This window comes from Helianthus annuus, chromosome 10, assembly GCF_002127325.2.
Source record: "Helianthus annuus cultivar XRQ/B chromosome 10, HanXRQr2.0-SUNRISE, whole genome shotgun sequence".
Classification (NCBI taxonomy): domain Eukaryota; kingdom Viridiplantae; phylum Streptophyta; class Magnoliopsida; order Asterales; family Asteraceae; genus Helianthus; species Helianthus annuus.
The window spans coordinates 36,578,337-36,650,425 of record NC_035442.2 but is presented as its reverse complement, the minus strand read 5'-3'; the positions used below and the strand labels follow the sequence as shown (position 1 = coordinate 36,650,425).

General features: G+C 36.7%; 1 protein-coding gene across 1 annotated transcript; it reads left to right on the top strand.

Annotated features, from left to right (window-relative positions):
• Positions 1–62,375: 62,375 nt before the first annotated feature.
• On the top strand, positions 62,376–66,293 carry LOC110884397 (prosaposin). Its single transcript, XM_022132107.2, has 6 exons — positions 62,376–62,524; positions 63,382–63,495; positions 63,785–63,972; positions 64,838–65,035; positions 65,264–65,323; positions 65,959–66,293. The coding sequence occupies exons 2-6, from the start codon at positions 63,387–63,389 to the stop codon at positions 66,100–66,102; spliced, it is 699 nt and encodes a 232-aa protein (XP_021987799.1). The 5' UTR covers positions 62,376–62,524; positions 63,382–63,386; the 3' UTR covers positions 66,103–66,293.
• Positions 66,294–72,089: the final 5,796 nt, after the last annotated feature.

Here is a 72,089-nt window from a genome sequence, read left to right as displayed (position 1 = left end):
AAATAGTCGATTCAGATGTGGTATAATCGACTCACTAAGGAGCTCAGCAAAGAGAGAAATACATAAATTGTAGCGAATCCATGTGTTTTCATTCAGCAAAGAGAGAAATACATAAATAGTATGGAAAGGAGTACGGGAATGTATATTTATAAAGTTAAAAGGATAGTATGGACCATCACCATACCCTCTAGCCTTAATTTCTTTAATTTCTTTTTTGGACATAAATTTAATTGAAGACGGAAAGACTCCGTCACTAATGCATCAATTAGCAAATGTTTTGTTCCGTGATTTAGACCATGGGGTATGGTGGGGCGGGGGTTGGGGGCATGAGTTGACACGTGGAGTTCGAGCCCCCCACCACCGAGTGACGTTTCCGTGGGGTATGGCGGGGCGTGGGTGAACCGCGTGGCTTAGCAGTTTATACAAAAAAATACAAAAAATTAAAAAAAAAATACACACTAACATTAAAAAAAAGCCTAAAATTTTATTAAATTCTTAAAACGATTAGAAAACAAAAAAAAAACCTAAAAACGATTACAAAATAAAAAAAAAACTAAAAATTACAAAAAAAACCTAAAAACGACTACAAAATAAAAAAAAAAACCTAGAGCGTTAAGTAAATTTCAAAAAGCGCGAGCTTGTCGAACGGCTTTCGCTCCTTGCCCCGAAATTCAATGTTCGCCACCACCACCCGGTCCTCTGGCTTAACTCACCGCTCGGAACGCCTTCGTAGTAGGCTTTGAAACGATCAAGCTTGGGCCGTAGCTCGCGCCATTTATGTTGGCACGCGTTTAAGTTGTGTCGGTCATGTCCGACGTTATGTCGGTAGCTTGCAAAGGCTTCCGGCCAATATCGGGGTTCACCGGGTTGTCGCCCCTTCATAGCGTCAACGACACTCGTGACGAGAGCTAGATCTTCTTCGTATGTCCAAGAGGCCATCGGTCAAGAGGGTTGGGGTAGCGGGTTCGATCAAGTGGGGTTTGGTTGGGGTAGCGGTGGACAACGATTGTTTGGGTTGGGGTAGCCGGTGGGGTTGAGGTTATATTTAGTGATGTTGACTGTTGGGTTGGGGTGACCGCTTGGCTTGGCCAAACGGTTACATTTTAAAATTTAAATTTTAAACACCCCGCTATGACATGGCCAACAAGCGAATAGAAGCCCGCCACATAGGATCGCTAGCCCGCCCCACGCTCAGCTTTAAACTCCCGCCCCTTGGGGCACGCCCCAACCCAAGCCTACCCGGGGTGGTGGCTTGAGCGTTTTAAGCCAACCCACGCCCCAATCCAAGCCCCCATACCCCACAGTCTTATGTAGTAGTGATATATCTAATACTAGACTCGGTTTGAAACAACGTAATTTAATAAAAGAAATATTAGATAATTGATAATAAAAATTTTGGAATTTTAAATAGTGTAATTTAATAAAAGAAATATTAGATAACTAGATTATGGACCTGTGTATTACACAGATTAAATACATATTTTTTTAAATATTAATTTTAAATAAAATGTCATATAATTCTTAAAATCTATAGTTCAGTAGATTTAGAAGTTAAAACGTGACGTTGAATATTTAATATGAAAAAAAGAAAAAAATGGTATAAATAAACTGTCTGTTTCCTAGGAGTTCTGAAAGTTTTATAGTTATTTAAAGTTATAAAATAAATTTAACACTTTATTATAAGGTTGGGTAGTGTGGTATAAAGCCCCTAAGGGCTTTATCACGCCACGTAAGCGCCATATAGATTTTGGGATAAAAATGACGCCTCATTTAACAATAATAGCGTGTGATAAAGCTCTCACCAAGTTCATAGCGCCCCTAATTAAGTATTAAGAAAAAGATAAGCAAAACATGATTGGTCAAGCGACATGGGTCCCACCAGATGCAACCTTAATTCGCATCCGCTATCTCTTTGGGGAGGCCAAGAATAACGCCCCCATAGCGCTTAGGAATGGGGGAGGGGCGCTAAAGATAGTGAGGTGGTAGGGGGCGCTGAGTCACACCACCCAGCCTAAAAAATTATATGTTATATATTGTTATATAGTACTAGTAGTAAGACCTGTGTGCAAACACAGGTGGTTTTTTGAAAACCACGCATACCACAGTTTATTATACGATGAATGATTATTCATTTTTTTAAGATTTAATTAAAAATAGATTACAAAGAAAGAGAACATCATTTAAATAACAAACATGGTTAATAATTTTAACACAATAAAGCAAAGATTAAATACAATCGAGAAATAATGCTTTATACACACGTGCGCATTGCCCTCAATGGTACCAAGAAGTCCACTACAATTTATATAATGTAAGATGAGATTTTAATGGGTGTCTCTAAGAAATGATGGATCAGAATTCGCATCATCAATAACCATAAATTCACTGTTAATAAAGCTCCAATATTCACAACTTTTTTCGTACTGTTAATCAAATCAATACCATATAAAATTGATGAAGATCCAGCTATGAGTCATAGATATTGTCATCGCCATCCGCTCCGCTAGTGTATATTGCTTAACCACTCGGTTCAGGCCCTAGACCATTGTAAATGACTCAAGTTCAGGCCCCGAACCATTGTGGGAAATCGAACAGAGCAGTGAAACATAGCCTCGTCGCATAGCGGTTCATAGGAAAGCATGTAAACCCTTTTCGTTTTTTATATCTTTCACATTTATACACATTTAATACCTCGGCTAAGTGTTCCTGCAATTACATTTAAGAATATAATATATCAGATTGGCCAATTACATTTAAGAATATAATATATCAAATCATTTAAGAATATAATGATCTCCTCATTTTTGTAATGTGAGCGTTCCTCGCTTTAATCCTGGCCGTAAATAATAAATCCATCTTAACATGCAATTCTTCCCGTTACGTTGCAAACCTGTCTGTTAATGAAAACACCTAATGATTAACCAAATAACAAAAGCACATCTCAACTGCATATAACTTACTGACATGAGCACGAACAAAACTCTAGCAGCCAACACCATGGGTCAGAATGTAGTCTTTGAGCTTTTGATCTTCATTAGGTGACATGTTTTTCCCATGAAGATGTTCCATCCCGAAACCAATATCCATGGCAATCAATAGCTGTTTGCGTTTATCCAGATTCCTGATAACAATCATTTATATATCAATGTTCAACATTATTTAGAAAACTTATAAAAATGAAGCTCAAGTTATGCTACCTTCGTTCTTTTGCAAAGCAGTTCTTAAGAGTTATTAACCATGTACTCTGTAACTGTAGCAACAGCGCCACCGGGACCATTAAGTACATCCCCGTCAAACGATACAACATTCGGGTGATGAAGATTTGCAAGCTTTATTGCTTCATTCCAGAATTCCTCCCTCTGTATTCAAATCCTCTCCACTTGCCATGACAAACAGTTCCAAATGTACTTGAGCCCAGTTCACAAAACTCTCAAGACCGTTGTTCTTGATTATCTGAAAATAAAAAGGTGAACAGTTTATTAGTTGATAACCGTTATAAGGGTGGACATTAATTAAAAGATTAAATCTTTACCTGCAAAGAACCGAGGCCATAGGAAACTGGAAACCTAAGATTTGTCTTTTCTGGAATCTTCAGTTTTAGATCCTGTATAAACAAAACACAATTACGTATCAAGATAGTAAAGAAACCTCCCCATTAACAAAAGCATAACACAATCAAAGAACCTCAACTTCAACTCCGGACTGCACGTCTGCGTTACTATTATGAGTTTCACCACTCGGGTTAGCTTCTGAGCTATGTTTATTTAAGTCGGGTTGAATGGGTATTGTTGAACGAAAAAGCGAAGTAGCCACACCTTCAGCAACCGCCTAAAGTTCTTGTTTGATCAACTCCTTTGCTGAACCTGGAAACATAAGCACAATGAATTAAACTGCTATACCGGAGAACAAATAAATGCTCTTGGTAACCGTTTCACTACTTTAAAGTGAATATATAATCAAATTGGGCTTGGAGAAAATAGTGGTTGAAACCACTGTTGGGTAATATTTTATTGGGTTAAAATAGTGTTTTGTGGAGAAAACAGTGGTTGAAACCACTGTTGGCTTAAAACTGTGCTTTCAAACCACAGTTTTAACCCAACAGTGTTTTCAACCATTATTTTCTCCACAAAACACTGTTTTAGCCGAACAGTGGTTTCAAACCACAGTTTAACCCAACAGTGGTTTCAACCAACTGTTTTCTCCACAAAACACTGTTTTAACCTAATAAACCCAATAAAATATTAGCCAACAGTGGTTTCAACCACTGTTTTCTCCGAGCCCAATTTGATTACAACAGTGGTTTCAACCACTATTTTCAAACCCTATAAAATATTACCCAATGTTAGGGTTTGAAATAACATTTTTTCGAAGCATTACCTTAGTGGTTTGTACTAAGTGCATTTTTGGTTGAACCAAACTTAAAAGACTACGAATCTAACTGTATGCATAATCATGTAGAAAGCATAAAACTTTTGCAAGAGAATCACCTTGTTTGCTGGGTAAACCTTCTCATTGTACGAATTTGGTCTGTTCATTAGATCAATTGGAACCAGATTAATCTTTCCCTGCAATCCCTAGACACAGTTTAAACACATATTATGAATATTAAAGAAAAATATATCAAAAATTAACTAAAAAATTACCATTAATTTTCTAGAGCTTGATAAAACATTGATGATTCTTGGAGAGTCGGAGAATGACAAAAGAGGCATGAAATCTTCGGCCATCCTCTTTGCTCCATAATAATTTGTTTGAATGTAGGTTTCTCCTAAGTTGTATGGTTGTGTAGAAATTTCTCCCCGTTTGATATATTCTGAAGCCCGCAATAATCATATTACTTTTAGATTATCGGCATGAAAGCGAAGGCCAAAGCAGTCTACATCTAAAAACTTACATTGCCCTTTGTATAGGCTTCTAATGCATTGGTGTCCACACTCGATCCTAAAATCCCGGCATTATTCACCTATGAGAACTTTTGAATCAGTTTACGTAATAGTATTTGTTAACTATAGTATACAAACAGAATATGAGGAAAGAAAAACATATCATACCAAGATATCAAGCTTTAGATCAGTTGGAACCAGTTTAATCTTTTCCTGCGATCCCTGTACATAGTTTAAACACAAATTATGAATATTCCATAATCATCCAAGGGAGCTGATCCATAAGATATGTACAGCCTAAAACTCAACACGATTATGCCTTTTGTTGGCCCAAATGCTTATTCCTTTTGTTAACCTGATTTTTATCATCTTGTGATCTCAATCTAGTGGTTTCAGACCTCAGTTAGCTGATGACAGCTAATTTTGTTGGTGGTCATTGTCTTTCTTTTTACAGGCAGGAGTATTATTGTTACCGTAGCAAGGATTGGTCGATGGACTTCTTTCCATATGTATTTTCCCTTTTTCTTTTTCTCCAATAACATGTAATAGGAATCATTAGTTTCATCATCATCAGAGATGCTTTCTTTCTTTCTTGTATGATCAACAATGTAATATCCATCTATCTATGTGTCACGATGCCTGGTTCCATGTGATATTTGCTTATACAATCCCTGTTGCTCTTTCTGTTTCTATTGTTATTACATGTCAGTCAATCTTTGATCTACTACGTGAGTCGATTTATATGATACATGACCTCTTCTTATCATATATTTTGTAGACCTAAATTGGATAAGTTCCTTCTTCAATCAAGAATGGAGAGCTTAGCTGTAACAACTCTCACTAAAATTAATACTTAGTATGTTAATTATCTATTAAGAAAACCCTAATTAAGACACCCAAGTGATTCTGCACAAACACTAAAATTTTCAGAACAATCGGAATCAGGATCAGGGCCCTTAAAACCCAGGGGGGTGAACCCTAGTGAACGATTATCTAAATAACTTGTTGTCAAATTCGAATTCGGAGAAATCATCAACTCAGCAGGCCTAGTCCCACACGTGGCAACCCTATGACCATTAGGTGTCCTTTACGGACCGTAAGGAAAAAAAGTCTTACGGTCCGTAAGCCTGTCAAATTTTGTGTATAAATAGCAGACATTGGCACTTGATATTCTGCGTACGTTCGACGAAGAAATTCGTTTTAGGCACTGAGTTACGTTCTGTTTACCACAATTAACACACACGGATCACTAATCGACGCCGCAAAACAGGGTAATAACTCGATCGCTATTATGATTCAACGTCCGATCGATTGAAACTATCCAACGTATGATTAAGTGCTGCTCAAATTGAGTTTATACTTTGACATTCGTCGTGATTTCGACTTGAATGTTTGAGTGCTGTCCGAACTCGGGCTATACTCTGTCATTCGTTGTGAATCCGCTGAATTGTTAAGTATTGCACTTTGTTAATCGTTGTGAGGGTTTAATCTCGTGAATTGACGGAACTGCTGTATTAGTTACTAACCCCGTTTGTGTGCATTGTTATTTAAATTAGGTTAATCAAGGCTAATCAGTAGGCTTATACACTGCTCGTTAAATCTGCAATGTGAGTCATTCTCTTTTTATCAACTATTTTACAATACTCCAAATTATTTTTCAAAAGTTATAATTACAGGGATTAAGTCGTGGTTATCTTGAATCACTGGCTAGTGGGGTATTGTGCACATTACTAATTTTCTCCCAGTTAGGTTCATTGACCTACTAGGGATAATCATTACTATTTAGGTTCATTGACCTAATAGTGGTATGACCATCGTCACCATTGTGACACGGCGCCAGATAAAAATAAGATATAAACCATTGTAATCGCTCTTATGCTGTAATTTTATAACTAAGGGTCATTTTATAAAACCTGAATGAACTCACTCAGTATTTCCCGCTGACAAAACCTTTTTCAAACATGTTTCAGGTGATCTGTTATGATCCAGGAAAAAGTGTCGTGAAGCACTACAAGCTTAAGAAAGTGGCTCAGGATAAAATAAAGAAACATGTTTTGTAAAATAAAAGATTTCCCAGTGAAATCAAATGATTGTAAATTACCGGGGTTTTATCCCTAAATTATGTAAACGGGCAGTTTTAAATATTGAAAGATCCTGTTTTAAAAGACTTCCGTTGTCGCCTAAATTAAATACCACGGGATTTCTGTCCCGCGGCTCCTGAAACGGGTCAAACCGAGTCGGGGGCCGTGACAGAAAAAGGTGGTATCAGAGCCACTGATCAAGCCACTAATTTAAGCCAATTAAGTATTTAAAAAATACTTAATTTTTATTAATTGCTATTTTGTGATTATGTGTTTTATTATCTGACTAATTGTGTACAGTATGGGCAGATCTTTATATGCTAACCAATATAGCAATTAATGCAAAACCTTAAATAATTTGACCCAAGTTTTAGCACCTTTATTATCTACAGTCTAGAAGCCTTATTCAGTAAATAAATAAATTTACAAATAAAACCTAGTGTGTTTTAAATTTCCGTTGTTTTGGTAGTTACCCAGTATGAAATAAAATTTAAAAGTTCTTCTGCAAAATTTTGTTATGAATTTTAACTTAGTAATTGTGTGTATTTTGCTAAACAGCATGAGTAACTTGTCTGACGCCCTTCAGAATTTAAATCTCTATCCAGTAAGAATAGAGGTTTCCTGAGATTTCAATAGGTATATACCAGACATAGAAGAACATATATAATTCAACGGTTTACCTCTCAAGAAACCCAAGCCTAAGAAAATGGAAATTGGGCAAATTGAAGGGTTACCATCTCAGGAAGAGCTAGATTTTATATTGACAAGCTATAATACTATTAAGCCTGTTAATGAAAATGTTTTTATTCACTTTCTTGAAACACAACTACCAATGAACTTAGAACCAGCTATTCCAAATCCTTCAATCCACTCACAAATAGACGAATGGTTAACTAATGAAATACAGTTCCAAAACAATCCCTATAAGCTTTTTCCTCAGTTCAATCCAGAACCTTTACCAAATCCACCAATGAGTAACGAGAATATGGCTGAACTCCGCCACTTTGGCAATGAACTAATGGATACTGGGAATAAGATCCAAGAGATTGGGGGACAGATCTCCTGGAAATACGATGAGATGGAACACCATTACTAGAATATCATCTGACAAAGGATAGGGGATTTATGGAACTATGGTTGTGTAATAGTAATAGTAAAAAAATCAGTCTGTAAAATAACCTAAAATAAAACTTTGTAAGATAATGGTGTGTATTGATGGATACTATTAAATATAAATGCAAATCAAGAAATCAATAAGTTTGGCTATATGTGTATTGTGAAATTTATATAATTATTTTATGTATAATTGTTATTATTAATACTAATAAATATATTATCAGATGGAAAACGCTAGTAATGAACCAGTTAATGAGGTTAATCAATCTGAGCAACAACCGGGGGATCAATATATGACTAGGCAGGATATATAAAATATCGTTGCTCAAGGGATAGCCAACGCTATTCCAGCAATAGTTACTCAAGGGATAGCCAACGCTATTCCAGCAATCGTTGCTGCTGTTAAAAATCCAATAGAACCACAACAAATCGTTCCTAGCAAACGTATTTCTGAAGATAACTTCAGTAATAGCGTAAACGGAGGCAATAATCATACTAATCATGAGAATGAACCACGGCAAGCTCCTCCCCCTAAGAAAATGAAAGCTGCAACGCCTGGTTGCACTTACAAAGAATTTCTTGCTTGTAAACCCACTGAGTTTGCAGGCAATGAAGGAGCGAATGCAGTACTGCGATGGTTAGAGAAAACCGATGCAGTAATTGCCATAAGTAAATGTGCTCAGGATGATCAGGTCTTGTACGCGTCAAACCTTTTCAAAGAAGGGGCGCTAGAATGGTGGAATACGGTGTTACAAGCAAAAGGAAGAAGGATGGCGTATGCTATGAACTGGGAAGAATTTAAGAGCTTTGTAGAAAGAAAATTCTGTCCCGAATATAAAAAGGAACAAATGAAAAATAAGTTTTTAACCCACCGGATGGTGGATGTAGATTGTCGAAAGTATACTTCGACATTCTTCGAGTATGCTCGAGTAGTACCAACCCTGGCTTCGCCAGAGCCGATACTTATTTCTCGTTATATTTGGGGATTGATTGCTGAAATCCGTAATATCGTCAAGGCTGCGAAACCTCGCACGATTGATGATGCGGTGGATTTAGCCAATACTCTGACTGACGAACTAGTACGGACAAGAGAAGAAAATAGAAGGAAGGAAGTAGCCCAAAAGATTACCCGAGGATTCCGTCCAGGTAACCATAACAATTTCAAGAAAGGAGGGAATGGGCAATCTTCCACTAACCCATTTTGCAATTCTTGCAAAAGAAAGCATTTTGGAAGATGCAAAGGATATTGCAATTTTTGCAAAATTCCGGGGCATCAAGAAGAAGACTGCAGGAGGAAGAGATTTTCAGTCTGCTACAACTGTGGAGAAGCTGGACATCTTAGGCCAGATTGTCCAAAACTGAACAAACTATCTAACAATAAAGCCAAACCTGCAGAAGAAGCAAAAAAGAATGTAAGAGCCTTCCAACTGACTGCTCAGGAAGCAGAGCTCATTCCAGATGTGATAGCTGGTACGTTCTTAGTTCACAACGTTTACATAAAAGTATTATTTGACTCTGGTGCAAACCAAAGTTTTATAAATATTTCATTCTGCCAAACTCTTAACTTACCTTTAACCAGCATTAGGCAAATTTCTACAGTAGAAACAGCAGATGGGGATTCAGTTAAAATAAATAACGTTCTGCAAAACGTAGAAATAAAACTTTTAAGTCATAAATTTCTGCAACCCTATTATCTATGAAATTAGTTGAATTTGATGATGTGTTAGGAATGGATTGGTTAGTAAACAACCATGCTTAAATTATCTGTGATAAGAATTCTATAAAAATTTGTGCACCCACTGGAGAAGTAAAAATGATTACAAGAGATAAGTCATGTAAACCCATAAAGTTTATATCAGTAATGAAAGTTGCTAATTATGAACAAAAGCAAGGAATAGTATAAATGATTTCAGTAATCATTAATACTAAAGATAAAGAACTTAAGGAAATTTCTGTAGTTTCAGAATACCCGGATGTATTCCCAGAAGAATTACCAGGGTTACCACCAGATAGGGAGGTAGAATTTAGGATTCATCTAATTCAAGAAACTGTACCGATAGCCAAGGCACCTTATCGGTTAGCACCCACAGAAATATTAAAACTGAAAAATCAATTAGATGAATTATTAAGTAAAGGTTTCATACAACCAAGTTTATCCCCGTGGGAGGGGGCACCAGTGTTGTTTAATAAGAAAAATGATGGTCCGATAAGAATGTGTATTGATTATAGAGAATTGAATAAGGATACAATTAAGAATCGATACCCATTACCTAGGATTGATGATCTTTTCGATCAACTTCAAGGAGCTAGATATTTTTTTAAGATATACCTACGTTCCAGATATCATCAATTGAAAGTACAAGAGGAAGACATACCTAAAACTGCTTTCAGAACTAGGTATGGTCATTACAAGTTTACAGTCATGCCCTTCGGATTAACGAATGCACCTGCAGCATTCATGGACATGATGAATAGGATCTCTAAACCATATTTGATAAATTTGTAATTGTCTTCATCAACGATATACTTATTTATTCCAAAAGTCAGGAAAAACATTATCAGCACTTGCATGCACTCTTAACTTTGTTAAGAAAAGAAAAGCTTTACGCCAAAGTCTCGAAGTGTGAATTTTGACTGCCAGAAGTACAATTTCTAGGTCATATGGTGAATCATGAAGGTATTCACGTAGATCCTGATAAGATAGCAGCAATTACCAAATGGAAGGTTCCGCAATCCGCAATGGAAATTAGGAGTTTTGTAGGTTTAGCCGGATACTATAGACGGTTTACTAAGGATTTTTCCAAGATAGCTATATCATTAACTAAGCTAACTTGTAAAACAGTTAAGTTTGAATGAGGACCTAAACAAGAAGAAGCCTTTAGGATCTTAAAGCGTAAATTAACAAATACCCCAATCCTAGTCTTACCAGAAGGAACAGAAGATTTTAAAGTATATGGTGATGCTTCAAAGCTAGGATTTGGACGTGTGTTAATGCAACGCAAAAAGGTAATTGCGTATGCATCAAGGCAATTGAAAAAGCACGAAGAAAACTATACCACTCATGACTTAGAATTAGGAGCCATAATTTTGCCCTTAAGATTTGGAGACATTATCTGTATGGAAGTAAGTTTACTGTCTATACGGGTCATAAGAATTTAAGATATATATTTGAGCAAAAAGAATTACACATGAGGCAAAGGAGATGGATGAAAATCCTAAGTGACTACGACTGTGATATTCAGTATCACGAAGGAAAGGCTGAAGACGGCTAGAGATCGCCAGAAGAGTTATACAGATAATAGACGAAAGCCGTTGGAGTTTCAAGTTGGAGACAAAATGCTATTGAAAGTATCTCTTTGGAAAGGAGTTGTTAGATTCGGTAAGAAAGGAAAGCTAAGTCCAAGGTACGTAGGACCATTTCCAGTGATCCAACGTATAGGACCAGTTGCTTATCGTTTACAACTACCAGAAGAGTTAGCTGGAGTACATGATGTATTTCATGTATCCAATCTCAAGAAATGTTTATCAGACGAATCCCTGGTAGTACCTCTTCAAGATATAGAGGTAAATGAAAAATTGAAATTTGTAGAGAAACCACTACAAATAGAAGATAGAAAAATCAAGTTTCTCAAACACAGACGACTAGTATTGGTCAAAGTCAAGTGGAATTCAAAGAGAGGACCAGAACACACTTGGGAGCTGGAATCAGAAATGAAGTGGAAATATCCTTATTTTTTCCAGTAAATCTCGAGGACGAGATTTTTCTTAAGGTGGGGAGGATGTAACAACTCTCACTAAAATTAATACTTAGTATGTTAATTATCTATTAAGAAAACCCTAATTAAGACACCCAAGTGATTCTGCACAAACCCTAAAATTTTCAGAACAATTGGAATCAGCATCAGGGCCCCTAAAACCCGGGGGGGGGGGGGTAAACCCTAGTGGACGATTATCTAAATAACTTGTTTTCAAATTCGAATTTGGAGAAATCATCAACTCAGCAGGCCTAGTCCCACACGTGGCAACCCTATGACCATTAGGTGTCCTTTACGGACCGTAAGGAAAAAAAGTCTTACGGTCCGTAAGCCTGTCAAATTTTGTGTATAAATAGCAGACATTGGCACTTGATATTCTGCGTACGTTCTACGAAGAAATTCGTTTTAGGCACTGAGTTACGTTCTGTTTACCACAATTAACACACACGGATCACTAATCGACGTCGCAAAACAGGGTAATAACTCGATCGCTATTACGATTCAACGTCCGATCGATTGAAACTATCCAACGTATGATTAAGTGCTGCTCAAATTGAGTTTATACTTTGACATTCGTCGTGATTTCGACTTGAATGTTTGAGTGTTGTCCGAACTCGGGCTATACTCTGTCATTCGTTGTGAATCCGCTGAATTGTTAAGTATTGCACTTTGTTAATCGTTGTGAGGGTTTAATCTCGTGAATTGACGGAACTGCTGTATTAGTTACTAACCCCGTTTGTGTGCATTGTTATTTAAATTAGGTTAATCAAGGCTAATCAGTAGGCTTATACATTGCTCTTTAAATCTGCAATGTGAGTCATTCTCTTTTTATCAACTATTTTACAATACTCCAAATTATTTTTCAAAAGTTATAATTACAGGGATTAAGTCGTGGTTATCTTGAATCACTGGCTAGTGAGGTATTGTGCACATTACTAATTTTCTCCCAGTTAGGTTCATTGACCTACTAGGGATAATCATCACTATTTAGGTTCATTGACCTAATAGTGGTATGACCATCGTCACCATTGTGACATGTCACTATTGTGACACGGCGCCAGATAAAAATAAGATATAAACCATTGTAATCGCTCTTATGCTGTAATTTTATAACTAAGGGTCATTTTATAAAACCTGAATGAACTCACTCAGTATTTCCCGCTGACAAAACCTTTTTCAAACATGTTTCAGGTGATCTGTTATGATCCAGGAAAAAGTGCCGTGAAGCACTACAAGCTTAAGAAAGTGGCTCAGGATAAAATAAAGAAACATGTTTTGTAAAATAAAAGATTTCCCAGTGAAATCAAATGATTCTAAATTACCGGGGTTTTATCCCTAAATTATGTAAACGGACAGTTTTAAATATTGAAAGATCCTGTTTTAAAAGACTTCCGTTGTCGCCTAAATTAAATACCACGGGATTTCTGTCCCGCGGCTCCTGAAATGGGTCAAATTGGGTCGGGGGCCGTGACATTAGCCCAGCTAGAAGCTTTGTGTGAAAGACTCTACAACTCTCAGGACTCCGTTGAACGGGCTCATGCTGAAAATACTTTAAAATGTTTTTCTTCAAATACCGATTACTTCATTTTCTGATATGACATCAACTTCATGCAATTAACTCACTAATCAACCGGTAAACAAATGCACCTAAGAAAGCTATTATATTGTAATACTTGAAGAACAATTGATCAACAATAACAAATGATATAAACAATCAATCAACAACAACAAACCGTATGAAAAATCAACAAAATCTGAAATAACATTAGCTTAATGCGATTTACTCATCAATCAACCAATAAACACATGCATTTCACAAAGCTAAACAACAACAATTGATCGACAAATTAGAAGAAAAACCTTGGTAACGAAGATGATCGAGGACTCAGATTTGCAGATGCAGCAACGGCGATCGTTACAAATGAATCAAAGGCGAGCAACACATGTGGAACAAACATCCTTGTGTCCACATCTTCCGTAAGCAATCCATTCTAGGGTTTCGGCACAAACATCACAAGTATCGTCCATCCTGGTTTGTGTGTTTGTGAGTTAAGATTCGTGATTTATGAAACGAATCGAATAGATGATCAACACAGTTGATGATTTGCGGAAGCTAGGGTTAGGGTTGGTATGAAGAGGGGATTCGAGGGAGCTCTGGATTTGAGGGAGAGGTGTGGTTTGAATTTTGAATGTGGAGCCTGAATGATGTATCTTATATATGTGGAGCCAGAATTTTGAATGTGATAGAGGTTTTGAGTTTTGAATGTGTGCAGAGCTTTGAAATTTTTATGTGGGCAAAGTTTTGAAATTTTAATGTGGGCCAGAGCTTTGAATTTGAATGTGGAGCAGAGGTTTGAAAATTAAAGTGATTTTATATATTAAGCTTTATGACGCAATAATTATATAAGAAAAGCATTGTTGGACAGCCTCTATGGTCGTCACCTCAGCTTTTCTTATATCACTGCATTTTCTTCTTTTATAGAAAGTATAGATAGATATAGATATAGATTGATAATGAAAATTTAGGAATTATGAAATGATGTTTTGAAATAAAAATAAAAATTAACAAATAGAACACCAAAGGAGTAAAATAAGATAAGCGAAAAACGTTTGTTTGTAATCAGGTGCAGATTTCAATGTAGGTTTCTTTATGTATTACGGTTTTACTTTTCTCACCATCACGTTAAAAAAGTGAGTATCACATTAATGTCATGTAAAAACATAAGCTCTAACTCATTGTTTTTCACTTTGTGTATGTGTAATGATTTCACATACAAACTTCAGAAAAAGACAGAAAAAGAAACTGTGAAACATGATTGGTCCAAAAATGGCCCGACACGCCCCACTTCTTTGCGTCGTAACTCCCTTCACGCTCTCTTGAGACGGGGTATCACGCCACGTTACGCCACACACGTGACACATGACATGTGCGCAGTTAAATCGTAGTATATTGACTTTATGGATATGTTTACCAAGTTTATGTATGACAAATTCTTTTGGGTTATCAACGATGATTCTTTCTATTATGAATAAATACATCTTTTAATTTATATCTTATGGGTAGTTAAACAACATGCTTTTATTACTAGCCAAGTCAAAATCTACTTGTATTTTTATAACTAATGTATTACTTAGGGGATTATGTTATCCTACCAATTCTTACATATGTTTCTATAACGTCATTGGCTTTAATATTAAATGTATTTGATACGATACCGACCCGAGACCCGGCTGCCCTTACGGGTATACCGAATATCCAGATTCAAGAAACATGACCCATGACTTATTCAAGGAGTTGTGGCTGCACTTTTGGAGTTAATGGGATTAGTTATTTGTTATTTTATGCATGCATTTAATAGTTAGTGGTAGGGCTGTAAACGAATCGAACGAAAACGAACGAGGCCTTGTTCGTGTTCGTTCGTTAAGGAAATAAATGTGTTCAGGAACGGTTCATGAACACTTATCGAACGAGATTTTATGTTCGTGTTCGTTCATTAAGAAAATGAGCGTTTTCACGAACGGTTCACGAACACAAGCGAACACAAATAAATTTGGCGAACGCGATAAAAGATAAAGGTGGATGGCCCAGAGAGTAACACTAGAACTTGAATCACTTATTGTGGAACGGAGGTAGATTATATTCGTCGATGTAACTAATGAGAAAAGAAAGGGAAATGGTGCATAAACAAGGTGAAAAAGGGGTTTCCTATTTTAATTGTTAGGGTAATGATATAAATAAAAGTTTAATAGTATAAAAAGTATAGATAAAATATATGAAAGTATAAAAATCTTTAATTAAAACACGAACATACGAACATAAACGAATGTTCACGAACACCTTACCAAACGTTCACGAACACAATTAAACGAACGAGACCTTTGTTCATGTTCGTTCATTTAACTAATCGAACGAAATTTCTTGTTCATGTTCGTTCGTTTAATAAACGAACGAACATAAACGAACTTCCCGCCGAACGGTTCACGAACTGTTCGCTGAACGTTCGGTTCATTTATAGCTCTAGTTAGTGGCACATGTTTTCCTTCATGCACGTTTCCATCTCATGCCCTTTGTTTTAGTATTTAAAGGTTGTATGTTAATTGTAAAAGATAGAAAGTCCCAAGGCTTTTCTTATTCTAATTTTAACCCAATCTACGGGTTTATTGGAAAATTAGCCATCTCGAATCGGTTACGGGTTTCTTGTATGATTTTAAAAAAATAGTGAGAATTATTGAGAATCTATCAAAATGAACCTCTTGAAAAAAAAAAAATTGGATTCGCAACTATGAATAGAAAGAATATAGAAGAAGATGGGTAACAGAAGATAAAAGATGGAGGCTAGTTCGAAGCAATATTCAACATACTTCAACTCTCGCCCCTGACGCGGTGCGGTTCCTTAAGCGGGTTCAACAGGTGGTAAGCAGTAACACCGCACATGTTAAGGGGCAGAATTTTGTGTTTAGCAGGGAAGGGTTTGCTATTCAGAAAAGGGTAGCGGCGCAGCTTGTTGCTCGTCTACCTACCATTAGTTTGTAATCGTATTGAGAAATGAATAGTATTATAATAAAGTTAAAACTTCAACTCAAGTCTCAAAACATCACATGCCTCTATAGGCATACAAAGAATAATACCATTCAATAATGACACGATAGTGAATTTTGTAGACCCAAATCAACACAATGAGCAAGTAATATAATATTAAGAGCTTCATGAAAAAGATGTTGGAACTTTAATGGGACACCCAAAAAGGACTATGTTGCAATCTCCTAAGATGGAGAAAGATGACGGTCGATAAAAATCAAATTTGTGATCAAGATTTAAAGGTTTCAGACCCTATCCACTTGATGGGAGGTATCAACATTGGCATAGTTTGGTTTTTATTTTCTTTTTACTTAAGTAAAATAACATCTAAAATGGCATAATTATACATACAGCAGTATGCATTCTTAATAAACTTCAAAATGCATTGATAACAAAAGATAGTAATCATGGGATAGACTTAAAGATCCAGCTTAGAGGCTTAAGAAAACTGAACTTACAACACAACATGAACGACGATAAGAAATTCCTATCGCTAGTTAGCTGCTTGCCACTACTAATTTGTTCCCATCAATTCAACACCTGTTGTTGGTGCCTAGCCCATAAGCAAAAGGACTTCCTTTTTTTCCAATGAAACAAGCAATATATAAGGCTACAACCATTGGTGACCAAAACCTTAGTTGATTGGCCAAAAAGTGAAAAAAAAAAATAAAAAGGAATCAATTTCAGCTCACGACCAAATTGTGATCTAAACCTTGATTGATGATTTTTTTATTATTTTTAAAAAATGCCACATGTTGGCTATTGATTGGTTCTTTTATAATTATGTTTTTCATTTTGGTTTTATAACAATTAATTCTAACTAAAACATGATTTTCTTTAATAACTTTTTAATATTTAATTATTAAAAAAATCTGAAAACACAGTGTTGTTTAATTTTTTTGTGAACATATCGATATAAATTTTATCAAAAACCGAGTTCATTAAAAAAATATATTTTTAGCTATTATGGTCCATCTGAATTTTTAAGTGACAGGCCCACAAACCGGAGGCATGCAACATCTACTGAAGATGATGAACTACCATTTCAAATCTCTACCAAACGAATTGCGTCTCTATCAAGTTATATGACCAATAGGTCACAACTTCGTAATAGAGAAGCTCATAATGCTCTAAAAAACGATCTGATTGAGCATATATATGGAACAATTTTGCAGTTGACGAATAATTATGTAGTTTGTATTTTATGTACCTGTAATTTTATATTTTATGTGATCGTTCTAACTTGTTTGTCATTTTTATTAACTATGTTTGATGAATGTATGTGTTTTTTTATTAAAAGATTTCTTATATTGTTGTTATTTATTTTGCTTTTAAAACGAATCGATTTCAAATGAAAATATTAATTGTAATTATATTTAACACATTTGTGAATAAATAAGAAGCATAAAAATATATATTTATTAAAAAATGTTTTAAAGGTTGGGTTGTGAATGTGAGTAGAAGGTTGAGGTAGGTTGGGTTGTGTAGGTGGAAGAGAGAGAAATTAGTTTTTTATTAAAAGGTTGGGTTGGAGAAGGTTGTGAATGAAGATAGCCTAATATGATGATGTGGAAAAGAAGGTCAATAGTCAGCACTTTAGCTAAATTCAAGAGAAATTGAACAAAGATTTAGTTTAAGATTTTCTTGATGCATCTTCATTTATCAAAACTTTTGGGATGGCGAGGAAACACGGAGTTCGGTATCGGTTCGACACGTAACTATACCGGAAATCGGTCGTTATCAGTTCTCAGTTTGATTCGTTGCGGCGGGGAACGGTGTTAATCTAACCCGTTTTAAAGAAAGTTCAACCTGCAATTTCATTCGTTAGCAATAAAATCAGAGCTGTAATGTAACAACTCTTAAAAAGATCCTATAACAACCTGTAATCGAAACCTCGAACGCGCACGACGAGAACCAGCACGAAAAATAAGAAAATCAGACTTCTGCTCTCGTCGCGTGGTGCAACGGTGCCAGATTCTCCCAGGTGCCACGTGGCAGGCCTACGTGGCTGACTCATGACACCTATGCCCTAGCACTCCCCTTCGCGTGGCACGACCAGGCAGCTTTGGTCCGTAGCGTGGCTCGACGAGTGCCAGATTGCATCTGGATAAACATGGCTCTCTCGCGTGACGCGACATGGAAACCATCCCTCGTCGTGTGGCGCAATGGCGTCAAATTTCAGGTATAAATAAGAGGGGTCATGAGCTTTCATTCTGCACATTCGAATTCGAAAATTCACCCTCTATAACCTTCGTATCCCTGTTTCCATGTATTCTCGTGTACGAAACCCTAATCGTTGAAACGATACCCTGTCTAATTGATCAAAAACCTTAGCAACGAAAAGCCGAAGTTCCGCCTGAATAAGGTAATATTTTATATGTTGGGGTTTTGTTCTCGTGATTATCGTTAAAGTTTAATTTGGTTTCTTATACTAATACATGTTACATTTTGGTGTGTCTAGGAATTAGGGCTTATAATCAGGAGATCGCTAAACCTGAAAACATAGCATGTGAGTCACTCTCTTTTATCAAATGCTTTCAAAACCCTCAATGTTTTTCAATTGTTACATATATTTACAGTGATTAAGTCTTTGTTTTCTTACCGGAAAACTACTATCAGTATGTGGGGTTTTGTATACGATACTTGATAAGCTTCACTAGTTGGAGAAAGGCCAACAGTGATATGACCACAGTCACAGGAATTGCCTATGTAAGATTAAATATTTATTTAATCATATAGCCATCATTATCATTTATATAATATATATCAAAATATATTAAAACCTATAATATAATTAGTTGGTAATTGTTGATGGGCCTATTTACCCTAATTAACTAATTGGGTTTGCTCTTGGGTGTATATAAGGAGATTACTAGAGAGGGATTAGGGTTAGACATTCATAACATCACACATAATTTACCCCCTCTTCTCTCTCCATTACTACGAGTTCTTCAACCCTAAAGAACTCGGTACCACCATCAAGAAGATAAATCCTAAAGGGGAACCAGATCAAGCTGACAACTATGTCCAACTCCATGACTGCATTTGTATCTGGATTCTCTGCTGGCATGTCTGCTGTATCAGGTACTATTTACATGTTTTCCATTATGATTAAACAGAACTGATCAACATGTGGTATCAGAGTGTATATTGATAAATCAGTTTTGATTTTATCCATTATTCTGGGATTAAAATCTGGAAAACAAATTTTTATGAAAAACCTGATATAAGTTGAAACATAAAATTCGAATAAAGCTAAGAATTCATGGATTTTATGAGTTAAAAGGATGTTTAATCACATCCGAAATTGTTACTGTTCTGAAATCGACATTAATACGCTAAAATATAAAGATTTCGGATCCCAGAATTTTGTTCTTATGTTTAGGGTTCATCATGTGTTCTTAGGAAAATTCGAAATTCCTTTATGTTTTGGAATATAATTTGGATTATTGAGTGTTTTTCTTGTTTTGATCTGTTTTGCATTCTAAAGATTTTCGAAATCTGTTAATAGATAATCGGATAAAATTTCGAAATATTTTGATAAAATTAGATCATCACTAAAACAGGAAACCATATCTCGAAATCCCTAAAAATTCGAATTTTCAGTTTTATCTTCACTAACAGCTGTTGATGAGTAGGTTTCGAGTCTTGGAGAATAAGTTTCAAGATTAAGTGGTTTCGACTAAGATTTTGACTCGAAATCTCACTAAAATACGAGGATATCTGAGATTGCGACTGAGGTTTCGACTCACAATCAGGTGGTTGCGACTCGAAGCCTCATAATGAAGTCGAAATCTCATTAAGGCATTAATCTTCATCACTCGAAACCTTAGTTACTCGAAACCTTACTCGAGATCTCACTCGAAATCTCATAACTGAGTCGAGATCTCATAACTGAGTCAAGATCTCATAACTGAGTCGAGATCTCACTCGAAATCTAAGGTTAACTCGAAATCTCACTCGAAACCTCATTACTTTATTAAGCTGTTAATGAGAGTTAAATAATTGGTTTTGTTAACACTTAATTAATCAAAATCAGATAATTTTACAAAACTGAATAGCTTAACTTGAATGAGCTTCTGATGTATCACTTCTGGCCAAAGCTGATTTGATACATCTATGTATTATTCAAGTATTACAAAAGCTATGTTAATTATGCATTACAAACGTGAATGTCTTATTTCTGGCCAAAGCTGATCTAATTCATTCATGTCTAGCATTATTAACAAATGCATAACTAAAGTGATTGTCTCATTTCTGGCCAAAGCTGGTTTGTCATGATTGCTTTGCACATATACTTAGATGATTACACTTCTGGCCAAAGCTGATTTGTCTTCATTTAAGTAGAATTTTTTAACTAAGTCTATTATTTTGATGCTAGTAATAGACATATCACAACTTCTTCAAATAATGATCCTCACATTAATGATCCTTCATTAATCCTATGATCATATTCTGTCATATTCTGTCTGCCTTACCTTAAAACCCCATAATATTACTCACTATAATTTTCTTCTATAAATTAGTATCTCATCCACTCTAAAATTATAAACCTAATATGTTTTGCTTTACTTAAAGTTTCTAAAGTATTAGCTCTTAAATTAAATCTTTGATTATCCCTTAAGACACGATAATCCTATTGCTCTCTTCTGATAAAAGTGCTACAGAAGAAAAGTAGAGCATGATGAATAGGATAAATCGAACATGATGTCTCTTATGATAATCAAGAACTCATTTAACATAAATGCTATCACTAAGGTTATTCTAGATTAAGTTTTCCTAAGACTAATCTAATTTTATGGAATAATCAAAAGAACTCCTAAGTTGCATGTTTTCATTTCAAATTCTAAACTATAAGGTTAAACGACATGCGTGAATGAATCATAATGTACCAAAACCGTGACCCATAAAATTAAGGGCTTACACATGGAAATAAGTACATTTTCCAGTGCATTACATACTAATTTTCCATAAGTATAATTTGTTGCCTTAAAATCAACTAATAACACTCAGAAGTACCAAAGGAAAATGAGTGAGTTGATCAGCAATATACGTACAGGAAAAGAAGTGCCTAAAACTGGAAAATAAGATGTTATTCACCTTACAACCACTAAAACTTTAAAAGAGGATACTTCTAAGGTCCATAGACAAAATACAAGTACTAATTCCAACTCTAATGTTCTTAAATGGAGAATCTCATTACATAATTTATGTCGTTAGGTTAGGCGTAAGTAACGAGACTATCCATAATTCGAAAGAACAGTTGGCTGAAACAGGTAGTCGCCTATTAATGATCCTTAAGTTTGATAATCTTAATATTCCAATTTACACATGATATATTGAATCTAGTTCTAAACGTCTTCCTTACCGGAATTCAACAAATAACTAACATGAGAGTTAGTGACAAAATTAAATGTTAAGGCTATAAGAACCATGAAAAATTGTCTTCTAATTATGCGTTGTGATACATTACATATTCTGGAAATTAATCAAAATTTAGTATCAATACTAAAGCTATATTATGACAGTTGTGAGGTTTGCATAGCCAACATAAAGTCACACTTATCTTAAACTCTCATATTATTTGTTCTCAATATCTGGTTAAAAACATTAATAAGATGAAACTATATGATACTTTACACTTTCACACCTTTTGTTATCATGCAAATGAGAATTTAACAAAAGGACAAATGAGACTTATAAATTTCACCCATTGTAACCGAAAATCATGAGAAATCATGACATTGTTAATGCGGATGATTTTTTCATCTAATCTCATTCTAAGTGATTTTGAATCATGATGTTAGAAAAAAGCCCTAAATTATTTTGGCTTAAGGAATAAATATGGGTCCACCATAAGTTACTTATTGACATTCGTGGAACTTATTTAAAATGGAATATTCAGACATAATTCATTTATTAACTAAAGACTATCTACTTGTATCTAAATTATTCCCCTATGGTCCACGGTCTTAAAAGAAATCCACTCATATATATATATATATATATATATATATATATATATATATATATATATATATATATATATATATATATATATACACTTAACATGATTTCTATTAAATATGTTCCTAAGCTTCTTATGACATCTGGACATTAAGGAAATCAAATAAAGTCTAACATATATATGATAGGTTCCCACTTCATGTACCTCATTGAAACTTCTCTTGTAGCATTTCTAGAGATATCAAAGATTGGGAGAATTAAGTGTCTTAATTATAACTTGCAAAATTTGAAAAAGGTGGGGGAGTGAAAAATTTCACATTACTTCAATTTACACCTCTTGTACATGACACTGCTCGATTTCGACATTGTTCCATCAAAACATGTCTCCTTAAAATCTAATGCTACTCTTACAAAAGTTTCATTGTTGCTTAATTGTGGGCACACTTAGATTTCTTACCTAAACTAATATAATCCTCAACAAGAGAAACTACAACGACTAACGTCATTAACTTGTTTCTCTCTTAGAATCTGTTGGTAGTTAAATATTGACCCTAAGCATGATAAGTTCCTAAAGATTTCTAAGGTCAGTGGGAGCAGTCAAAGTCTTTATCATGACTTGCAAGGAATACAAGAGGTGGGAGAGGAGGGGAAGAGTGTCATTAAATTTTACTCTGAATTTAACTCCGATTACACCTCTTGTACACCATACTGCACCAACTCTTACAAACTTAGAATCTTGAAAAATGATAGCAACCTAACCAAGAGCTAATCCATAAACTGAAACTTCTAATAAACCTACTAATCAATTCAGCAGGTCATCTAGGTTTTAAAACCTACTAACTTTTATGATTACATAACCTCCCTAACCTAAGTTGAAATGGATTTTGGAAAAGTTTACTGATCCTACTCTTCTAATTAAACCACTAGCGTCAATCAATCTTCTAAATGGAATAAAACTGTTTTCTAGTAAAATTGATTTTATGTGTTCGAATAACGTTTGGGATTTGATTGAATTACCTAAGAGTGTTCATAACTAAACCAAATCCTAATATAAACGTTAAGACACAAAGAAGCATGATTGATTGTCAAAGGTTGTAATCAGGAAGAGATAAATTATCAAAGAATCTTTCTTACATATCTTACAAAAGATTTCTTCGAGGATCATCATTGTTCTAGTAGCTTATAACAATTTAGAGCTGCATTAGATGAACATTTAAACAACTTTCCCTAACAACTGACTTACATGTATACATGTTTATAAAACAACCTGAAAGTTCTAAACTTAAGGTTAAAGAACAGTTTGTTTGTAAGCCAATAAAATCCATCTATGTGTTAATGCAAACATCATAATGTGATGAAATCTTAACGTAATTTTATCATCAAGAACCAAGTGGATTAATGTACCTACCTCAAGATGAGTGGGAACAACTAAAATAAACTTGTCTTTATATAGATGACATTCTTTTGACAAGTACATGTTACATAAGTCAAAGCATTATTAATACAAACTTTGATATAATAGATCTCAGAGATATCACTTACATGAAAGATATCATAACATTCTTACTGAGATAGACCCAATGGGACATTACTTCCGTTCCATAATGTAACACCTCGAAAATTTATGTCCAATAATGTATCGACACGTGTCATAAGCTTTAAACGTGTGAATGAATACTTTAGAGGGACTAAAGTTGACAAACAGAGAAACTATGTGAATATAGGGGTTTAAAATGTCAACATTGAATAAATATATCTTTCAATAACCCTACATGATGTTTATACCCTTAAACGAATGAGTCATGGATCATACAAAGCTAATTGTGAAAGAAAGTGAAGAATTACAAACTACAGGGGTTAAATGTGTCAACATGTTTAAAGTATACCTCTGAATGACCTTTTAGCGAACCCGAAGCTTTGTAATGATTAAATATACTCACAAGAATGTGTGATAAAAATTTCACAAGGTTTCAATAAAGTATGAGAAAGTTATGACAATATTCGTATACGAGGGGTTAAAAGCGTCAATATTGAAATTTAAGACTTTTCGGTGAACGTATGAATAACCAGGGACTTAACAAAGTTGGTTTATGACTTGGGGTCCTTAAAAGTCAAGTTTGGGGGTTAAAAGTGCAAGAAAACAAGTTAAAAATGAGTTTAGAAGGACCAGGGACCTAAATTGCAAATATGGGAAACTTGTTGACCGGATCAGACCTTTACACGGGGCGCGTAAGGTCCCTATGGACTCATACACGGGTCGCCTAAGGTGCCCAGATGCTGAAAAATATAACAGCTGCCTGTTCCAGCCGGTTTAACCGACTTAACTTACCATTTTTTGATACCTGGAGCTTGTTTGATGGTTTTAAAGGGTCTAGGGACACTTGGAATGATCCCATAACATTTATAGACTTATTTGTAATGATCTAAAGGCATCAAGAAACCTATATAAAGGCCATAAGTTGGGTTCTTCAAATGCTCATTCACTTGTAAACTTCACAAACTCACTTCTAGAGGTTCCTGGAGCTCAAGACTCATTCATAGTGATCATTAGTCGTGCTTAGGACTATTGTAAGTATACTTAACCTCCTTTAATTCAGTTTTGCTTAGTTTATTAGCGTAAAGTCAAACCGTCGTAATTAAGATTTGACTTCATCATTAATCTTAATTTTTCCAGTCAAATTTCAAATTGAAAGTACCTATGAGTTGGTAATTATGTGGGCAATAAACCCTTAAAAGGGCACCCTCTGATTCCCACTCTAACTAGGTCAATTGTCGAGTCAAACTTGATCTTAAAAAGTCAACAGAAAGCTAATTTTCAAATAAATGCATAATTAGCAATGTAGAAGCTATGCAACCTGTTTTGACATTAATATAACTTGGTAATTAACGTAAGAACATGTCTAAACATGTTCAACTCGACAATTTTCAGTTTAGGCTCGGTTCAGGACCGAAAGTCGCATAGTTTGACTTCTGCTTTGACTTTCAGTTCTGACCCGTTTAAGCATGGTTTAAGAATGCCTTAGAGCCTTATTAGGACCAGGTTACATGTTAGTATAACCCTCTGTGATTATACAACTTGGTTCATTAGTTATCCGATTTATATGCATGTTTCCGTTAATCGCCTAAATGTTGACTATTATGCCCTTATCACCTTAAAAGGTGATTTTTGAAAAAAGTGAAAGAATAGAAACCTTCACTACTGATTTATAAACTTGTCCCTAAAAATTTGACATGAGTTTGAGGTCTAGATTAAGAGTTATGCTCATTAGCGTAATTAGAAAGCTTTTTAGTTATTAAACCGAATAATTAGCGTATAGCCTATCTAAACCCGATTTTTGATACCAAACTTTTTACCTACTAATATAAAATAATATTTTGGGATTTTTGGAGATTTTTATTTATTTTTAGGTTGAGCATAACATAGAGTTCTAAGCTTGATTCGGTTATTGCCGGTTTTGCCCTTTTAGGCTATAAAATGAGTTTTACAAATCCTTTTGACCCCAAACCTTTTTCTACTGATCTAATATGATAAATAAAGTATTTTGAGCCTTCGGGAATAATAAAAATATCAGCTTTCCTTATAAAACCCGGAATTAGCCCAAAATCGCCTTTTAAGCGTTTTTAACGCATAGTATGTATTAAAACCATTTTAGATATATAAGACTTGATACCTACTGAGGTTTTAAGTAAATTTTTATACTTTAGCAGTAAGCAGAAGTCATAAACTCGGAATTCCAGTTTTGACCTTTTAAGCCCTTGTGAAATTACCAAAATGCCCTTAAGATGCATAGTTTGGTTATATAGGATAGATTTCACATATATATATGATACCCTACTGATATAACTTAGTAAATTAAGTATTTTTACTGATTACATCAGACCTGAAACTCAGAATTTTATGTAAACTCTTTTATAACCTTTTAAATGACCAACATGCCCTTACGGGGCATAATTTGAGTTTAAATACATTTGGGGCATGATAGAAGATATCTTTCTGATGTCACAACATATTTAAGGCATATTAACTTAGGAAACTTGCATATGACTCATTTGGTTACCGTTACGCACTTTTCGCGTTCGGATCGGCGTATGTAATTAATTTGCATATATTAGCCGAAACGGGTTAAATCATATCGTTTGTGTCTCAAAATCCAGAAAGTGTTTAAGTTACCCATATTAAACAAGCATACAAGCTTGTCAGGTCAAAACGACATTCTGAAACGGTCTTCGCTTTATCATGCGTTTGAACCGTATCTCCTTTTGAAAACTAAATGGTCTAAGTCTAAACATAATTAAAGACCCGTTAGGATTCTAATAGGTTATTTAAAAACCTTCGTTCCAGATTAGGAGCCCAGTAAAAGATACGTGCACTTGCTGTATTTGATTTATACTTTGCTCAGGTAAATACTCTTAACTTATTTTCCCTATACGGCCTTGGGATACGGTACTATTAAAGTACCGCTGGTCGGGTGTGTAGTCATTTAAATCGTATTGTGATTAATGTATTTACATGACCCGTTTAATATGTATTATTTGGTGTATGGCTTTTGGGGGTTAAATGACCATGTCCCGGATATCCTTGGCATCATTCAAAGAAATGGCCACGACCTGAGCACGGGGTGTAGGCGTACACTCCCACTTAAAGGAATCAACCTTGTGGGCATTATACCTGTGGCGTGTCAGTTAACTTAAGTCCGGCCCTACAAACCGGCCCTATTGGATGACAAATGAGTAAAACTGTATACAAGATTATTTTTAAATAATTGTCCCAAGTTATAAAAATATTTTTGCCGAAGTGCATTCAAATCAATTTTCAAACCATTTTCAAAATGAGTCAGTTAAGTTGTATTTACCAGTGTAAACTGACGTATTTTCCAAAAAGGCTAAGTGCAGGTACTAGACGAAATAGGCTGGCTACTCCAGGCATCATTACTCAAGTCTCGCAAGCTTTAGATGCCTTTAAAGTCTGTTGAACAGTTTCCTCTTTATTTTGATCCTCCTGTGGATATTACTCAACCATGATGTGATACTTAATATTACACTTTTATTCGGTTGAAATAAAATATATCTTTTGCTTCTGCTGCGCATTTAAATATTGTGTTGTTTGACTATGATGATATCAACTACGTCACGATACTCCCCACCGGTGACACGTGGAAAATATTGGGGTGTGACAGGTTGGTATCAGAGCCAACACTGAGTGAATTAAACACTAGCCTTTTGTGTTTAATCTCAGTTACACAGTTGCACATTCTTGAGTCTAGACAAGAACATAGGACTAATCCTAATTCGTTTTATTTTGTTTCCTTTGATTTTTTCAGATTAGCCCCTGCATGGGCAAGTCATTTTCAGTTAGAAGTCCCATTTAGGGCAACCATGTACTTGTTTAAATTCTAGTGGAATGGTTAGATTCCTATTATAAGATCTACCATTATAATAAAATAGCAAAATCTAAAAAGGACAAGACCTAGCCATATGTCACCTTAAGACAGGGCCAAGATGGTATTTCCATAATTAGATTCAGATCCTTGTTAACATCTCAATTTAGGATTGCTCTGCGTTAAATATTAAAAAGAATCTTAAAGGTAAAACCTAGCCTAAATGTCGTTGCAGACATGGCCAAGATGGTAAAACCTATTCAAAAGATTCAAATCCTCGTTAAACATCTGAAAGCATATTAACATGCTTGACAAATGTGATTCGATAAAATCACATATGTCATTATTAAATTGGGTTATTCTAAATTCCCTTATGTATATAATCATCCCTTAAGGATGAAATGCCCACGTGCTATAATTAACGTCCTCTGGGACTAAAGACAGTGGTAGCCTACAACTCCTTGTCAAGAAAAGGTAATGAACTTTGATTCAAACCTTAATGCCTCAATTCCATAAAATCAGGGCTTATAAATTAAACTCGTCTACGTGACTAAGCCATTTGTGCTATTATTAACTTATAATTTAGGATTTATGATAAAGATCCTGAACAATTATATATTTAACAAATTAACTAAAATGAGTATTAAAAACCATGGTTAATAAATCGTTTAAAACGATAAAACTGTATAAGCTTCCGTATAAACCTTGTCCTTGTTTGATTTTATGTAGCAATTAAAGCTACATGGCTAGGTCAGAGGAAGTGAATAGTCATCCTCTGGAAAACCACGATGATGATAGGGTTAATATAACCAGAGGAGAGCTCCGTACACTAATTGATACAGCTGTATCTAAAGCTGTAGAGGAGCAATTCAAGGAGTTTAGTGGGACGCATAGTAGAACTTCTTTAGTACCCCACTCTAATTCTGTTCCTAAGACTCATTCAGAAGCTCACAGCAAACCACCCTCTAAGAAAGATGAACCCAAGAAAGAGGATGTTGAACATTCCTCAAACCAACACAGTGTTCCATCCAAAAGAATAGTGTTCGATGATGGAGCGCGTACCAAGTCCTGTACTTATAAGTACTTTGTTTCCTGCAAACCCCAGGATTTCACTAGGGAGAAAGGGGTAATAGATTGTATGACTTGGTTAGATGAAATGGACACTGTTGTTGATATCAGCGGTTGTGCTGAAAGGGATATAGTGAAGTATGTATCCCAATCGTTCAAGGGAGAGGCATTAGCTTGGTGGAAGTCTCTCATTCAAGCTGCTGGGAAGATCCCACTCTACAATATGTCATGGGAGCAGTTTGTAGTCCTCATTAAGGAGAATTATTGTCCGCAGCATTAGGTGGAAAGGATTGAGTCAGATTTCTTATCACTGGTAATGAGGAATTTAGATTGTCAAGCTTACCTCACCAGTTTCAATACCATGTCTAGGTAGGTTCCTTACCTTGTAACACCAGAACCCAAGAGAATTGCTAGCTTCATTAGGGGTTTAGCCCCAGAAATCAAAGCCAGTGTTAAAGATTCAAGACCTGCTACGTTTAGGTCAGCAGCTGATCTCTCTCTGTCCCTTACTTTAGATGCGGTCAGGTTGAAATCACTAAAGAATTCTGAAGAAAGTAAGAGGAAGCGTGAGGATGATAACTCACGAGGGTCAGAGAAGAAGCACAAGGGAAACACTAATTCTAAGAAGTTTGGGTCTGGAAAGAATAGTCAGCAAACAGAGGAGAAGCCAAAGTGCACGACTTGCCAAAAACGCCACTTTGGAAAATGCAGGCTTGAGACCAAGTCTCAATCAGGATCACCTGCATGTGGACTATGCAAGTCTAAAGAGCACAAGACTATTGACTGCAAGAGGATTAAAGATGCTACCTGCTACGGCTGCAACGAGAAAGGGCACATTAAGACTAACTGCCCTAAATACGCCAAGAAACTTGAGGAAGCCAAGAAGACCAATGCTAAGGTCTTCCAGATGAACGCACAGGAGGCTATCCAGGACGACAACGTGATCACAGGTACCTTCCTCATTAATGATGTTATCAAGAGTGCTATTTGATTCTGGAGCAGATAAGTCTTTTGTTGATGATAAGTTCTGTAAGTTGTTAAACCTATCTGTTAGAACCTTAAGTGTGAAATATGAGGTTGAATTAGCTGACGGTACCATAGAAACCGCCTCGACTGTGTTAGATGGATGTGTTATATCCATTAGGGACCACTCTTTTCCATTGTCCTTACTTCCTTTGAAGTTAGCCGGATTTGATATAGTATTGGGCATGGATTGGTTATCACATAACCAAGCCCATATCATCTGCAACAAGAAGCAAGTGGTAATTAAGACTCTGTCTGGTGAGTCACTTACCATTCAAGGAGATACCCAGTATGGATTGCCTGAGCAAGTGTCTATGCTCAAGGCATCTAAGTGCTTGAAGAAGGGTTGTGTCATTTATATGGCACAAGTGACCATTGATGAGCAGAAACCCAAGATTGAAGATATTCCAGTTATTTCTGAATACCCTGAAGAACTACCTGGTTTACCACCAGATAGGCAAGTAGAATTCAGAATTGACATCATCCCTGGAGCAGCACCTGTTGCGAGAGCACCTTATAGGTTGGCACCAACAGAGATGAAGGAATTAAGGACGCAGCTAGATGATTTGCTAGCCAAAGGTTTTGTTAGACCTAGTTCGTCTCCATGGGGAGCGCCAATCTTGTTTGTCAAGAAGAAAGATGGGTCGATGCGTTTATGCATCGATTATCGTGAGCTTAATAAGGTTACTATCAAGAATAGATACCCATTGCCCAGGATCGACGATCTGTTCGATCAATTACAAGGGGCAAGCTACTTTTCTAAGATTGATTTGAGGTCAGGCTACCATCAATTGAAGGTTAAACATGAAGATGTACACAAGACTGTGTTTAGGACTCGTTATGGTCATTACAAGTTCCTAGTGATGCCTTTTGGGCTCACTAATGCACCTGCCGCATTCATGGATCTCATGAATCGCGTCTGCAAGCCTTATCTGGATAAATTTGTCATCGTCTTCATCGATGACATCCTCATCTATTCGAAGAACCAAGCTGACCATGAGAAGCACCTCCGTTGCATTCTGAAACTGCTTCATCAAGAAAAGCTCTATGCCAAATTTTCTAAGTGTGAGTTCTGGCTTCGTGAAGTCCAATTCCTTGGACATGTTGTTAGTGAGCGTGGTATCCAAGTAGATCCCGCCAAGATTCAAGCTATTATGAACTGGCAAGAGCCAAAGACGCCTACGGAGATTCGCAGTTTCCTGGGATTGGCAGGATACTACAGACGCTTTATTGAAAACTTCTCAAGAATTGCAGCACCCCTGACTCTTCTCACCCGCAAGAATAGCAAATTTGATTGGGGGCCTAAGCAGCAAGAATCCTTTGATATTTTGAAGCAGAAGTTGAGCAACGCTCCAGTACTAACTTTGCCTGAAGGGATTGAAGAGTTTGTAGTGTATTGTGATGCATCACACACCGGGATGGGGTGTGTGCTTATGCAAAAAGGCAAGGTCATTGCCTATGCTTCACGCCAGTTAAAGGTGCATGAGAAGAGCTACACCACCCATGACTTGGAGTTGGGTGCCGTTGTATTTGCACTAAAGCTTTGGAGGCGTTACCTATATGGAACTAAGTGTGTGATTTATTCTGATCACAAAAGCCTTCAGCATCTGTTCAATCAGAAGGATTTAAATATGAGGCAGCGACGTTGGATGGAAACTTTGAATGATTATGATTGTGGGATAAGATACCATCCAGGCAACGCAAATGTAGTCGCTGATGCCTTAAGTAGAAAGGAAAGAGTGAAGCCGATAAGAATCAATGCCAAGAGCATTGAGATAAAGAACTGTTTAAGCAAAAGGTTGTTAGCTGCACAGAAGGAAGCTGTTTTGGAAGCTAACTATCCTGATGAAAAGCTAGGAGTAACTGAAGAACAGTTATCCTATAGCAAGGACGGAATCCTGAGGTTAAATGGACGAATATGGGTTCCAGTTTATGGAGGACTTCGGGATGTAATCCTCCAGGAAGCTCATAGTTCTAAATATTCCGTTCATCCTGGTGGATAGGTGATAAAATGTACCAGGATCTGAAGGCAAAATGTACCAGTAGCTGAGGATCTGAAGGAAAATTACTGGTGGATAGGCTTGAAGAAGTCTATAGCTGCCTATGTAGCTAAATGCTTGACGTGTGCGCAAGTCAAAGCTGAACATCAAAAGTCGTCAGGTTTGCTGCAACAGCCTGAAATTCCCACTTGGAAATGGGAAGTGGTGACAATGGATTTCATTACCAAGTTGCCAAAGACAAAGAAAGGAAATGATACTATATGGGTGATAGTAGATAGACTGACTAAGTCAGCACATTTCCTACCCATTAAGGAGACCTACAGCTCCGACATGTTAGCCCAATTGTACGTGGACAAGATTGTATCTCTGCATGGCGTACCAGTGGCTATTATTTCTGACAGAGATACTAGATACACGTCACATTTTTGGAAAAGTTTCCAACAGTCTTTGGGCACGCGCTTAAATTTTAGTACGGCTTACCATCAGCAAACGGACGGACAGAGTGAGCGTACAATCCAAAGTTGGAAGACATGCTACGTGCATGTGTAATTGATCTAGGTGGTAGTTGGGATAAGCACCTGCCATTGATCGAGTTCTCCTATAACAATAGCTACCATACAAGCATTTTGGCTGCGCCTTTTGAGGCATTATATGGTAGAAAGTGTAGAACGCCTATTTGTTGGGTAGAAGTAGGAGAAGCTCAGCTATCAGGACCAGATATAGTCCTTGAAACAACGGACAAGATTGTCCAGATTTGTGACCGCCTGAAAGCTGCCAGGGATAGGCAGAAAAGCTATGCTGATAAAAGGCGAAAACCTCTCAAGTTTGAGGTTGGTGATAAGGTTCTGCTTAAAGTATCACCCTGGAAGGGGGTGATGCGATTTGGTAAGAAAGGTAAGTTAAGCCCAAGGTATATAGGACCATTCGAGATCATCGAATGTGTCGGGTCAGTGGCTTATAAGTTAAACTTGCCTGAAGAGCTCAGTGGTATTCACAATGTATTCCACATCTGCAATCTAAAGAAATGCCTAGCTGATGAATCGCTAGTCATACCACATACGGATGTGCATATATATGAGAGCTCGAAATTTGTGGAAAAACCTTTGTCGATTAAGGATCGACAGGTAAAGAAGCTTCGAAGGAAGCACGTGCCTATTGTAAAGGTTAAATGGGATGCCCGTAGAGGTCCCGAGTACACGTGGGAGGTAGAGTCCACAATGAAAGAAAAGTACCCTCATTTGTTTCAGTAAATCTCGAGGTCGAGATTTCTTTTAAGGGGGTGAGGATGTAACACCTCAAAAATTTATGTCCAATAATGTATCGACACGTGTCATAAGCTTTAAACGTGTGAAAGAATACTTTAGAGGGACTAAAGTTGACAAACAGAGAAACTAGGTGAATATAAGGGTTCAAAATGTCAAAAATGAATAAATATATCATTCAATAACCCTACATGATGTTTATACCCTTAAACGAATGAGTCATGGATCATACAAAGCTAATTGTGAAAGAAAGTGAAGAAATACAAACTACAGGGGTTAAATGTGTCAACATGTTTAAAGTATACCTCTGAGTGACCTTTTAGCGAACCCGAAGCTTTGTAATGATTAAATATACTCACAAGAATGTGTGATAAAAATTTCACAAGGTTTCGATAAAGTATGAGAAAGTTATGACAATATTCGTATACGAGGGGTTAAAAGCGTCAATATTGAAATTTAAGACTTTTCGGTGAATGTATGAATAACCGGGGACTTAACAAAGTTGGTTTATGACTTGGGGTCCTTAAAAGTCAAGTTTGGGGGTTAAAAGTGCAAGAAAACAAGTTAAAAATGAGTTTAGAAGGACCACAGACCTAAATTGCAAATATGGGAAACTTGTTGACCGGATCAGACCTTTACACGGGGCGCGTAAGGTCCCTATGGACTCTTACGCGGGCCGCCTAAGGTGCCCAGATGCTGAAAAATATAACAGCTGCCTGTTCCAGCCGGTTTAACCGACTTAACTTACCATTTTTTGATACCTGGAGCTTGTTTGATGGTTTTAAAGGGTCTAGGGACACTTGGAATGATCCCATAACATTTATAGACTTATTTGTAATGATCTAAAGGCATCAAGAAACCTATATAAAGGCCATAAGTTGGGTTCTTCAATTGCTCATTCACTTGTAAACTTCACAAACTCACTTCTGGAGGTTCCTGGAGCTCAAGACTCATTCATAGTGATCATTAGTCGTGCTTAGGACTATTGTAAGTATACTTAACCTCCTTTAATTCAGTTTTGCTTAGTTTATTAGCGTAAAGTCAAACCGTCGTAATTAAGATTTGACTTCATCATTAATCTTAATTTGTCCAGTCAAATTTCAAATTGGAAGTACCTATGAGTTGGTAATTATGTGGGCAATAAACCCTTAAAAGGGCACCCTCTGATTCCCACTCTAACTAGGTCAATTGTCGAGTCAAACTTGATCTTAAAAAGTCAACAGAAAGCTAATTTTCAAATAAATACATAATTAGCAATGTAGAAGCTATGCAACCTGTTTTGACATTAATATAACTTGGTAATTAACGTAAGAACATGTCTAAACATGTTCAACTCGACAATTTTCAGTTTAGGCTCGGTTCAGGACCGAAAGTCGCATAGTTTGACTTCTGCTTTGACTTTCAGTTCTGACCCGTTTAAGCATGGTTTAAGAATGCCTTAGAGCCTTATTAGGACCAGGTTACATGTTAGTATAACCCTCTGTGATTATACAACTTGGTTCATTAGTTATCCGATTTATATGCATGTTTCCGTTAATCGCCTAAATGTTGACTATTATGCCCTTATCACCTTAAAAGGTGATTTTTGAAAAAAAGTGAAAGAATAGAAACCTTAACTACTGATTTATAAACTTGTCCCCAAAAATTTGACATGAGTTTGAGGTCTAGATTAAGAGTTATGCTCATTAGCGTAATTAGAAAGCTTTTTAGTAATTAAACCGAATAATTAGCGTATAGCCTATCTAAACCCGATTTTTGATACCAAACTTTTTACCTACTAATATAAAATAATATTTTGGGATTTTTGGAGATTTTTATTTATTTTTAGGCTGAGCATAACATAGAGTTCTAAGCTTGATTCGGTTATTGCCGGTTTTATGCTATAAAATGAGTTTGACAAATCCTTTTGACCCCAAACCTTTTTCTACTGATCTAATATGATAACTAAAGTATTTTGAGCCTTTGGGAATAATAAAAATATCAGCTTTCCTTATAAAACCCAGAATTAGCCCAAAATCGCCTTTTAAGCGTTTTTAACGCATAGTATGTATTAAAACCATTTTAGATATATAAGACTTGATACCTACTGAGGTTTTAAGTAAATTTTTATACTTTAGCTGTAAGCAGAAGTCTTAAACTCAGAATTCTAGTTTTGACCTTTTAAGCCCTTGTGAAATTACCAAAATGCCCTTAAGATGCATAGTTTGGTTATAAAGGATAGATTTCACATATATATGATACCCTACTGATATAACTTAGTAAATTAAGTATTTTTACTGATTACATCAGACCCGAAACACAGAATTTTATTTAAACTCTTTTATAACCTTTTAAATGACCAAAATGCCCTTACGGGGCATAATTTGAGTTTAAATACATTTGGGGCATGATAGAAGATATCTTTCTGATGTCACAACATATATAAGGCATATGAACTTAGGAAACTTGCATATGACTCATTTGGTTACCGTTACGCACTTTTCGCGTTCGGATCGGCGTATGTAATTAATTTGTATATATTAGCCGAAACGAGTGAAACCATATCGTTTGTGTCTCAAAATCCAGAAAGTGTTTAAGTTACCCATATTAAACAAGCATACAAGCTTGTCGGGTCAAAACCACATTCTGAAACGGTCTTCGCTTTATCATGCGTTTGAACCGTATCTTCCTTTTGAAAACTAACTGGTCTAAGTCTAAACTTAATTAAAGACCCATTAGGATTCTAATAGGTTATTTAAAAACCTTCGTTCTAGATTAGGAGCCCAGTAAAAGATACGTGCACTTGCTGTATTTGATTTATACTTTGCTCAGGTAAATACTCTTAACTTATTTTCCCTATACCGGCTTGGGATACGGTACTATAAAAGTACCGCTTTGTCGGGTGTGTAGTCATTTAAATCGTATTGTGATTAATGTATTTACATGACCCGTTTAATATGTATTATTTGGTGTATGGCTTTTGGGGGTTAAATGACCATGTCCCGGATATCCTTGGCATCATTCAAAGAAATGGCCACGACCTAAGCACGGGGTGTAGGCTGTCACGGCCCCCGACCCGGTTTGACCCGTTTCAGGAGCAGCGGGACAGAAATCCCGTGATATTTATTTATGTGATTTTAGCAGCGGAAATTTTCCATCAGGGTCATTTTAAAGCTAAAAACTTTTCCCGATTATTTTATTTCACAATTCTGGATAAAACCCCGATAATTTACAATAATAAGGTTTTACTGAGAAATCTTTATTTTTACAAAACATATTTCTTTATTTTATAATGAGCCACTACTTTAAGCCTGCACTGCTTCCCAGCACTTTTCCTGAATTACAATAGATCACTTGAAACATGTTTGAAAAAGGTTTTGTCAGCGGGAAAATACTGAGTGAATCATTCAGTTTACTGAAACGACTCGTTTGTTATAATTTACAGTATTAAGAGTTTTTACATATGTTTCAGATATCAACCAACTACCCACAGTATTTGTCACTCGACCGGATCTGTGACTGTGGTCATATCACCATTGGCTGCCCCAATGAATGACGTATATCACTAAATTTTAGGTTCGCCCACCTAATGTGATTAAAACAGTAGTAATGTGCACAATACCCCACATACTGGCTGTAATTTGGTGATTACATAAACTTAATCACTGTAATTTATAATTCTGAAAATAATTTGGAGTATTGTAAAACATTTGATAAAAAGAGAATGACTCACATTGCAGATTTAACACGGGCAGAATATGATTTAGCCTTGTTAACCTAATTTAATAATAATGCACACAAAACCGGGTTAGTAATCAATACAGCAGTTACGATAACTCACGAGATCAAATTCTCACAACGAACGACAAAGTGCGATACTTAAACATCCATCGATTTAACGACGAACGACAAAGTATCACACTGATGTGGGCGGCACTTAAACATTCATTGGATATATTGATCAGTCGGAAAATGAATCGTAATAGCGATCGAGTGATTACCCTGTTTTGCGGCAGCAATTCGATACTAAGTGTGTTTTTGAACTGTTTCTGCTTATAACTTGACGTCTACACAGAATTTATGCGTCGTATTAACAACAGAAAGCAAGTGCCAATGTCTGCTATTTATAGTGATTTTTGGACAGGCTTACGGACCGTATGGCTTTTCCCTTTACGGTCCGTAAAGGGTGCAGTCTATTTACATAGGCTAGCTGGGTACGGGACTAGCTTGGCTGACTCAGTTTAAAATCGAATTTCAATTGTGACAACACAAATTATGGATAATTATCCACCAGGGTTTGCCCCCCTTGAGTTTTAGGGGCCCTGATCCTGATTCCGATTGTTCTGGAAATTTTAGGGTTAGTGCAGAATTACTTGGGTGTCTCAATTAGGGTTTCCTTATTGACTAATTATCATCCTAATTATGGATTTTAATGAGAATTGTTACATCCTCCCCACCTTAAGAAAAATCTTGTCCTCAAGATTTACTGAAATAGATGAGGGTATTTCTGCTTCATTTCTGACTCCAGTTCCCAAGTATACTCTGGTCCCCTCTTTGAATTCCACTTGACTTTCACCAGTACTAGTCGCTTGTGCTTGAGAAACTTGACTTTTCGATCTTCTATTTGTAAAGGTTTTTCTATGAATTTCAGCTTTTTATTTACCTCTACGTCTTGAAGAGGTACTACCAGGGATTCGTCCGATAGACATTTCTTGAGATTGGATACATAAAATACATCATGTACTCCAGCTAGTTCTTCTGGTAGTTGTAAGCGATAAGCTACTGGTCCTATTCGTTGGATCACTGGGAATGGTCCAACATATCTTGGACTCAGTTTTCCTTTCTTACCGAATCGTACTACTCCTTTCCAAGGAGATACTTTCAATAGTACTTTGTCTCCTATCTGGAATTCTAGTGGCTTACGGCGATTGTCTGCGTAGCTTTTTTGGTGGCTGTTTTCAACCTTTCCTTAATTTGAGTTATCTTGTCTGTGGTTTCTTGTACAATCTCTGGACCTGATAATTGACTTTCTCCTATTTCTGCCCAACATACGGGAGTTCTGCACTTGCGTCCATACAGTGCTTCGAATGGAGCGGCTTCGATGCTTGAGTGATAACTATTATTATAGGAGAACTCAATTAATGGTAAATGGTTATCCCAATTTCCACCAAAGTCAATTACACATGCTCGGAGCATGTCTTCTAGAGTTTGGATCGTCCTTTCACTTTGTCCGTCTGTTTGTGGATGATATGCAGTGCTTAGATTGAGTCGGGTTCCCATTGCTTCTTGGAAGCTTGTCCAGAAACGGGAAGTGAAACGACTATCTCTATCCGATACAATGGAGAGTGGGACTCCATGTAAGGATACTATTTCATCCACATACAGCTTGGCTAACCTTTCCATGCTAAAGGTTTCTTTCATAGGTAGAAAATGAGCAGATTTGGTTAATCGATCCACAATTACCTAAATCGCATCGTTACCTTTTCTGGTTTTGGGTAACTTAGTAACAAAGTCCATTGTTATGAGTTCCCATTTCCATACAGGCATTTCTAACTGTTGTAGTAGTCCTGAAGGTTTCTGGTGTTCGGCTTTAACTTGTGAACAAGTTAGACATTTAGATACGTATTCGGCTATATCCTTTTTCATTCCTATCCATCAGAAATTCTTTCTTAAATCTTGGTACATCTTATTGTTTCCTGGATGTACGGTATACCTAGATTTATGAGCTTCCTCTAAAATCTTTGATCTTAAATTTCTCTGTTTAGGTACCCAAATTCTGCTTTTGTGGAATTTCCAAATTCCATCATTTCCTTGTTCCAATTCTTTTAGGTAACCTTTCATTCCTTCAGCATCGTCCTTGATTGCCGTTTCTTGAATTTCCTTCAATTGTTCCATTAAATCTACTTGTAGATTTATTCTAAGAGCACGGACTCGCCTTTGCTTCTCATGATCCTTACGACTTAAGGCATCTGCGACTACGTTTGCCTTTCCTTCGTGATATTGAATATCACAGTCGTAATCACTCAGGATTTCCATCCATCTTCTTTGCCTCATATTTAACTCTTTTTGCCCAAATATATACCTTAAACTTTTATGATCTGTATAAACAGTAAACTTACTTCCATACAGATAATGTCTCCATATCTTAAGGGCAAAAACTATAGCTCCTAATTCTAAATCATGAGTCGTATAGTTTTCCTCGTGTTTCTTCAATTGTCTGGAAGCATACGCAATTACCTTCTTGCGTTGCATTAACACACATCTGAATCCTAATTTTGAAGCATCACAATATACTTCAAAGTCTTCTGTTCCTTCTGGTAAGGCTAAGATTGGTGCATTGGTTAATTTCTGCTTCAAGATTCTAAAGGCTTCTTTTTGTTTAGGTCCCCATTCAAACTTAATGGCTTTACAAGTTAGCTTAGTTAATGGTACAGTTATCTTGGAAAAATCCTTAATAAACCGTCTATAATATCCGGCTAAACCTATAAAACTTCTAATTTCCATTGCGGTTTGTGGAACCTTCCAATTGGTAATTGCTTCTATCTTAGCAGGATCTACGTGAATACCTTCATGATTCACCATGTGTCCTAAGAATTGCACTTCTTGTAGCCAAAATACACACTTCGAAAATTTGGCATACAATTTTTCTTTTCTTAACAAAGTTAAGAGTGCATGCAAGTGCTGACAATGTTCGTCCTGACTTTTTGAATAAATAAGTATATCGTCTATGAAAACAATTACAAATTTATCCAAATATGGTTTACAGATCCTGTTCATCATGTCCATGAATGCTGCAGGTGCATTACTTAACCCAAAGGGCATGACTGTAAACTCATAATGTCCATACCTAGTTCTAAAAGCAGTTTTAGGTATGTCTTCTTCTTGAACCTTTAATTGATGATATCCGGAGCGCAAGTCTATCTTAGAAAAGTACCTAGCGCCTTGTAATTGATCGAAAAGATCATCAATCCTAGGTAATGGGTATCGATTCTTAATTGTAACTTTATTTAGCTCTCTATAATCGATACACATTCTCATCGATCCATCTTTCTTTTTCACAAACAACACTGGTGCACCCCAAGGGGATGAACTAGGTTGTATAAATCCTTTGCTTAGTAATTCATCTAATTGCTTCTTCAATTCTAGCATTTCGGTAGGAGCTAATCGATAGGGTGCCTTGGCTATCGGTGTAGTTCCTGGAATTAGATGAATTCTAAATTCTACCTCCCTATCTGGTGGTAACCCAGGTAAATCTTCCGGGAATATATCTGGGTATTCTGAGACTACAGGAATTTCCTTAAGTTCCTTACCTTTAGTACTAATGATTACTGAAATCATATATACTATTCCTTGTTTTCGTTCATAATTAGCAACTTTCATTACTGATATGAACTTCAGTGGCTTTCGAGGTTTATCTCCTGTAATCATGATTACTTCCCCAGTAGGTGATTGAATTTCTATAGAGTTCTTATCACAAATGATTTGAGCATGGTTGGCTATTAACCAATCCATTCCTAACACAACATCAAATTCAGCTAATTTCATAGGTAATAGGTTTGCAACAAATTTATGACCTGCAAGTTCTATTCCTACTTTTTGCAAAACCTGATTGATTTTTACTGAATTCCCATCTGCGGTTTCGACTGTAAAAATCTGCCTAATGGTAGTTAAGGGTAACTTAAGAGCTTGGCAGAATGAAGTATTTATAAAACTTTGGTTTGCACCAGAGTCAAACAATACTTTTGCATAAATGTCGTGAACTAAAAACGTACCGGCTATCACATCTGGGATGAGCTCTGCTTCTTGAGTGGTTAACTAGAATGCTCTGGCATTCTTCTTAGTAGCTCCTTCGGTCGCCTTGGTTTTGTTGTCTACCGGTTTGACTAACTTAGGACATTCTGTTTTGAAATGTCCGGCTTCTCCACAATTGTAACAAATTATGGATTTCTTTCTGCAGTTTTCTTCACGATGTCCTATCGTTTTGCAAGAATTGAAAAGTTTGTTACATTTTCCAAACTGTTTCTTTTTGCAAATTTTGCAGAATGGCAAAGTTGAAGATTGCCCTGCACCTCTTTTCTTGAAACTACTATTATTACCCACCCTAAATCCTTGGGTAATTTTTTGAGCTAGTTCCTTTTTCCTGTCTTCATCTCTTGTGCGTATCAATTCATCAGTCAGAGTGTTAGCTAATTTTACAGCATCGTCAATAGTGCGAGGTCTCGCAGCCTTAACGATATTGTGAATTTCGCTAATTAATCCCCAAATATAACGAGAAATGAGTACCGGTTCTGGCGAAGCCAGGGTAGGTACCACTCTCGCATATTCGAAGAATGTCGAAGTATATCCTCGACAATCGACGCTTATCATACGATGACTCAGGAATTTGTTTGCCATTTGTTCCTTTTCGTATTCGGGACAGAATTTTCTTTCGACAAGACTCTTAAATTCTTCCCAATTCATCATATAGGCCACCCTTCTTCCTTTTGCTTGTAGCACTGTGTTCCACCTTTCGAGTGCTCCTTCTTTAAACAGATTTGATGCGTACATGACCTGATCATCTTTGGCACACTTACTGATTGCAATTACTGCTTCGGTTTTCTCTAACCAACGCAGTGATGCAGTTGCCTCTTCATTGCCTGCAAATTCAGTGGGTTTACAAGCAAGGAATTCTTTGAAAGTGCAACCAGGTGTTGCAGCTTTCTGTTTCTTAGGGAGCGGCGTGTGCTGAGATTCATTATCATGATTATTGCCCCCGTTTATACTATTACTGAAGTTATCTTCAGAAGTACGTTTACTAGGAACGATATGTTGCGGTTCGATTGGACTTTTTACAGCAGCAACGAATGCTGGAATAGCATTGGCTATCCCTTGAGCAACAATATTTTCAATATCTTGTCTAGTCATATATTGATCCCCTGGATGTTGCTCTGATTGATTAACCTCATTTACCGGTTCATTACCAATATTTACCATCTGATAATATATATAATTTTTATTAGTATTTGATAAATAGCAATTATATATAAACAATCAGACAATTTACAATACACGTATAGTCAAAACTATCGATTTCTCGATTTCATTTTATATCAGTTATAGTATGCATCATTACACACAAATATTTTACAGGGTTTTATTCGTAGTTATGTTACAGACTGATTTTACTATTTACTTTTACTATTACCCAACTATAGTTTTACCACCTTCCTATATCTCGCCACTTGTCGTTCTAAAAACGCATTTCCCTTTCATCATATTTCCAGGCAATTTGTCCCCCCTATCTCCCTGATTCTATTTCCTGCATCCATCAATTCTTCACCATAATGACGAAGTTCCGCCATATTTTCGTTACTCATTGGTGGATTAGGTAGGGGTTCTGGATCGAATTGTGGAAAAAAGGAATAAGGGTCGTTGACAATATTTTGAAATTGCCAATCGTTCGTCCACCATTCGTCCAATTCTACAGGTTGGGAATGGACTATTGGTTCCGGGATTGCTGGTTCAAAATTCATAGGGAGTGGATTTTCACTAGGATAGGTAAAAACATTCGTATTGACAGGCTGAATAGTCTCACAGTTTGCCAATAGAAAATCTATTTCATCCTGAAAAGTTATTCCCTGGTTTTGGTTTGAACTCTCTCCAATTTCTATCTGAGTTGGTCTAGAACCTTGTCCTACTTCCATTTCTATATCTTTAGAATATTCCTCAAACTGTTTTTCCATTTGCCTAGAATCTTTCTTGACTTCAGGTTCCATTTCTTGCTGTTTAGAATTTTCTTTGATTATAATTCCTTTTCCTTTTCCTAAAGGGTTGTTTATTTTAGGAAGTTTCGGAACTGGCTTTTTCCTACGGATACGACTACCCCATACATAATTCTTTCTTTTCTTTCGTTTTGGCTTTGTCAAGGGTGGAGCCTTGAATTCTACAGGTTGTTCCACATCAGCAAAGTATCCAGTAAAATCTTGGGAAACTTCTATATTCACCGGGTAAAGATCGAGGTTCTGAAAGGCTTCAGATATCTCATTCATGCTGTGTAGCATATATGCAAAATGCACAAAATACTAAGTTAAAACTTTGGAACAAAGTTTAACAAATAAACATCAAAGTTTTATTGCACACTATTTGTACAAAATAACAGGAAAGAACACACTCGGATTTATTTATTTATTTACTGGGAAGTGCTATTACTAGACTTAGGGTTTTTAAAGATTTGCATGTTCTGCTACTGTAGCTAGCATATACAAAGTTGCCCATTTCTCATCTAGCTTGTCTTCCCAGGGTGATTTATTGATTAATTCCTGGGTTTCCTTTTTAATCCTCTTTTCTCGGATTTGCTCTTTACTTTTCTTAATAATCATACTCCTTTTTCTAGGAGAAAGCGGTTTCTCATATTGTGCTTTTCGCACAAATATTCCTTCTTCAGGAATTGTAGGGAGTTTTGAAGATGAACTTCCCTCTTCATAGACTGACCTATCTAATTTAAGATAGATATCTTGCAGCTTTTTCTTCCCATACTGTAACTAACAAATAATCAGTTTAATAAAACACATAATCACATAATAGTAATCAGGAAAAAAATTAAGTATCTCTAAATACTTAATTAGCTTAACTCAGTGGCTCTGATACCACCTCATTTCTGTCACGACCCCCGACCCGGTTTGACGCGTTTCAGGAGCCGCGGGACAGAAATCCCGTGATATTTATTTATGTGATTTTAGCAGCGGAAATTTTCCATCAGGATCGTTTTAAAGCTAGAAACTTTTCCCGATTATTTTATTTCACAATTCTGGATAAAACCCCGATAATTTACAATAATAAGGTTTTACTGAGAAATCTTAATTTTTACAAAACATATTTCTTTATTTTATAATGAGCCACTACTTTAAGCCTGCACTGCTTCCCAGCACTTTTCCTGAATTACAATAGATCACCTGAAACATGTTTGAAAAAGGTTTTGTCAGCGGGGAAATACTGAGTGAATGATTCAGTTTACTGAAACGACTCGTTTGTTATAATTTACAGTATTAAGAGTTTTTACATATGTTTCAGATATCAACCAACTACCCACAGTATTTGTCACTCGACCGGATCTGTGACTGTGGTCATATCACCATTGGCTGCCCCAATGAATGATGTATATCACTTAATTTTAGGTTCGCCCACCTAATGTGATTAAAACAGTGGTAATGTGCACAATACCCCACATACTGGCTGTAATTTGGTGATTACATAAACTTAATCACTGTAATTTATAATTCTGAAAATAATTTGGAGTATTGTAAAACATTTGATAAAAAGAGAATGACTCACATTGCAGATTTAACACGGGCAGAATATCATTTAGCCTTGTTAACCTAATTTAATAATAATGCACACAAAACCGGGTTAGTAATCAATACAGCAGTTACGATAACTCACGAGATCAAATTCTCACAACGAACGACAAAGTGCGATACTTAAACATCCATCGATTTAACGACGAACGACAAAGTATCACCCTGATGTGGGCGGCACTTAAACATTCATTGGATATATTGATCAGTCGGAAAATGAATCGTAATAGCGATCGAGTGATTACCCTGTTTTGCGGCAGCAATTCGATACTAAGTGTGTTTTTGAACTGTTTCTGCTTATAACTTGACGTCTACACAGAATTTATGCGTCGTATTAACAACAGAAAGCAAGTGCCAATGTCTGCTATTTATAGTGATTTTTGGACAGGCTTACGGACCGTATGGCTTTTCCCTTTACGGTCTGTAAAGGGTGCAGTCTATTTACATAGGCTAGCTGGGTACGGGACTAGCTTGGCTGACTCAGTTTAAAATCGAATTTCAATTGTGACAATACAAATTATGGATAATTATCCACCAGGGTTTGCCCCCCTTGAGTTTTAGGGGCCCTGATCCTGATTCGGATTGTTCTGGAAATTTTAGGGTTAGTGCAGAATTACTTGGGTGTCTCAATCAGGGTTTCCTTATTGACTAATTATCATCCTAATTATGGATTTTAATGAGAATTGTTACATAGGCGTACACCTGACAGATGCATTATGTAAAAACTGGTATCCCACTTAAAGGAATCAACCTTGTGGGCATTATACCTGTGGCGTGTCAGTTAACTTAAGTCCGACCCTACAAACCGGCCCTATTGGATGACAAATGAGTAAAACTGTATACAAGATTATTTTTAAATAATTGTCCCAAGTTATAAAAATATTTTTGCCGAAGTGCATTCAAATCAATTTTCAAACCATTTTCAAAATGAGTCAGTTAAGTTGTATCTACCAGTGTAAACTGACGTATTTTCCAAAAATGCTAAGTGCAGGTACTAGACGAAATAGGCTGGCTACTCCAGGCATCATTACTCAAGTCTCGCAAGCTTTAGATGCCTTTAAAGTCTGTTGAACAGTTTCCTCTTTATTTTGATCCTCCTGTGGATATTACTCAACCATGATGTGATACTTAATATTACACTTTTATTCGGTTGAAATAAAAGTTATCTTTTGCTTCCGCTGTGCATTTAAATATTGTGTTGTTTGACTATGATGATATCAACTACGTTACGATACTCCCCACCGGGCCCACCGGTGACACGTGGAAAATATCGGGGTGTGACACATAAGCTTAACCTTAAATGGGTCCTTACATATGTAACAAACAATATTGCTCTCCTTTAGAGGATAATAGGATAAATGAGATTATTTACTTATGCTTTATTAATTAGAAGCATTATGTAAGTTTAAGTCTATTCTCGTTTAGATATTACTCACATTGCAACACACTAGGTATGTCTAGATTAATGTGATGCATCTTATGGAGTATTAAAATATCTATAAAAGAAACGAGAGACTGTAATTTTAAAGAAGAAGTGAGAATTCAAACCGGTTGATTACTCTAACTTTGTAATATTCAAAGATGACAAAATGTAATTTTGGGGTATATCCTTATATTAGCAGACAAAACCTATCTCATGGAGGAGTCATAATGGTCTGATATCAACAACCTAAGTTATAATGACATAATACATTGCTGATCACAAAGCAATAGTCACTAAATGTTGTTGAAAAATTTATCAGTAGACTCATAAGTTTATTAACTACATATAAATTATATATTGAAGACTTATTGTGATAAAGTCAGCTACCATGTCTCCTTGAATAGCAACAGTTCGAGAGGTGCTGCATTAACTTTCGATACGAAATTAATTGTTTATTTATGAACGAATTTAGGAAACTAAATCTTTGTATCGAATACATTCATGATATGCTTAAGGATCCTATAACTAAATGTCTATTACCCATAAGTCTTATTAAGAGAGCTCATAAAAGAGACAGGTTTTAATTGATGACCATGTACAACTACATATCGTACTATGAATGACTAACTATTAATTAATTTTCCTCAACAGTTTGATTTTGTATGTCTCTTACATATGTTCTGCCGGCATAATGACATATAGACAAATATAAATACAAATCAAACGCTAAAGGGCTTATTTGAATATTTTGATCATAACTGTTAGGTTTTAAATTGAGGTTGTAGTATGATTAATGGGGGTCCTGACTCCTGAGTCAAATGATGATTCAACGGTTGTATTTCTCTGCTATGGTTATTGGTTTAGAGCTAAAATGAGTATTAACTTCTGATCAGACTAATCTAATACTCATAATAAATGATTATTCGGCTAAGTGGGAGAATGTAAGATTAAATATTTATTTAATCATATAGCCATCATTATCATTTATATAATATAGATCAAAATATTAAAACCTATAGTATAATTAGTTGGTAATTGTTGATGGGCCGATTTACCCTAATTAACTAATTGGGTTTCCCCTTGGGTGTATATAAGGAGATTACTAGAGAGGCATTAGGGTTAGAAATTCATAACATCACACATAATTTAGCCCCTCGTCTCTCTCCATTACTACGAGTTCTTCAACCCTAAAGAACTCGGTACTACCATCAAGAAGATACATCCTAAAGGGGAACCAGATCAAGCTGACAACTATGTCCAACTCCATGACTGCATTTGTATCTGGATTCTCTGCTGGCATGTTTGCTGTATCAGGTACTATTTAAATGTTTTCCATTATGATTAAATAGAAAACTGATCAACAGCCTAGTGATAAATACCTTTGGGTAGTTGTAAGATATAAACAAATGTAAAAACTCTTAATGTTGTAATTATAAGAAAGTGTCTTTTTATACAAATGAATGTACTCACCAGTATTTTCTGTTGATCAAATGTTTTTAAACGCGTTAACTTCACGTGGATTAGACACCATATTTACCCCAACCAATTAAGGTAGCCAAGAACACACATTTAATCTCTATTTTTGATCAGTGCTTCAATGTCGCTAGATGCTACTTTACCTTTGGAATTCTTATAGAGTAATTTTCGACCTTCCTACATATAGTTTTGATAAAGCTCATGTTACATCTGTTACAAATTTATGTTATCGCTTTACTGAATATTAGCAAATAATCGGATTCGTGTAATAGTTTATGATGCAATTTTATGATTCTATAATAGTTCGGCTTTTTAAAAGACGCCATCAGAAGCCAAAACACAAACAATTATTGTGCATTCAGGTTTGTATTGTCGAATACATATGGCATGTTTGGAATACTTTACATGTACATGTTACTATTTATAGATCTTTGGAGGCTTAACTGAGCCAACTACATAAACAATCAAACAAATAGTATGTGAGAGAATGCCCTTGCATAGCCATGTATTGCAGCTTGGAATCTTGAATTCAGCAGCTAGATACCCTCTGAAATCTTAATTGTGTTTAAATCAAATTTTTTTTGAAAGGTGTGAATTATTCGCGAATGTCGGGAGGTCTAGCATACGTTGTCTTAACCGGGTCCGCGCTAGAGAGCCCCCTTGTGACAACCCGAACGTTCATGTTAGTATTATGCAAATCGCTCGCGAAGCCGTCTATGCATTTCTGACCGTTTATGCACTTCATAATTAGCTACCACTACATTCATGGGAACGTGGAATACTAATTAGTGACTATAACTAATAAATAAAACATGATATAATGAATGTGGGTTGCATGGATTTCATTGGTACGTATCAACTGATTAACTACATAACCGTATCATAGTGATAGTAACATGAAGGGAATATTTGGTAACACGACGCGCAACAACTGTATGTCTAATGGTGTAGATGATTGGTGCATGTATCGTTGAATAGAATAGACGAGGCTACCTTATCCATACTACATATTTATTGTTATAACCGACCCATCAGTCCAATTCATATAACCGGCCCAACCCTTTCATTCATTGTCTGTCCAAACTCTTATAATCGGCCCAACATCCTCTCTAAGCCATCATTCGGTCAGCCCATATAGTTATAACTAACCATTTATTTATTAAAGGAGCCCATTTAATCACTGGCCCAACATCCTAATCCGTTTGGGATATGGCATACGTATTATAATCAGAGTCAAATCTGATAACAAACTCTCCTCCATATATCTCTCTCTCAAATCCTCACACGCATAGAAGATTCCCCTCTCCTTTGATCGTGCGAACTCAGCAGGAAACCCCCCCTCTCTTCTTATTGATTCGTATCAGACCATAGGAGACCCTCTCTTTTGTTCGAGCTACATTCTGATCTATCAAGTACCGGTGAGTAAATTACGTTATTCAAGTTGTGTTGATAAGTTGTTACATGATGTGCATGGTATTAAGATTATAATATTAGGGTTATAATAGACATCGTATGAAACATACTGTTGGATTTAGTCCAGTTATATGATGAGTGTGTATGTTCGCGGTTGTGTTGGAACCCTATTGGACCGAAGTGAACTTTGGGCGGCTAGTGTATGGGTAATATAATAAGGCCAAGTATATATATCAAAGTATGATCCGGTTGTCAGCATGTAATGGATATAAGGTAAGGGGCGGCCCATGCAACCAATAGGAGATTGATGTGTGCCGCCAAAGTTGCTTTAGTATATTGTGTGTGCACATAAAGGTAGTGCCGCCCACCTTGGTTATGTTTTGGTCCAATCAAAATAGCATGTTTGTTTACATCAAAAGTGATAAATATGATTGTTTATGAGTGTCGGTAATTGTGTTCAAAGAAACATATAAAAGGCATGTGACTTTGGTGATGGTTGATCATCTATTGGACCGCTTGAAGGTCCAATGGGGGGGAGGTTTGGTTGTCACTAGTAATTAAGTGTTGAAAAGGTGGGTCATGAGTTGTAGCCGTAGGGATGGGTGCTTGGGTTGGTAATCGGTTGTGAGGGCCTATGGGAATGAAGTTTCATGACTACATGATCTAAACAAGAGCATATGGCCATTAAATGAAAAGTGTCAGTAAGATATTGTATGTGCATGGGTGATAAATTTTATTGATTGGCTAGTAGGGATTTCGGTCCAAAGGGTGGTCGCCACTTAGGCGATGTTGTCACTTTGTGTACTGATAGTTACTAACTCTATTAAGTATGTGATTCAGTTAAGTTATTTACTTGATTAACTCTGTTAGTTGATAAATCGGTTAGTTCGTTAATTCAGTAACCCTGTTAGTTTAGTAACCATGTCAGTTTATTAACTATGTTAAGTCATAAGTTCTGTTAAGTTTGTTAACGCTGATGAACACGTCAACTACCTTAAGTATGTTACCCAAGTTATGTTACTATGTTATGCATGCAAATTCTGTTATGTATGTTGTGTGGGTTAACTCGGTCAAGCATATTAACTCTGTTAACTCAGTTAGGCTAGCATGAATGTAAATTTATAATTCAGGTTAGATTGGATCGAGAACCAAATTTCGTGAAGCATAAGTTGGTGAACTTGAATAACTGTTTACGTGTTAATTGATATTAATTATCCCGTACACTTTGTGATTCCGATTGTATGTGAAACTTTATCAACCTGAACTGACTATGTATACATGCATACTTTAGGCTTTGATTGATTATTTGCGAGCTTATAGTTTATCATACCGAGCAAACCAAGGTGAGTTCACTGCACTTTTCTCAAGCATGCGTCCCGGTGGTTTGGGACAACTGGTAAACATTTGGAAGGGAAACATTGGGTAAATAACTTAATCGGTTTTGGTTATTGCCTGGAGGGCAATGGGGGTGATTAGTTGATAGCGCTATAGGTACTAATTATCTGGGTTTCACTATGGTTGTTTAGAGGCACACTCCTCGGTTACGTAAGGGCGGTTCCCCTAGGGTAACTAACTGGACAACATAGTGGGTTGCTAAGAGGCACACTCCTCGGTTACGTAAGGGTGTAGTCCCTAGGGTAACTAACTTGAGCAACATCGTAACACAACATTGAATCGCATTAACATATATCTGGTAACACAACACGTAAGCAACACTTTGAACTCACCAGCGTAGTCTGACACACTTGTTTGCATGCTTGTAGGTCGTTAACGCTTGGAACATGGACTTGCTATCTGGGAGTGCTGGAGTGGTCATGGATCGAGACTCTTGGGTGACTTATAAACGTTACATTGATTTTGAATGTTATCATGAACTATTACTAAACGAATTAATACATGCTTCCGCTACACAACTTTTGAGAATTGATAACATGTTGATAATTTATATTAGTAGTTAAGGTCATGATGTATTTAATATCTATCATTGGTTCAATGTGATTGGTGGCTCGAACTCTGATGCGTAACACGCCTCGCGGGGTTTTCGCAGGTGGAATTTTGGGGGTGTTACAGTTGGTATCAGAGCCACTGGTTATAGTGAACTAGGTTTTAAAACGATTTGTAAAACCAGACTATAACCGAACAATTTCGAAAATCGATCATGACACTCAGCTCCAGATTGCAAGGTTCGTCTCTCTCTCACTTTATACGTTACTTGCTTAGCAGTCACACACTCACAGCGTACATGAACTGAAACATTTAACACCATAGTGACTCGATAGTGTGACACTACTCTTTGACTCATGTAAACCATAGAACTGTGATATCATCTGTTGTGTTGTTTGAACGGGGGAAACTTCGAGCGCAAGCTAAGAGGCACTGAGATAAGCATGCAAATTGCCTTATTATTATGGGTGCACACTTAATAATAACGCGGGGTGCATGCAAGTCCCAGTGAGGCTTATCGAGCGTGAGAAGGGTTCTGCCTTACTCTGTGTGAACTTAGTAGTACGTAAATATCAGTATGATACTTGACTCCTATCTCGTTTCGATTCCTAAATCGGTTTATTCCCAACTATAGAAACATGAGTGGACGAGGACACGGACGTGGTAACATCACCATGACTCAGGCTGAGTTGACTGACCTAATCAATACTCGCATAGCTGAGGCTTTAGCAGCCTATCAAGCTGGTACGGAATGTACCAAGTCCTCTTAACTCTTAAACCATGTACACGTCTTTTCATTCCTATAATGTGTTTCCTCCCGTTATTTAGGTCAGCAAGCGCAACCCCAACCTAACCAGCCTGTGTGTACCTTCAAGATGTTTATGGACTGCAAGCCACAGACCTTCACTGGGACTGAAGGGGCTGTGGGACTCCTAAGATGGTTCGAAAAAGCAGAGTCCGTGTTTGCTATCTGTAACTGTCCCGCTGGGGACAGGGTGAAATATGCTGCGGGTACCTTAGCTGATGGTGCCCTAACATGGTGGAACGCTCAAGTGCAGTTGTTGGGCATTGAGGCAGCGAATGCCACAACTTGGGAAGATTTTAAAGAACTGATCAGGGAGGAGTACTGTCCTCGGGATGAAATCGAGAAACTGGAAAACGAGTATTACAACTTGAAGATGGTTGGGTCTGAAGTTGAAGCGTATGTGAAGCGACAATACGAACTGGCCGACATGTGCCCAAACTTGTCCCGGCCTATGCCTAGGAGAATTGAGTTATTCATCAGAGGGTTACCTCCGCGTGTGAAGAGCTTGGTCACTGCAGCCCATCTCAATGATTTGACACAGATCGTTCGTCTGACTCACAAGATAGTGGATCAAGAGGTGGAGAGCGGATCGTTACCTCCGCGCATTTCAGCCACTGCTGCTGCGACACCCACTGCTACTGCATCTGCTAATGATAACAAACGAAAGTGGAGCGACTACGACAAAGCATCCAGTGCTGGTCAGACTCAGAAAAGGCCAAACAACAGCAACCGCAACGTCAGCCAGTCGTCTTCTGTCAATCAAGGCCAGGGAAGTGGCCACAGTCAGGGTTCGTATGCAGGGAGAAAGCCACGATGCAACGGGTGTGGCTATCATCATTGGGGGCCGTGTGGTCGGACGTGTAACAAATGTGGTAAGTCAGGCCATGAGGCCAGGGATTGTAGGGCCTCACAACCCAAACACCAGCAGCAACAGAACCAGCAAGACCAAGGACAACAGGGGCAACCACCCCAGCAGAACCAGGGCTTCAGGAAGGGGTGCTATCAGTGTGGTGATGAGGGTCACTTTAAACGGGATTGCCCTCAGTTAAACCAGAACGCCAACAACAACAACCGCCAGAATAACGACAATGCTGGAAACAACAGCAATGGCAACGAGGCAAGAGGTCGAGCTTTCGTGTTAGGACAAGGGGACGCGATGAACGATATTTGAACTTATAACTTATTTTGGGTTTTCATTATTATGTTTTCGCTACTCAGACAAAGTTTGGTTTGAACATCAATCGTATTGGGTTTTATGAATTATTTTAACTACTATACTTTATGTTTGACATGATGGATGGTTTGATATTATTGAACGCACCTACCGTATTTATGAACCTTATGAACAGGGTGTGCAAACCCTATCTTGACAAGTTCTTCATTGTCTTCATCGACGACATTCTGATCTACTCCAAGAGTCAGGAGGAGCATGAGCAGCATCTATGCCTTATTTTGGGGCTTCTTCGAAAGGAACAGCCGTACGCCAAGTTTTCGAAATGTGACTTCTGGCTTCGTGAAGTCCACTTCTTAGGCCACGTAGCGAACAAGGATGGGATTCATGTCGATCCATCCAAGGTAGACTCGATCAGGAACTGGCCTGCACCACGTACGCCAACGGAGATACGCCAATTCTTGGGTTTGGCAGGTTACTACGGACGGTATATCAAGGATTTCTCGAAGATTGCGCAGCCACTTACACTACTGGCACAGAAGGGTGTCACCTATCGTTAAGGAGAGCCCCAGGAGACTGCTTTTCAGCACCTGAAGGATAGGCTTTGCAGCGCACTTATTTTCCCTTGCCAGAGGGCACAGATGATTTCATAGTATATCGTGACGCATCCATCCAAGGTCTCGGGTGTGTATTAATGCAGTGTGACAAGGTCATTGTTTACGCTCCGCGCCAACTTAAGAATCACGAACGGAACTACACGACACACGATTTAGAGCTGGGAGCTGCAGTTTTCGCGCTTAGGATATAGCGGCACTACCTGTACGGTACCCGGTGCACGATTTACACCGATCACAAAATTAGCCCCCAGGCGTTGTAAGGTATCTATAGATCGAGTTCGTCGAAACTCACTTCAAGCCATTGTTTTAGATCAATTTTCGGGACGAAAATTCTTTCAAGTTGGGGATGATGTGACACCCCGCGAAAACGCCTAACAAAACTAGCTTCCTCAGTGACTGTTTGCTAAATTTCGGGACGAAATTTTCTTCAAGTTGGGGATGATGTGACAACCCGAACGTTCATGTTAGTATTATGCAAATCGCTCGCGAAGCCGTCTATGCATTTCTGACCGTTTATGCACTTCATAATTAGCTACCACTACATTCATGGGAACGTGGAATACTAATTAGTGACTATAACTAATAAATAAAACATGATATAATGAATGTGGGTTGCATGGATTTCATTGGTACGTATCAACTGATTAACTACATAACCGTATCATAGTGATAGTAACATGAAGGGAATATTTGGTAACACGACGCGCAACAACTGTATGTCTAATGGTGTAGATGATTGGTGCATGTATCGTTGAATAGAATAGACGAGGCTACCTTATCCATACTACATATTTATTGTTATAACCGACCCATCAGTCCAATTCATATAACCGGCCCAACCCTTTCATTCATTGTCTGTCCAAACTCTTATAATCGGCCCAACATCCTCTCTAAGCCATCATTCGGTCAGCCCATATAGTTATAACTAACCATTTATTTATTAAAGGAGCCCATTTAATCACTGGCCCAACATCCTAATCCGTTTGGGATATGGCATACGTATTATAATCAGAGTCAAATCTGATAACAAACTCTCCTCCATATATCTCTCTCTCAAATCCTCACACGCATAGAAGATTCCCCTCTCCTTTGATCGTGCGAACTCAGCAGGAAACCCCCCCTCTCTTCTTATTGATTCGTATCAGACCATAGGAGACCCTCTCTTTTGTTCGAGCTACATTCTGATCTATCAAGTACCGGTGAGTAAATTACGTTATTCAAGTTGTGTTGATAAGTTGTTACATGATGTGCATGGTATTAAGATTATAATATTAGGGTTATAATAGACATCGTATGAAACATACTGTTGGATTTAGTCCAGTTATATGATGAGTGTGTATGTTCGCGGTTGTGTTGGAACCCTATTGGACCGAAGTGAACTTTGGGCGGCTAGTGTATGGGTAATATAATAAGGCCAAGTATATATATCAAAGTATGATCCGGTTGTCAGCATGTAATGGATATAAGGTAAGGGGCGGCCCATGCAACCAATAGGAGATTGATGTGTGCCGCCAAAGTTGCTTTAGTATATTGTGTGTGCACATAAAGGTAGTGCCGCCCACCTTGGTTATGTTTTGGTCCAATCAAAATAGCATGTTTGTTTACATCAAAAGTGATAAATATGATTGTTTATGAGTGTCGGTAATTGTGTTCAAAGAAACATATAAAAGGCATGTGACTTTGGTGATGGTTGATCATCTATTGGACCGCTTGAAGGTCCAATGGGGGGGAGGTTTGGTTGTCACTAGTAATTAAGTGTTGAAAAGGTGGGTCATGAGTTGTAGCCGTAGGGATGGGTGCTTGGGTTGGTAATCGGTTGTGAGGGCCTATGGGAATGAAGTTTCATGACTACATGATCTAAACAAGAGCATATGGCCATTAAATGAAAAGTGTCAGTAAGATATTGTATGTGCATGGGTGATAAATTTTATTGATTGGCTAGTAGGGATTTCGGTCCAAAGGGTGGTCGCCACTTAGGCGATGTTGTCACTTTGTGTACTGATAGTTACTAACTCTATTAAGTATGTGATTCAGTTAAGTTATTTACTTGATTAACTCTGTTAGTTGATAAATCGGTTAGTTCGTTAATTCAGTAACCCTGTTAGTTTAGTAACCATGTCAGTTTATTAACTATGTTAAGTCATAAGTTCTGTTAAGTTTGTTAACGCTGATGAACACGTCAACTACCTTAAGTATGTTACCCAAGTTATGTTACTATGTTATGCATGCAAATTCTGTTATGTATGTTGTGTGGGTTAACTCGGTCAAGCATATTAACTCTGTTAACTCAGTTAGGCTAGCATGAATGTAAATTTATAATTCAGGTTAGATTGGATCGAGAACCAAATTTCGTGAAGCATAAGTTGGTGAACTTGAATAACTGTTTACGTGTTAATTGATATTAATTATCCCGTACACTTTGTGATTCCGATTGTATGTGAAACTTTATCAACCTGAACTGACTATGTATACATGCATACTTTAGGCTTTGATTGATTATTTGCGAGCTTATAGTTTATCATACCGAGCAAACCAAGGTGAGTTCACTGCACTTTTCTCAAGCATGCGTCCCGGTGGTTTGGGACAACTGGTAAACATTTGGAAGGGAAACATTGGGTAAATAACTTAATCGGTTTTGGTTATTGCCTGGAGGGCAATGGGGGTGATTAGTTGATAGCGCTATAGGTACTAATTATCTGGGTTTCACTATGGTTGTTTAGAGGCACACTCCTCGGTTACGTAAGGGCGGTTCCCCTAGGGTAACTAACTGGACAACATAGTGGGTTGCTAAGAGGCACACTCCTCGGTTACGTAAGGGTGTAGTCCCTAGGGTAACTAACTTGAGCAACATCGTAACACAACATTGAATCGCATTAACATATATCTGGTAACACAACACGTAAGCAACACTTTGAACTCACCAGCGTAGTCTGACACACTTGTTTGCATGCTTGTAGGTCGTTAACGCTTGGAACATGGACTTGCTATCTGGGAGTGCTGGAGTGGTCATGGATCGAGACTCTTGGGTGACTTATAAACGTTACATTGATTTTGAATGTTATCATGAACTATTACTAAACGAATTAATACATGCTTCCGCTACACAACTTTTGAGAATTGATAACATGTTGATAATTTATATTAGTAGTTAAGGTCATGATGTATTTAATATCTATCATTGGTTCAATGTGATTGGTGGCTCGAACTCTGATGCGTAACACGCCTCGCGGGGTTTTCGCAGGTGGAATTTTGGGGGTGTTACACCCCTCGCACAATAGATCCCCAATTTAAACCCCTCAATGAGAAACCCCTATCACCAAGACTCGAACTTGAGACCTTGAGGGGAAAACTCACCCAGACCCACCATAAATGGAACTTAAATACCCGTGGCCACCACTATAGAAAGCAGGGGCGGACCTACCTCTTTGGTAGGGGTAACCCCCGCTACCACTTGGTCGGAAAAAATTTAGAAAAATTAGTGTAAATTTTGGAAAAATTTGACGTTTTTTCGATTTCGTTACGGCTTATTTATAACACGTTACCTCTTGGTCGGAATCCTAGATCCGCCACTGATAGAAAGGCTTGGCTACAAGTCTTGACCATCATCCCACTCTGAAATAGGATGAAGTGTCGCTATCATAGAATAAAAAAAAAATTAAAAACATGCCATTTTACCTTTGATTTTGTAAAAATATCATATCATGTCACCTATTCAAGTAATCAGAATTAATGACTAGACATTATAGTGGTTGCTTGAGCTGTGGTTGAAGGGTGGGCGTGGATTTTTGTTATTTATAATAATGGTAATGGTTTAGAAGATAACTAAACAAGGTGTCTCACAAAATTTATGTGATGGCAATCCACTCGTCAAATATCATTTCATTAATTTGCTTTAAAAAGAATAACAGGTTACCTTATCTTCGCGATAAAATTTGCTTTTAAAAGAAATAACAGGTTACTTTGTATTCGCGATAAAATTTGCAAGTTAGGTATGCTAATTTAAAGTGCTTGTATTTCACTACTGACTATTACAATACATATCATATCATATATATTTTATAAATAAAGTTAACCCCTTTGTGATCTTAAGGTTTCTTGAAAAATAAAGAAAGAGCAACTGAAACCAACACTTAAGTGCGAATAACATTTAACCCTAAACATAAACATGTGTTGATTATATATTATCATTGATCATACCTCCACTTAGTTTCACACAATGCATATCTTCCTTCTAACATTATTTAATTCGCTAGAACATATATATTTGGTACCACTTAGATTATGTGGTGTTTGGTAAAAACAAGTGTAGCATCCACCATCCTCTTATATGACAAGATCTAATAGAAACAAGAAGTAAATGTGACAAAGATGCAATCCATTGGATGTATTGACAAGGGAACAATCTACCTGTCTTTGAGAGCTCTAGTTAGTTCTTGACCACTTTTTTGTTTAGATAAATATTTGTTTTTATGATTTATTTATTTATGATAAAATAATATGTAAGATTTATGTGTTAAACAAAAGATGCTGATAAGATAATCTAATGAAACCACGTTTCAATTATCTCATGCGTACTTTACTCGCTAAGTATTTCTAGAAACGTAATTATGTGGATTGTAATAGAAATTAGGGTAGAAGACAAACTCTTGTAAAAAAAATATATCTATGACTTGATAAACCAAGCTAATGAATAGTGCTTGGACCATTAAGAAGTTGTCATTGAAAAGTTGCCACGTGGCAACTTCTTAATGGTCCAAACACATTTCATTGCATTTCACGTGTCAACTTTTTTTTCGGTGCGGTTTTGTTCAGTATCGGTACATAAAGGTAAAAACTGAAACAAGCCTTGTACAGAAAACGCCAAAAGTTGATATCGAATTGATATTGAAATTCTTTTAGTTCCGGAAATTCGGTACTACTACCCGATACCATTTGCTCATTCTTGATCACGGGTACCGTACAAACAACAATGTTATCTACAACTTTTTTTCCTTCAACTTTTAATGATTTCTTTTTTTTTTAGTTTTAGGGGTAGGATGGGCTCGGTGTTAACCGAAACCGAATCGATACTGATACCAAAAATACCGGTTACAATACTGGTATATAAAGGTAAAACCCCGTAGCGAATCAGTACCAGGAACGCCAAAAGTCAGGTTTTCATGTTAAAAAAGATGATACAACATGTTAAAAAAATGATACAAGACCAAATAAATTTAAATTTAAACTATATAAGATAAATAGTTATCTTTTTGTATAACGTAAATAAAATATACTACATCTTCATCTTTATCTTTATAATATAACTAGTTTTTGCCCTGCCCACGTTGCGGGGCAATAATCCAAGTATTTCTCTCTCATAATATGTATGTCTGTGTTTCAGTTACTTGTACATACTACACATAACACGATCTCAAAAAAAAAAAAAAAAATCGAGTCAATAAATTAAAACAAAAACACTACCAGACTTTTACTAAAAAAAACTAAAACAATTGGAAAACTATAATTTTAAGCAAAATGGAAAATTTTCAGGAAAAATTAGCATGTAACAGGCATGCCTGAACGAATAAAAATTAAACGTATGCCCGTCCGCGTTGCAGGGCGTTAAATCAAATATTTCTTAGTTTCATAAGTATTTAGGTTACTTGTACATACTACTTATAACACGATCTAAGAAAATACATCGAGACAACCAATTAAACGAAAACACAACCATAATTTTGCTAAAAAAATTAAAACAATAACATGTCTGTAATTTTGAGCTGGGGGTAAAATACTGATTTATCAGGACCAATGAGTGAGTGTTAGACAACTGTTTGACACAATAAAAGTTACATTGAGTTAACCAAGCAAAATAAAACAATACTATAGTTTTGCAAAAAAAAAAAAAAAAAAAGTAAATCGATGGTAAGATCATAATTTTTACTGTGGGAGAAATCGTACATTTTGAAATGGGAGCAAAATCATAATTTTGAACAGAGGGCAAAATCATAAAAATATTTTGAACTGGGGACGAAATCATAATTTTAAACTGAAGGCAAAATCATATTTTTGAGCTATGGTAGAAAACATGATTTTATTTTGAAATGTGGGCAAAAACGTAATTCAGAGTTGGGGGCAAAATCGTAATTCTGAGCTAGGGGCAAAAACATATTTTTATTTTGAAGGGAGGCAAAAGCGTAATTTCAGACGGAGGGCGAAACCGTAAATTTAAACTGGGAGTAGAATTAGAAATGGGCTTTTGAACTGAGGAGAAAAGCATAAATTTTGAGCCAGAGCAAAAATATAATTTTATTTTGAATTAGGGGCAAAAACGTATTTTTAAACAAAGGACGAAACCGTAATTTTAAGCTGGGAATAAAATTAAATTAAAAATGGGTGGTTCAATAGAGAAGTTGGCACTATTCCCTCAATTGGTTTTTGTATATGTAGTGCCTGGCACTATTCCCTCAATTGGTTTTTGTACATGTAGGATAATAAAAACTTATTAAATGGTAAAAAAAGTTAACCTACGAAAAACATAGATAACTAGATGTTCAAAGCAGGTTAACCTAAACAAAAAAAAATAAATAAATAAAAAGTGTTTAGTTTGTTATTGTTATTAATCAAATAGATTGATACGCTTCTTTGCTTAAATCTTTTTATTCGATTTTTGTAAGCATCCAAGACACAAACCTTATTTTTTTTATATCTGAATTAGAATGACACGTGTTCAAAATGAATTTTTGTTTATTAGAATTTTTTTTTTCATTCAAGATATTCGTTTATTAATATAATCAGAAAACTTGTTAAGTTACATCAAAACAGAAGGTAGACGGGCAACAAGCTGCGCCGCCAACCCTTTCTGAATTGCAAACCCCAACCTCCCGAACACAAACCCCTGCCCCCTTGGGGTCGAACAATTGCTGTGGATAACCCGTTGAACCCTCGTCAAGAAGTTGATGGCTTCTGACGCTAGGGAGCCAAAAATATCAAAGACAAAAGGGATAAAGACATGTTGGTTCTCTGCGCAAGCTTTAGCGTGCTTATCCACTTTCTTTGATTCTGCCTTTCCTGCAGCTAGTCCAGCTACAAACCCGTTTTCCCTTAAACCAACCAAAGGGGAAACCCCCGTGAGGTCTACACAAGCATGTTTCCCCCTAGCCCACCCAAAGACGAGCAGATCCGCTGGTCGCAGAGTAGATCTCCCTTCCATAGGGTCCGTGAGAAAATTCACACGGGCCTCTTTCTTAGCAGAAATCCCAGCTCTTCTTAAGATGTCCCCCAAAACATCTCGCACCCAGTCATGCCGATATTTAAACCCAGAGAGCTCTTTACAGTGAACTGCGTGCTCCCCATATTTATCCATACAAGCTTTACGACATATCAGGCAGGTTTCATCTTCTGAGTACATAGGGATCATTAGCTGGTATTTGAGAATGGTTCTATATTCTACTGCCGACATGCATTGTCCTAACCCCTCAATCGGGATAACGGTCAAAAATTCCTGAGCATGGGGACCCTTCAGACACTCAAACACCGCCTTCTGGCGGGGTGACAAATCAAAAGCTTCTCCCAGGCTTTGAGCGATTTTGCTAAAAAGTGCATTCGCCAAAGTTTTTTGCGGCTTCGAGAGGGCGGTGTCCTTGCTAGAGAAACCGCCAATATCCAAGTCTGAGAGAGAGACAATAGAATAGAATGAATTTTTGTTTATTAGTATAGAGAGATGATTAGGTACAAAGAAACTTGATAAAAGTCACATTCTCTAAATATCTCTTATCTCTAATTTGAATAAAAAACTTTTTTTTTTTCGTTAAAAACAAGAATCATCCAAAAATATTCCGCACATACCCTGTAAGTTCTAGTTTGACCCTTCATCTTGGTTTTGGGTCTAGTTTCATACGTTTTTTTCTTTTTTATTTCCAACACTATCGTTGGTTTAATAAAAACTTCTGTCACATCAACGACACATAGATAATAATTTTTTACCAACCTATCCTTTAATTGTTACATTGTAATTTAACTAAAAATTGAAAACAAAAGAAAAAAAAAGACATCCAAAGTGTGATTGGTTGATTGGTGTGAACCCCACAACCTTACCCCTTTAACTTCTGTTAATCGCTTCACGCCCCTCTGATAACACCCCTTTAATTCCCGCGGCATAGTTTTGAGGAGCGTTATTGGCTGATGTGGACAGTGGTGTCAACCAAAACGAATAGCCTGAAAAATAAATGTATTTATGTCCAGGACAAACAATGACCAACATAACCTTAACGATCCAAATGCAAATCAATGAACACTTGCAAGTTTTTTTTTTTATACTAGTAGATATGTCCATTTCATATATACACAGTACCTAAATCAAATATGTGTGTAGAAATATCTATATTTATGAATGTGTTTTCTCTTAAAAGTGTATAATATCGACTCTAAATGTGTTTTAATATAAACGTATAATATTACATGGTAAAAGTATATTGAAGAATATAAAATAAAACCTTAAAAGTAATTAACGAAGAAAAAACTAAAAGACAATGAAGTGACATCAAAAGTAAACCACGTTTTATGTATATGAGTGTGAATTTCTAATACCACACCAAGCTAACATAAATTTCATGAGTTTAAGTTTACTTTAATTAGAAGACGTCATATTTGGGTCAAACCCCCAAACACGTTTATTTTATCGGATCATGTTTGTATTAATCTTCTTGTTCAAGAGTTAACTTGTGTTAACATGCTTTTTTAAAACATTTGTCCGTGCAATAAATAAATAGAATTATGCATTTTATGCGAAAATATAGAAAGTAAAAAAAGAGAATTGGACACAATGTTTCATAGTTTAAAATAACTCTTTTATTAGCATTCATATCTTTTATGGTAAAATTTCTAAATTAATTTATTAGTATGCACGAAAGAAACTTAAATACTTTTTAAGATTAAAATTAAATAAATCTTATACACTTCGGTTCATCTGTTAATCAACTAACTTCATGTTTTAAACATCCATAATGAAAAACAAACTTAAAGGGTCGATCATGTTGTATTTAGAACTTAAAGGGCCAATCTTTACAACACTAATAAACCAGGGACCAATTATGCAGTTTTATAATAAAACAACAATTGATATTTTGGGTGGACTTTAGTTGCCCTATATGATCTACACTCCATTGATGATTAACATCACATTACTTCAAAGCAATAAACTTTGTTATTAATTAATCATCTTTCTCTCTCACAGTAGACTTCCGAATCTTTATCCCCAATTCTTACACAAGGTATGAACTTCTTTTATCTGGTTTTTTTTTTCTTTTATTAATTTAATGATGAGTTTTGATTGCAATTATGATATAAGTTTGTGTCTTTAGCTTGTTTTTTGTGTAAAGATTTGTGGGTTTTGTATGATATGATGATCATGATCTATGGTTCTGATTCTTGTTATGAATTATGATAAAAAGTTGTGATCTTTAAGAAAAAGCAAGATCGATAAGTTATCGTTAGGGTTTGTGTTTTTGCTTTCCCCTTTTTTGTATTTTTTTTATTTGATTTGGGTTCTTGAATACGGTCTTTGCAGTTTATGTAAGTTTTGTTCATATGGGTAACTTGGAAATTTGATTTTTAAGTGTTGGTTGACTTTATTATCTCAAGTAAGTAGTTGATCGCTTGCAGGGGCGAAGTATAGAGGGGGGTTGTTCCGCTCAGTAGTGTTATATATGTAGTTTTTGTATAGAAATTTTTGGGTATATACGTTTTCGACCCCCCGTCATTCGGGTCAAGCTTTGCCACCGATCGCTTATAAGTTAATGATTTTTATCAATTCTTTTGTGATATACTTGTTTCAGTTGATTGGTTTTATTTTGTATATACTGTTACTCTTTTTTTTTTTTTTTTCAAAAATCGTAATATGATATTTGGAATTCTTTTATGGGCTTACGGCACCTTTCGAAATCGAAATTTACAATAGTTTATTTATTTGTTTGTTTATTTTTCTTGTATATGTTGTTTTGTTTATGTGGATTTGGTCTTGAGCACTCATTAACAATCACGCGAAAATTTCGATAACTTGCTAGCTAATTTATGATTTGAATTCTCTTACTAATTCGAATTATCATGGTTATATTGTGATTCACTTCAGGCACCATGGGTAAAAGAGTTGGGATCCTCTTCGTGTTCTTTCTGGCTGCCAGCCTGGCATGTGAAGCTCGGGATTTGACCACCACCTTGAGAAGCAAGGTTTCTGTAATTTCAGGTATTTAGTGTAATCAGATTCTTGGTGTATAATGTTTTTGTCGTTTATTTTGTAAAGCAGCCTGTTGTAACTAATGTTTTTTTATTTACTATGATCCGGGAAAATCTAATATTTTCAGTATTTTGAAAGGGTAGTTATGATATTATGAAGTTTAAAAAGATATATATGAAATATTGAAGTAAGTTAATTTAAAAGTGTTGCTCTTTTTCCTTAAAATAGTCAGCTAACTGATATGCTAATCGAGTCTTATGCAAGAATTGAAAATAATACCTTTTTCTTAACCTTGTAGTTTTGCGATCGAATGCTGAGAAGAGATTTGGTGTTTTGGGAAACATGGGTAAAAAAGACGAGTTGTGCAGTTTGTGTGAAGAATATACTAGCGAAGCTCTTATTTATCTCCAACAAAACAAGACTCAACAGGAAATTATTTCCATTCTTCACGATTCTTGCTCCAAGCTACATTCATTGAGTAAACAGGTTTGTTTTTCAAGTATTTTTGTAAGTTACAAAATTGGCGGGTCAATGAGTGAGGTTATGGGTCAAATGTGTCGGTCGGGTAAGTCAGATCGTATATTATTACGAGAGTAAGTGCCATTTTCGTCCCTGAGGTTTGGCCAGTTTTGCGACTTCCGTCCAAAGGTTTGTTTTTACGTATCTAGATCCAAAAGGTTTGAAATCTTTCCATTTTTATCCGGCTCGTTAACTCCATCCATTTTTCTCGGTTAAGTGGGGTATTTTCGTCTTTGTTGTTAACTTAAAGGGCAATTCGGTATTCTTTACTTTATGTACAAGCATTTAGCATTATGTACAAGTATTCATAAATTATAATACCCTTACTAAATAAAAAAACGAAAACACCCCTGGCTTAACGGAGAAAAATGGATGGAATTAACGAGCTGGATGAAAATGGCAAGATTTCAAACCTTTTGGATCCAGATGCGGAGAAATAAACCTTTGGACGAAAGTCGCAAAATTGGCCAAACCTGAGGGACGAAAATGACATTTTACTCTTATTAGAATAATAGTTTGGTTTTTTAATAAAATTAAATAAAAGGTATATGCATGTGAATTTAAAATATGGTTTTGTAAATAAAAGATTTGGTTTTTGAGTAAATCACATGAAAAAATTTGCGATAAAGCGCACGTCTTTTGTAACCCAATGGTCCATTTGGTTTTTTTTTGTTTGCAAAGAGATATTTAAATCAGGAAACACAATTTGTTTTTATTTAAAGAACTTCAATGTTGGTTCTTCACTTTACATTTGCATCATATGTTTATGATCTTTTACGGGTCAAAAATTTGATTCCGATATGAATTTTATTTCGGTTTTGGTCCTGTGCAGTGCATCACTTTGGTAGATTACTATGCTCCTCTATTCTTCCTTGAGCTCTCCAACATCCAGCCTGAAGACTTTTGCGGAAAAGTCAACCTTTGCAAGGAAGTCGTTGCTTACGCTCGTGAACTCTCAGAAAACAGCTGTGATGTTTGCAATTTGGCTGTTTCAGAAATCATCAAGTTGTTGGCAGATCCTGATAATCAGGTATTAGTTGTTTATAGTAATTATCAATTTGTTAGTTTGACATTTGAAAGTCAAAGCATGACAAAAAGTAAAAAATATGTTCTATTTTTATACATAGATGGGCCGGTTTACCACCTTACTGCACTATAACCGTGTTACTATCTCACGTATTTTATGCAAAAAAAAAAAAAAATATAAAATTGTTTCAATTCAAGATTTTTCATAATATTTATTTATTGTGTTTATCAGTTGCAAATCTTGGAGTTGCTTTTGAAACAATGCAAATCCGTGGAGAAATACGTGCCAAAGGTTTACTCTATTCTGAATATTTTTTTCCATTTTGTATAAATATGCCTATTGTATATGTATATTTTTTAAAGAATAATCAGTTTTTTAAACCCTTGTACACCATCTTCTCTTGCATACTAACCCGTACGACCTGTAAAGGGTACCGAAAGTACCGGTACCGAATCTGAACAAAACTGGGTACCGAATATTATGGTACAGTACGGGTACGGGTATCGGTATTTCGGTAGAGTACCCTGTTTGGTACCGCTTTGTATTTTTTTTATCTTTTGAGCAGAAATGGGTACGGATACCAATAAGGTATAACTGGTACGAGTAGTAATACAATAAGGGTACCAAATAGGTAAAATTAATACAAGTACCGTAATACGAAAATAGAACATAATATCAAATTCATTTTTGTAATCAATTTCGGTGCCGGTACCATTATTTAACCGTTCTTGTACCGAATACTGAAATCAATAAAACTGGGTACCGATACATGTAATAAATAGACAAAAACGGTAGGGTACAGGTATATTGGTATTGGTATTGATAGTATTTGGGAAAAAAAAATCTCATCCCTACGTGAAAGTTATGTTTGGTCATTTTATGCTAGTTCCTTAAATATTTAATATTCTTTTTTTGCCTTTTGACAGTGCAAGGTTCTGGTCTTTGAATACGCGCCTTTGATCCTCGCGAACGCCGAGCAGTTTCTTGAGAAAGAAGACATTTGTGCCAAGCTTCACGCCTGTGATATTAATGGACCGATTGAAGAGGCTTCTTTGGTTTCAGACAACTAAAAATGACGACTTTATGTGATACCTACTATTGTCTTCTTCCACAATGTGTACATTTATGCTGCAATCTTTACATTTGGAACCGGATAATTTCTTCGTATCAGCAACCTTGTAATTATACATTGCCTCTTATATGTGTGCTATGACATTTGTTCAAAAGATATTCTTGCCTTTTTATTGTTGGTTTTAGTCTAGCAATTGGCTGGTTCATTATTTGATTATCATGGTTATATTTGAATACTTATTGAAGGCTCTATGATTATCTTGGTTTGGGAAGGTTTATTGGGGAACACTAAAAAAGTGGAGAACAGCGGGGAACCGGCTCAAACGAACTCCGATTGGACTCATTCCAGCGGCGTTGGAACCGGCTCGTCGAATCCTAACTAAGATCTCTTAACCCTAAACCCTATATCCCAACTCCTAAACTCTAAACCCTAAAGCTAAAAAATTAAGGCTAAAACCTAAGTAAACCGTAAAATCTAAACTATAAACCCTAAAAGCTAAACCCTAAAGGCTAAACCCTAAGGCTAAACCCTAAGGCTAAACCCTAAAAGCCAAACCCTAATATATTTAGGGTTCAGGGGTTATGATTTAGGGTTTAGGGTTAAGAGATCCTAGTTAGGGTTCGACGAGATGGTTCCAACGCCGTTGGAATGAGTCCAATCGGAGTTCGTTTGAGTCGGTTCCCCACTGTTCCCCACTTTTTTAGTGTTCCCCAATAAACCTCACACTATCTTGGTTATATCTTAAGTGTTCGATAAGCGACCTAGGCTTTTGATAATCAACGGCATTGTGTTACATGTGTTGTTGATTACAGTTGGCTATTAGAATTAATAATCTGAATTCTTTAGTTAACTAGCCTTCCGATTTACTACTTCTCTTTATACAAAGCGCCAGGATTCAAGATGGAAAGGAACTAACGTACCAGTTGTGGAGAAAAATGATTTCGGAATCCACCTCTCTTCCAAATGTCAAACCGATATTATACATCTTCCCTCTTTGGACGAGGAAAAGACGTTCGATGCGTGGCTTACTGATCGGACGTGGAAGCAGCATTGTTTGGACTTGGAGTTGGGTTAGAGACACCTTCTTGGTGGCTAAAATGGAAGGGCAAGATAATGCCATGTGCATCTAACAGTGGTTGTCGTTATCATCATATTCAGTAAATCTCACAAATAGCAAAGCTAAGATAGAATCTAAGGAGGGTAAGATATAAACAACCTTATCTCTACCCCGTAAAAATAGAGATGATGCTTCCAGTAAGACCCCCAGCTTGATAATAGTTTTGAATCAAGCCTTGGACCTAAACCACATGATACTCAACAATTGGGACAAAGACCGATCAGTGCATATACCCCTTGTCTTTCGGCTATCAATGCCACCACATGATGCATGATTAACTGTCTGCCGCTTTTAACGTCTTTTTCATTAAACTAGTAAAATAGCGTTAAAATTAGTGCAATTTCACTTTTGTCCCCTTAGCGCCCACACATATATACATTATATGCGCACACCGCATGCGGGGCAACAAATGCGTGGCATGCCATCAAATAGAAAAGACAACTGGAAATGGGTGGCGGATCCAAATGTGTTCTTTGCTGTTAAATCCTTACGTCCTATGTGTAGTTAGCAACGTAATACATCGGATGGGATATAGTCATGGTTATAGAAGTCGCTAGGCGCTCCAAGGTCGGTCGAGTGAGGAGTTGCGAGTACTCAGGGAGTACTCAGACATGTTAAATTATAAAGAATTTAGTTTTTGAGAAATTATATATACGTCAAAGAGTTAATTATGGTTTTCGTCCTGTTGTTTGCCAAAAATCACTATTACAATCCATCTTCGTTAACCCCGTCCATTTATTTCACTAAGTATACGTGAAATGACCAAAATGCCCCTATTGAACCAAGTGGCAATACACATAAATTAATTAAAAAGAAGACACTAGTCACAAGATTCGAACCCGTGACATTTGTTTTGAAGTGTAGCTATTAAATCAAATGAGTTAAATGCTTGGTTGGTCCTTGTGGTTTGCAAAAATTTCATACTTGGTCCTAGTAGTTTACTAATTACACGCGTGGTCCCAAAAGTCGTCAAAAATGAACGCGGTTGGTCCCCTGACGTAACCTCTGTTAAATTTCTCAGTTAACTAGGTGTAAAATGACTATATTACCCTTGAACAATTAAAACAAAGAATAATTATTAATAAATTCAAGTGGATCCCATTTCCTAGCCCTACCCCTCCCCCACCTTCTTCTTCTTCAATCTTTCATCGCCAACATCAATCGTCCCTGTTTTATGAAATAAAACTCATCCATGTTTTGGCAAAATAAAACTCATCCCTATTTCATTCATCGTCCCTGTTTTGTTTTATAAAAGAAAACTCATCCCTGTTTTGGCAAAATCATCCAGAAACTCATGAGAACAAAATTGACAACAAAGAACCTGATTGTTGTTTCAGACTTCATCGCCAACATCAATCAATCAAAAGTTTTTAAAAATCCAATCGGAAAAACAGTTTTTTCCAACGAAACCCCGGCAAATTAGAAAAACGAAACAATGAAACTCCAAATCGAAAATTAACTGTTAATTTCTAAATCCCCTTAGCGTATGCAAAGAATCGAATATAAAAATCCTTGTTCAAAATCGAAATCACAGATTTCGTTATCCCTTGTTTGAACTCAAATCGTTTTTGTGAAAAACAAAATCAATTTTTGAAATCTTTTAGATTTCAGATCCAAAAAGAAACAAACAAAGTTTTGAACAATTTCAAACAACAGTTTAAGAACATTAGATTACAGTTTTTTTCAAATTTAAATAGAATCAGATTTTTTGAAAGTTTACTAACATCGAACAACAGTTTAAGAAAACTGTGATTTCGGTGGTCGAGGTGGTTGTGGCGGGTTGTCGGCGGTTGTGGTGGGTAACCGGTGGTGGAGGTTATGGTGGTCTAGGAAGATATCAGGAGGATTGGAGAAGAAGGTAGGGGAGGAGGACATAGAATCCACTTGACTGTTAATTTTTTTGTGGGCTTTTTAATTGTTCAAGGGTAATATAGTCATTTTACACCTAGTTAACTGAGAAATTTAACAGAGGTTACATTAGGGGACCAACCGTGTTCATTTTTGACAACTTTTGGGACCACACGTGTAATTAGTAAACCACTAGGACCAAGTATAAAATTTTTGCAAACCACATGGACCAACCAAGCATTTAACTCAAATCAAATCATTCCGTTTGTGATTTAGTTCATATCGTTTTCCTTTTAACATAAAAATCCAATATAAACTGAATTGTTTTCCTTCCTCTTTAATCGTCTTCTTCATCAACTAACTATTTGAGCTTCTCTCCAATGGTGAAATTGGAATCGTCTTCTTCATCAACCAACTGTCCCAATTCTTAACCACAACAACTAGAACAATAGTTGACTGAACAATGAGATTCTGGAATTGAAGAGGTATGGTCCCAATTCCATATCCACATGGCAGGGACCACACCACTTTTTCCATCCAGCATGGCGCCTACATCAGCAAGTAAATCTAGAAGCTTCTAGAAGCTTCTGGAAGACGTCAAGGTGGCACCAAAGATGCTCCTTCCGACAGAAAGGACGACACATCTCACCAGTAATCAAGCGCCATGTAGACCTGCAACAAATCTAGGGGCAGACCGACAACAGCAGTACGTTTTCTCCAGCATGGACGAATATCGGCGCGCCACGTGGACCACTATCCTGACCACAGCAAAGGAGACTAAGAGGATATTCCCCTTGGTCGGACAGCTGGCGCCCGATAACAGCTGGAAAGGTCGCTCCTCCCTCCTTCACCCTCTGGATATAAATAGGACCCTTCATCATTTAGGTTATCCGTTCTATTCTCCTCACTTTCACTCACAACACACACTGTTTTCTTCCTCAGAGCAGTACTTATTCTCACGCCGGAGCTCGGTTAAGAGGGAAACCCCTCTTAACGAGCTAACGGTGTTCCTGTTTAGCAGGACTCTAGTCTTTGGCGAGTAGGGAAGGAGATTGAACCCACATAAGAGACGACCCAGCTAGTTAACCATCGGTGTTAACCAGTGTTTCATCATTGGCGTCCACCGCATTTTTTGCAAACCATCTTCATCTCCTTTTTCTTCAAAAAAACTCTCCAGAATGACTGAACCAGACCCTTCTCCTCAAGTGGACGGAGAAGTCTCTTCCTTTGAACTCATTTCGGACACCGCACACGTCCAAAGGGTCCATAGGAAAGAGACCATCCAAGAAGGGCAAATAAACAATGATTTCCCTGATATCATTAGAAGCACATCCAGAGTTATCAGCCAAACTACAAATGGAGCCGCTTTCCAACCTCCATCCAGAGTTATCAACCAAACCACAAACGGAGCCACTTTCCAACCTCCACCTAGGGTAGTTAACCAAACACCTCCGGAAGTTCCAACACCAAACCATGGGGCTGGCCCCTCAGCTCCATCGGTCCAAACACAGTTGAACTTTTCGGCACTTTTAGGGCTACCTGTGTAACGTTCCGCGTTTCCATAACTTTCCATATTTAGAAACCACTGTGAGTGTTCCCTTTTTTTTAGAAAATTTTGTATCCTTGTATTCATCGTTTCGTTATAATCGTCGAAATTTTTTTGTTCTTTAGTTTAATTCGTTATAATTATGGTTATTAATCAAGGTTTGATTAATTAAACTAATTGATATTATAATCTAAAAAGTTTATTTTTATAATATCTAGTTAGCCTCGTTAGATATTAAAGTTAGTGAACTAACCTAGTTAGTTTATATATTATAAAATTATATTTCTTTTAAAGTAACGTGACTTAGTTAATTAAAAGCCCAGAGACTGTTTCGCAATTTTTGAAAGTTTGGTATTATTATAACAAAAAGAAAGAAAAAAAATAAAACCTCAAAAAGAAAACGCTGACCACGGGACTCGAACCCGGGTCACCATTCTCTTCACACGCACACATAACCACTAGGTTATGGCCTTCACATCTGACATAACCTGATCCTTTATTCTTTTAAGCGTCGTTCAGGTCAAGTCACTTGATAAACCTAAGTATATAACCCAATTTATATCCATGTTCCTTCATATTCTTGAAACCCTACATCTGATTCAAACGGCGGACCAAACACACCAGCGCCCCCCTTCCTTCTCCGGCGTGGCTTGGCCGACAACCACCCAACCACCTCCTTCTCCGGTGGCACCGACATCACCCTCCTTCTCCCCCTACGATGTGCCCCTCTCCCCGATAAACAACAATGGCAGCAGCGAGCAGCACCACCAGTGGTGGTGGTGCTCCGCGGTGGCGTGAAGACGTAAATGAGAGAGAGAGAGAGACGCAGAGGAGAGACGACGGCAGTGCCGTCGTCTGCGGCGGCGGCGGCAACCATTCTCGACTTCGAGTCCCGCTCGACTTCAGTTCACTCCAGTCATCATATGTTCCGATTCAGGTTAGTTGATTCAGCTTTTGCTTCGATTTTTTTTTGTTTGTTCGATTAAGTTTCCGTTCAGTTTGCCGGTCAGTTTCAACATTAGTCAGTTGTTCGACTTGTATGTTGGTTTTGCGATGTGGTTTTGGTTCGGATCTTGTTCATTTAAATCTCAGGTTCGAGTTTCCTTCTAAAACAGGTTCGCGAGGTTCATTTTCAGTTTTGGATACTATCTCGGTTGACAGTTTTCATGGTCAACACTAGTCAAACCAGTCAGATTCTACCTCGCTTCAGTCTCGGGTCAGTTCTAGTTCGAGTGTTTGTTTCGTATAATTTCGATTCGAGTCCCGTTGATTTTGTCGTTTCAGGTGGCTCGAGACTTGGCTAGCGTTCCGGTTTACTTCAGTTTTGGTGACCGGTCAACTCCAGTCAAACTGTGGTCAAACTCAAGTCAACACAGATTCGGTAAAAAAAAATTTAAATAATGTAAATTTTGTTATGTTGTTAATATTTAATTAATTCGAATCGAGCTCAAACTGGCAAATCAAGATGCAATTT

Excerpts from the sequence above, each read along its gene's own strand:
- LOC110884397 (XM_022132107.2), top strand. The coding sequence starts at position 63,387 with ATGGGTAAAAGAGTTGGGATCCTCTTCGTGTTCTTTCTGGCTGCCAGC. Across the intron at positions 63,496-63,784 it reads CAAGGTTTCTGTAATTTCAG|TTTTGCGATCGAATGCTGAG; the intron begins GTATTTAGTGTA and ends TTAACCTTGTAG. Across the intron at positions 65,036-65,263 it reads TGGCAGATCCTGATAATCAG|TTGCAAATCTTGGAGTTGCT; the intron begins GTATTAGTTGTT and ends TGTGTTTATCAG.